We start from the raw sequence: 72,089 nt of genomic DNA on the forward strand, positions 1-72,089 counted from the left end.
GGAAAATTGCCTTTGTCTACTACCTTTATGTTGTGACTGACCAACAGGGCTTAATTTGCACAGTGAACCCTAAACAGAAGTGACGTGTGTCACTTCCCAATACAAATGTCCCAAATCATGGACATCACAGAAAGCATATGTTGCGATCGAAAAGTCCCAGATGCAGCAGCCTGAGATAAGGCACCATCCTCTGGTGGGCAGTTGCTATCCCATACTGGACCACACATTGACTACTGACATTGTATATGTGCATTTTCTGGAGGATTATTTAATGCTATAGAACAGTAGAAGTATAAAGTTTAGATTGCACATTACTGTATTTTCCCCATAAACTTTTTTCCTTGTACCATAGAAGTACGCATTATAGTAAATTTTTTTCCCAGTCTCGGTTTGAAATTCTCTCTTTTTGGCTATTTAATATAAAGCAAGATCTTATTCCTTTTCAATATTAATTACCTTGACAGAAAATAGGTAGAAGCAACTGTCAGTGATAAAAAGGAAAGACCCAAATTAACGTGGACAGTGAAAAGTGACCACTAATCATCCTGTGAGTCCCTCATTTCCTGACAATGCCCCCTTATCTTTCTTCATCTTCTCGCTGCCGGCTTTATTTTCACTTGAAGGTCACATCTTCAAGTCCAAAATAATTTAGTGCATTTTGTCCTTATTTCTAGTAAATTTTAAGTTAACAAAGATATCATTACGATACCATCATACATGCATCTTTTGTACTTTACTAATGTTTATTTTGTTACCTGCTCTTGTATCTCCATCCTACCCTTCCACTGCTACCCTTCCTTCTACCAAGTAGTCCCCATTTTTCTGTAATGTGCATATATGCATACACAAATATGTACTCATAATCACATGTATATGTAAAACTAAGAAATTATACATGTAATATATATGTGTGAAATATATTATGCATATGAGAGAAAATGCCATATTTGTCTTTCTGAATAATTTATTTTTTAATGTAATAATCTCCAAGTCCATTAATTAACCTATTGGTAGCATAATTTCATTTTTTATCGATAAACAAAATTTCATTTTGCATATGTACTATATTTTAATTCATTGACCTGTTAATGAACACCTAGGCTGTTTCTATACTATGGTTATTATGAATGCTGCAGGGACAAACATGGATGTGTGGTATCTCTTTGCAAGTAGACAGAGAAAGAGAGAGAGAGAGAGAGAGAGAGAGAGAGAGAGAGAGAGAGAGGTAGTTACACCCTATGATAAGGATCTGGCCTTTAAATAAGAGGCTAGGTTATACAAATTTGTGTACCTTCTTGCTGACTAAAATCTGTGTATAACTATGAAACTTATTTAAAATTTGCTGTTGAATTAAAGGCTTAGCAAATTTCCCTGCAACAGAACAAATGGGATTTCTTTAAAGCCCCGGAACTGTACTCCTCTGCTCATCTGGGAACTGGGGAATCGGATTTGAAGTGAACATAGCTCAAACTTCCAGTAGGTCAAGGTCAAATGGAAGTCCTAGAACAGCATCACTGAACTGGCTTCCTTTCTGTCCTTCACCCTTTTCTGATAAAGCATCATCTGCAATTATTTTTGCCCAGAATAATTTCCCTCTTGTTCATTCAATAGATAATCCTTCTTTTCTTCCTATGTCACTTCAAATGTCATTTTACCTCAGATACCCCAGTCAAAGGATGATGTCCACTTGCATAATAGCTCCTATTATATCTTGGGTTAATCTTGTGTTTTTAATTAATGTTTTCAAGCCGTTCTTACTCTCCTATCCTGCTCCTTATAGAGAGAAGATCCTATCTGTCTTTTTAGCTTCAGTATATATTCCTATAAGCCAAAATAGTGCTGCCATAACAATCATTGTTGCAAAATAAATCCACATATTAAAGAATTACTATTTATAGATTATATTGGTTCATGAACATACTAAGTTCCTTTTCATGTAAATATATATAAGCATATATACATACATACATACATACATGCATGCATGCATACATACATACATACATATAATAAACAGGACCTGGTAAGCTCACTGTAGTATATACAGCTTCATTCTTTATCCACTGATCTCTAACTCTGTTCTTCAGATCAGTTCTTACTTATGTAACCATGGAGGAAATCTCATGTAGATTATCACAGCTATTTCTGTTCCTCTCATTATCAAGAATAATTTTATTTTGGCAATTAGATTATTCCAATCCACTTGTAGGTTGGAACATAAGGAGTTGCTAGTATTTGATTCCTTCAATACAATGTAACTAAGTTTCACATAGTTAAAAATTAATAATGCATTACAAAGCTGAATATAATTTAAATTTAATCTTAGCCTCCTCTTTGAGCTTGGAATCTGTTCTCAGTGGGACAAAGAACATGTTTGGCCCTTAGTCCCTGTGTTGATCATCTTCTGGCCTGCAGACAACATGGTGCTTCTCTCACTCCAGATCTATCCAACCAAAGAGGAAATCAGAGTCCAGTACTGTCGAAACCTGAAGTTGGGTCATCCAGGCTGGCTTTCCTTTCTTAGATCAGCTTTATGTAGTTTTCATCACAGTTTTTAGCAAGACAATTGACGAATTGAAGTCTAGAAGTTATCTGGAGAACAAGCTTGTGTATCTCTCTCATCCACTCTACCTCTGGTAGTCCACCCTCTGTTGCTTGACTCTGGTTGTCTTCAAGCACAGAATCCTTGAAGAGGCCCCAGCTGAGATCTCTTAGATGTGCTTGACATCTAAGCCAAGAAATATATCCTTCTGCTGCACTAGCACGAACGAATGACTCTCAACCGTGGAGTTCTAATTCCATCAGAATAATAATCCCTCTCCTGTCATCGCAGTGATCCTTTCAATTATTTCTCGTTTAGTTTAACATCAAGATGTTTCCCTCCACCTGCAAGGGAGAAAGAAGAGCAGAGATTTGACAGTGCTCCAATGGCTCTCTCCAAAGCTCTCCCCTCCTCCAAAGAACTTCCAACTCAAGGTTTTATAGGCTGGAAGTGACTGGTTTTGCCGAAAGGCCCTGAGTAACCTCATTTCCTTCGTGCTCCACATAAGAAATCAGCTTAGAATGTGGGATGTCCTTCGCCCGCTCCAGGTCTTCAGCCCCTCTGTTGAAATTCTAGGTGGCAGAAAAAGCTTCCTTTTACAACTCGTTTTACTTATTTACAGTTGTTGACCAAAGGTTACCTTACAGACAGCACCAATCGGCAAGTACATCTGCTTCTGAGCTTATTAGATGAGGATCTGTAGACAACTTGACTGCCAGCTCAGATGATGATAATCAGTTTGGCCTTTGAGAAAGATAGATAAAAAGAGCAATATGGAATCACTATGGTGGAAGGGACCTGCAAAGTCAGCTTTCAGGTAGGAAACAGTTACTAAATATAGATCGACAGACCACTCACAGGATGAGATCACTTAAGGTGGAAGTTGCTGACAGAGTTTGACAGAGTTCAAATCTTATTTCTGCTTTTAAAGTTGATATTGCATGGACATTCATTCCCCGTGAGGAGCAGTAAAAGGAACTGTAAGTTTCTAGGGTGATTGCCAGGGCACAGAGAAGCCTAACTACCTGTCCAGGGACAAACAGTTCCGCTGTCGGTTGGGAATCAGAACGTTCCTTGAGGTGGAATGGTATCACCTCAGCATGGAAGGGTGGGAAGAGCCCAAGGAGCCAACCCTCTTTGGCTAAATGTCCCGAGAGTCACACATTGGCCCAACACGTTGACTTAGACCACAGGTGCAGCATGAGGCTTTTGTTTATGAAGAGCGAGAGGTACGCAGCCCGTGGTCCAGCTGGCCACAGAGCAGCAGCTCCAGAGGCTTCATACAGAGGCGGGGAGGGTGAGCTAGGCCCAGAGCCATGCCCAGGAGGCCCTGGACAAGAAGGACAAGGAGGTGGGTTCCCTCCTTGCACAATTTTGGTGCCCACTAACCTGAGATTACGCACAACTGAGAACCTTCCAGCCAGCAAGGTACTGAGGATTTGGCCCATTTCTCACGTGGTAAACTGAGTCCCAGAGAAGGAAGAAAGTCTCAGCTAGATTCACTCTTGCTGTCGATGCTCAAATTCATCATGGTAACCATGGAAACAGATATCTAGCCTTTACTGCATTCTCTATCACCATTTGAAGTAACAGGCAAAGAGAAGTAATGCCTCTCAGACAAGGTCTGGTCACGAAATGGATTATAAGCTGGGATTTGAACCCATTTATACATTTTAAAATGTTTAAAACTATATACATTTATTTATGTTGGGGTTGGGGCATGTATGTGTGATCAGAGGACAACTTGCCCGAATCCATATTGTTCAACCATGTGGGTCCCAAGGATTAAACTCAGGTAGAGAGACAGGCTTGGCAGCAAGTGTCTTTACCCCTGAGCTATCTCATTGGCACCCAACTGTATCTCTTTGTGTATGCCCCTTGTGTGCATGTGCATCTGCGGAAGTCACAGGTCAATGTTGGGCAGCCCATAAAATGAGATAACAATCCCAAGTTGGGTTTATGGGTTACTGGGTATGGCCAGACAGCCCCAGACCCTAATTTTCCCCAAGGTGTGCGAACATAGGCCTTAAGACAAGGGGAGGCAGGGTTGGGGATTTAGCTCAGTGGTAGAGCGCTTGCCTAGGAAGTGCAAGGCCCTGGGTTTGGTCCTCAGCGCCAAAAAAAAAAAAAAAAAGATAAGGGGAGGCAAGGTGTTTTTCTATGAAGAATCAAAAAACAAAAAAACAGAAACAAAAGCAAAAAAATAGTATTTATTGATATAGAGTTTCCCTAATGTCTGGTTCCTGGTTCCTGTGAGCAGGCATGGCCATGTAAACAATAAAACTTTATTAATAAGTGTTGTATGTGATTTGGAATCCCTTCACAAAATAGATCTTTCTTTGGATTTTTTTCTCTCCAAATATTTAAAACTATGAGGAACATTTTAAACCCTGGGTTGTATAAATGCAGAGTTTTACGGAGTGTTCTCACAGCATTCCGATATGGCAATGAACCTATGATGGTTAAGGAATAGAGTATGGTGATTTGAATGAAATATGTCCTCATAGTACCGGACATTTGAGTACATGGTCTGCAATTGATAGTACTATTTGGGGGGGGGGGCTTAGGATACAGGACCATGTTGGAGGAAGTTGGAAGTTCATATATATTCTTTAAAGAAAAGTAACTAATATATTAAGTATGTGAGAAAGATCATAGGTGTTTGTGTTGTTTTGACTGCAAAAAAGCAATATGCAATCTGGCTATCACTTTGATTGACATAGGGCCACATTTGTACCAACAGGCATAGTAAATATGATTCCACAAATGGTCCACATTGCTCATTCTCCTAAGTTGCTTATTTTCAAACGTAAGTTTCCCATTGTGTCAAGTAATTTCCTTGTTGCTATGACAAAATGCCTGACAGAGGCAAGCTAAGGAAAGACAGGTTTATTTTGCTCAGTATTTGAATGTACTATGTTCCACTTGGCAGAAGAGTCATCGTGGTGTCAGGAGCTTAGCTCCTTGCATCCAAGGTCAGGAATCAGAAAGGCATAAACAACTGGGACTCTGGTCAGTGTTTTCTTTTTATTCATCCTGAACCCAGCCTTTGGAATGATACTGTGAAATTCATGGCAGATCTTTTCTCCTCATTTGAACCGTTTGGACAGACCCTCAGAGACACAAGTGGAGGAGTTTCTATGGTAATTGTAACTACATTCAAAATTCATTGAAAATTAACATTAACCATCAGACCTGCCTTGTTGTTTCTTCATATGTACTTTTTTTTTTCTAAGAATGACAGGAAGAAAGGTGACTAGTGCAATATAGGGCTTGGATAATCTTGGGTTCACAGCCTTCACACAGCAAACATTTATCAGGTTCTTACATATTACTGCTTTCTCAAAGACATGATGACATAGCAGTGGGCATGTGAGAAGTAGTACATCTCTAAAATTTAAGATCAAGTGAAGGAGATGGACCTTAATCCATTTAATTACTTTATATCCCGCTTGAATCCCCCACTCCCTCCTTTCCTGCCATTCCCACCCTCACACACCACCTTCTCCCATCCCCTTATTTTTCTCTTCACAGAATGGGAGGCGTCCCCACAGGTATCAACCCATTCTGGCACATCAAGACACAGCACTAAGTGCATCTCCCACTGAGACCAGACAAGGCATCCCAACTAGGATTAAGGGATCCAAAGGCAAGTAATAGAGTCAGGTAAAGCCCTACCCACATGAAGACCAACCTGCATATCAGTTACCTACATGCAGAGGGACTAGGTCCAGCCCAAGCATGCTCTTTGGTTAGTGGTTCAGTCTCTGTGAGGCCCCACGGGCCCGGGTTAGTTGACTTTGTAGGTCTTCTTGTGATGTTCTTATCTCTTCCAGTTCCCTTAATTCTCCCCACCCCACCATTCCTGAAGACCCTGACAAGCTTCACCTAATATTTGACTGTGGATCTCTGCATCTGTTTTCAACCGCTGTTGGATGAACCCTCTCAGGAAACAGTTATGCTAGGCTCCTGTCTGCAAGCATAGGAGAGTATCATTAATAGTGTCAGGGGTCGGCTCTCTCAGATGGGATAGGTCTCAAGTTGGGCCAGTCATCTGTTGTCCATTCCCTCTGTCCCTGCTTATATTTGTCCCTTAACATCTTACAGGCAAGACTAATTTGTGGTTTTGAAGGTTTTATGGGTGGATTGGTGTTTCTCCCACCCTCCACTGGAAGTCTTGCCTGGCTACAAGGAAATGGACTTTCAACAAGAGAAACACGTGTATGATAGTATTTTTCTATCAGTTGAACATATGGCTTTAATTAAATAGAAATTAGCCAGGTGGAGTACAAAGGAGTATACATCAGACAGAAGCAACAGCATGTGTGAAAGCCCCAGGGAGAGACAAAATTTGACAGGTTCAAGGGTCTAAAGGACGGTGAGAGGCTGCAGAGCAATGACATTTTGGAAGGAAGCGTGAACAAGACCACAGTGAAGGATGCATGCTACATCATACTGTTCTTGGAGGCTGGGAAAAGCCTCGGCCTTTGCTCTGAGAACAGGTAAATCACTGTAACACCCTAAGCAGAGAGCAGCATAATTTATGTTAAAGGTAGGCTCACTACTTTGTAGAATGTGAGCTGGAAAGGAGCACATTGAAGGCAATAGGCCTAAGGAGTTATCAGGGTCATCTGAGTGTGAAATGACAGCAGCTCCTACTGGGAACACAGAAGGATACCCCCATCCTTTACCTTCAGCAATACCAGGCTCGACTCAAGGCACACAAGGGATTCAAACCAAGGGCAGTTATAATTTCCAAAGGCCTAGCCCCGGTTTTCTACTCCTGCCACACAGACCTGGCTTCCAAAAGGCATTTCAGCTTTCACAAAATCCCCAAGCAAGACACCGGTGTTCAAAACATGAGCCTGTGGGAGACATTTTATATTAAAATCATAACATTCTAACCCCAGCCTTGAAGGGCTCATGGATACCTCATAATACAAGGTGAATTCAGTCTAACAAAATTTTCCACAACCTTAAGAATGTCAAGAACCTTAAGAATGTGGCATGAAAGTAAGTCTCTTGAGACTTAAGGAAATTCTGCTGTGTGATCCTATAAAAATAAGAAACAAATAAATAAACAAAAAAACCCTTATGTTTCTAGTATACAATAGCACAGTGGGGACATTTCTCATTCTAAAGAGTAGAATAAGAAGAAAGTACACTAAAGCAAAACTTAGGCCATCAGGGAAATTCTTAAACCAGCAGCTCTATGTCTAGCACTTGGGTTACGTGGTTCATATAACCACAGGCTTGAGAAGCCTATCCCTACGGTTCTGCTACCTGCTGCACTCATGGTCTCACACCTGTGTGTGCTCTACTTGATGCCTGTCGTGTTCTCCAGTAGAGTTTCATGTCTGTAAGACATCCCACACCTGAAGCCTTGGTAACTTAAGTTTTAGATTCACGACTACATACAAAGTCTTTTCAGGGACTTTCTACAGAGAATTTGACCTCGCTCTGGATTTATAGACTTTATTCTGAAACCCTGGTACAAGCCCCACAAAGCTCTGAAGTCTTGTATTCTATAGATCTGGAAAACCAGCACAATTTCATATCAAACCATATTTCACAGAATACTCAATAGCTAGACAATCCACATTGAGGTACAGCCTCTGTGACCATCAGTACACACAAGGCTGAATGGAGAAGAGAAGAGATATGACAATAAAATAATTCTATTCCTGCCTTTCTGCTGGGACAGACTGCTAGCTAGTCTGCTCCTAGAAGCATACCTGAGGCATACTAGAGAATCCGCTGTACTCAGAACATTTGGTAAGAACATCTCCCCAACCCCACTCCCCACCCCAAGTCCCACAGCTGCCACTGGGAGCCCAGTGAACTCAGGGACCCACCTTTGCCCCAATCGCTTCTCCCCCACCCACTGAATACCAATCCCCTTCTGCTTAGTCCTTTCTGCTGGGACAGACTAGTCTAGTTTCCTAGTCTGTTTCCTGGAAGATGCTATATCCTGAAGCATACCAGAGGATCCGTTGTACTTAGAACATTAGACATAACATCCTGAATCATACCAGAAGAATCAATGCACTCAGAACATTTGATACCACATTGTGAGGCATCCCAGGAGATCTTTTGCACCCAGGGCATCTGACATCACAATCAGAGACACTCCAGGAGATCCACTGCACCCAGGATACCACAGCTTGAAGGCATCCCAGGAGTTTCTCTGTACATAGGGCAACTGTACAAGTGACACCACAGTCTGAAGACCTCCCTGGGGCTCTGTGGCATGCAGGGCAACTGACCCAAATGACTGAATGCCTCCCTAAAATGTGGTTGCACACAAGGAAACAGAAACTACAGTCCACTAACACACACCCCCATCCCCCACCCCTGGTGAACAACTTCACACAGGACAACAAGTTGACTGCTTCTCTGAAGTCCCAACAGTCTGAAACCCTCCCAGGAGATCTACTGCAGCCAGGGAAACAAATTAGCAGCTTCTCTGCCCCTCTGAATATCCTCCAGTTGGAAAGCCCCACAGGAGGTCTCCTACAGCCAGGGCCACAGGCCCACCAGGAGACTCTTGCAACACAGGGACAAAAGAGGCAAACTCCAGAGGCTGACTCCAGACAGAGTCACCCAGACCAGCAAACACTAGGGATAACCAGATGGTGAGAGGCACGTGCAAGACTATAAGCAACAGAAGCCAATATATGTGGGCATCATCAGAACCCAGTTCTTCCACCACAGCAAGCCCTGCATACAACACACCAGAAAAGCAAGATTTTGATTTAAAATAACAACTCATGATGATGATAGATGACTTTAGAAAGACATAAATAAATTCCTTAAGGAAATACATGACAACACAGATAAACAGGTAAAAGCCCTTCAAGAGGAAACACAAAAATCCCTTAAAGAAATGCAGGAAAGCACAATCAAACAGGTGAAGGAATTGCATAAAGCAGTCCAAGACATAAAAGTGGAAGTAGAAACAATAAAGAAAACACAAATGGAGGCAAACCTGGAATTGGAAAACCTAGGAAAGAGGTCAGGAATTACAGATCACCAACAGAATACAAGAGATAGAAGAGATAATCTCAGGTGTAGAAGATACTGTAGAAGAGATTGACACAATGATCGAGGAAAATTCAAAATATAAAAATCCTAACTCAAAACTTCCAGGAAATTCAGGACACAATGAAAAGACCAAATCTAAAAAAAAAATTGGAATAGAGGAGAACAAAGATTCTTAGGTCAAAGGACCTGAAAATGTCTTCAACAAAATCATAGAAGAAAACTTCCCCAACCTAAAGAAAGAGATGGCCATTGAGGTAAAAGAAGCATGCAGAACACCAAACAAATGGAGCCAAAAAAGAAAATCCTCTCATCACATAATGATCAAACACTAAATGCATAGAACAAAAAAATATTAAAAGCTGCAAGGGAAAATTGCCAAGTAACATGCAAAGGCAAACTTATCAGAATTATACCAGACTTTTCAACAGAGACTATGAAAGCCAGAAGATCCTGGGTCAGAGGTCATGCAGAGTCTAAGAGAACACAAATGCCAGCCCAGCAAAACTATATCCAGCAAAACTCTCAATCAGCATAGATGGAGAAACTAAAATATTCCAGGACAAAACCAAATTCAAACAGTGTCCACCTATCTAGCCCTACAGAGAGTCCTAGAAAGAAAACTTCAATACAAGGAAGATGCCTACACCAAAGAAAAGACAAGATATTAAGCATCTCACAACAAAGCAAAAGGAGAAAACCACAAGCACATAAAGTTACCTACAAAAACAAATATAACAGGAATCAACATTCATCTGTTTTTAACATCTCTCAATATTAATGTACTCAACTCACACATAAAAAGACATAAGCTAACAGATTGGATACATAAACAAGATCCAGCATTTTGCTGCATACAAGAAACACACCTCAACAACAGAGACAACACTATGGCAGAGTAAAACACTGGAAAAAGGTCTTCCAAGCAAATGGTCCCAAGAAACAAGCTGGGGCCTAATATCTAATAAAATAGACTTTCAACCAAATATTATCAAGCATGATGAGGAAGGACATTTCATATTCATCGAAGGGAAAATCCACCAAGAGAAAGTCAGAATTCTGAACATCTATGCCCCAAATTCAAGGGCATCCACATTCATAAAAGAAACTTTACTTAAGCTCAAAACACACATTGAGTTCCAAACAATAATAGTGGGAGACTTCAACACCCCACACTCACCAATGGACAGGTCATTGAAACAGAAACTAAACAGAGACATGGTGAAACTAATAGAGGTTATGAACAAAATGGATGTAACATAACTACAGAACATTTCACCCTAAAACAAAAGAATACATCTTCTTTTCAGCACCACATGGTCCCTTCTCCAAAATCGAACACATAATTGGTCACAAAACAACCCTCAACCAACACAAGAAGATTGAAATAATCCCACGCATCCTATCAGACCACCATGGTCTAAAGCTGGTCTTCAATAACAGCAAAAATAACAGAAGACCCAAATACATGTGGAAACTGAATAACTATCTATTCAATGATAATTTGGTCAGGGATGAAATAAAGAAATAAAAGACTTCCTGGGATTTAATGAAAATGTTGACACTTCATACCCAAACTTATGGGACACAATGAAAGCAGTGCTAAGAGGAAAATTCACAGCACTAAGTGCACTGGTAAAGAAACTGGAGGGATCTTACACTGGCAACTTAACAGCACACCTGAGAGCTCTAGAACAAAAAGAAACAAACTCACCCATTAGGAATAGAAGGAAACAGTCAAACTCAGCGCTAAAATCAACCAAATAGAAACAAAGAGAAGAATGCAAAGAATCAGCGAAACCAAAAGCTGGTTTTTTGAAAGAACCAACAAGAGAGGAAAACTTTTAGACAAACTAACTCAAGGGCCCAGAGGCAGTATCCAAATTAAAAAATCAGAAATGAAAAGGGGCAGCAAAACAACAGAAATGGAGGAAATTCGAAAAATTATCAGGGCTGGAGAGATGGCTCAGTGGTTAAGAGCACTGACTGCTCTTCCAGAGGTCATGAGTTCAATTCCCAGCAACTACATGGTGACTCACAACCATCTGTAATTAGATCTGGTGCCCTCTTCTGGCCTGCAGTCACATATGCAGGCAGAATGCTGTACATAAAATAAATAAATCTTTAAAAAAAATTATCAGATCCTACTATGAAAGCCTATACTCAACAAAACTGAAAAATCTAGATGAAATGGGTAGTTTTCCAGACAGATACCACATATCAAAGTTAAATCAAGAGCATGTAAACTTTCTAAACAAGCCCATATCCCAAAAGGAAATAGAAGTCATTAAAAGCTCCCAAACAAATAAAGCCTAGGGCCAGATGGATTTAGTTCAGCATTCTACAAGACCTTCAAAGAAGACCTGATACCAATATTTCTCAAACTATTCCATAAAATGGAAACAGAAGGAATACTACCTAATTCATTCTATGAAGCCACAATTACTCTGATACCTAAACCACACATGGACCCTACCAAAAAGAAAACTTCAGACCAATCTAGCTTATGAATATCAATGCAAAAAACTCAATAGAATTCTTGCAAACTGAATCCAAGAACACATCAAAACCATCATTCACCTCAATCAACTAGGCTTCATCCCAGGGATGTAAGGTTGGTTCAATATATGAAAATCCAGTAACACAATTCATCTTATAAACAAACTCAAAGAAAAAAAAATCATATGATCATCTCCTTAGATGCAAAAAAAAGGCATTTGACAAAATACAACACCCTTTCATGTTAAAAGTATTGGAGGGATCAGGAATTCAAGGCCCATACCTAAACATAATAAATGCAATTCATTGCAAACCAACAGCCAATATCAAATTAAATGGAGAGATACTTGAAGCAATCCCACTAAAATTGGGTGTAAGACAAGGATGCCCACTCTCCTATATCTATTCAATATAGTACTCAAAGTGAAGTGCTAGCTAGAACCAGAAGACAACAAAAAGAGATAAAAGGGAACCAAATTAGCAAAGAAGAATTAAAGGTATCACTACTTGCAGATGATATGATAGTAAACATAAGCAACTGTTGGACCATCCTGGGTTCCCCGCAGTGTTTGACCCCTGCTGAGACCTGATGATGCATGTAAGCCTTTTGTTCCTAACAAAGGAATGCCCTGGCCCAGTAATGACTCACCTAGGGGATACACCTGGGCAATGGTTCATTCCTGTCTTTTGTTCTTTGGTCATTGTTCCGGGGGCTTAGGTTGGTCTTCCTGGATTTCTCCCCAGTAAATTTGGGGCACATATTTGGTCTTTTGTTCCTGAGGCCTTAAACTGTGTTTTTTCCACTGTGCTTCCTGGAATTTTACCCAGTGAACTTGAGGTATATATTCGGTGAATAAAGCTACAGATTTGGCATTCTCTTAATACAAATGACCCGGTATATGTGTTTTTTTAATCCCCCAGGCTTACTCCTGGTTCTTGGTAAAGTGTCAGTGCAGGCACTGACAAGCCCAAAATTCTACCAGAAAACTTCTCTGGCTGATAAACAATGAGAGCAAAGTAGCCGGATATAAAATGAACTCAAATAAGTCAGCCTTCCTTTATACAAATGATAAACAGGCTGACAAAGAAATTAGGGAAACTACTCTCTTCACGAAGGCCACAGATAATATAAAATAACTTGGGGTAACTCGAAACAAACAAGTAAAAGATCTGTATGATAAGAACTTCAAGTTTCTTAAGAAAGAAATCAAAGACCTCCCGGATTCATAGATTGACAGAATTTACATAGTAAAAATGGCCATCCTACCAAAGGCGATCTACAGATTCAATGCAATCCCCATCAAAATCTCAACACAATTCTTCAAAGACATGAAAAGAGCAATTCTCATATTCATCTGGAAAGGCAAAAGATCCAGAATAGCAAAAACAATTCTTAACAATAAAAGGACACCTGGGGGAATCACCATCTCTGACCTCAAGCTCTACTACAGAGCAATAGTGAATTAAAAACTGCATGGTATTTGGTAGAGACAGACAGGTTCATCAATGGAATAGAAATAAAACCACACGCTTATACATACTTGATCTTTGACAAAGAAGCCAAAAATATACAATGGAAGAAAGAAAGCATCTTCAATAAATGGTGCTGGTCTAATTGTCTGTACGTAGAAAAATAAAAACACATCTGTACTTGTCACCATGCACAAAGCTCAAGTCCAAGTGGATCAAGGACCTCAAACTAAAACCAGATACACTAAATCTAATAGAAGAGAAAATGGGAAAGAGCCTTGAACTCATTGGCAAGGGGAAAACTGCAATGGCTCATGCTCTTAGATCAATAATTGATAAATGGGGCCTCATGAACCTGGAAAGCTTCTGTAAGGCAAAGTACATAGTCCATAAGACAAATCGGCAACCAACAGATTGGGAAGAAATCTTCACTAATTCCATCTCCACTAGAGAGCTAATATATAAATATATAAAGAACTCAAAAAGCTAACCACCAGAAAACCAAACAACCCAATCAAAAAATGGGTTATAGATCTAAACAGAATTCACAAAAGAAGAATCTCAAATGGCTGAGAAGCACTTGAAGAAATGTTCAAAGTCTTTAGTGATCAGGAAAATGCAAATCAAAATGACCCTGAGATTCCACCTTACACAAATTAGAATGGCTAAGATCAAAACCTTAGGTAACAACCCATGTTGGTGAGGATTCTTGGTGGGATTGCAAACTGGTACGACCACTCTGGAAATCAATTTGGAGGTTCCTTAGAAAATTGGAAATAGATTTACCCAAAGACCCAGAAATAACACTCTTGGGGATATTCACAAGACATGCCCCACCATGCCTCAGGGGCATATATTTCACTATGTTCATAGCAGCCTTATGTGTGGTTGTCAGAAGCTGGAAACAACCCAGACAGAAGAATGAACACAAAAAATGTGGTTCATTTGCACTGTGGAACGCTACTCAGCTCTTATGAACAAGGACATCCTGAGTTTGCAGGCAAATGGATGGAACTAGAAAATATCCTGAGTAAGGTAACTCAAACCCAAAAGGACATGCACAGTATGTTCTCACTAATAAGTGAATATTAGCCAAAAAAAAAAGAGTACAGAATACCCAAGATATAGTCCACAGAAATCAAAAATATCAACAAGCTGAAGGGTCTAAGTGAGGATGCCTCAGTAGCACTTGGGAGGGAAAAGAAAGCAACCACAAGGGAGGAGGAAGAGAGGGACAGGGGAGGAAAAGGGGATGGGGGTGATGGGAGAAGGGAACATGATCTGGTATTGGGTTGGGGGAAAGGACTGAAGTCTTGAGGGCCAGCAGAATAAATGGAAACAGGTGACCTGAGGGATGGGAGGAAGTTGGGAAGACCCTCCTGGGAGGTGAGAGACCCTCAGGACTCAAAGGTGGGGGACTCCAGATGAAATGCCCTTTGGTGGGTAGAGGGAACTTTTGGAGCCCACCTCCAGCAGAAAGACAGGGCATAAAGTGAGGGATGGGGTTGCTATCCCTCTATCAAAACTCTGACCATAATTGTTCCTGTCAGAAAGAAATGCAGGGATGGAAATGGAGAAGAGCCTGAGGAAAAGAGGGTCCAGCTACAGGCCCAAAGTCGGATCCAGCTCAAGGGATACCCCAAGGCCTGACACTATTACTGAGGCTGTGGAGAGCTCACAAAAGGGGCCTATCATGACTGCTCTTCACAAGACCCAACCAGCAGCTGAGAGAGTCAGATGCAGATATTTGCACCCAACCAATGAATAGAAGCTGTTGACCCCTCTGGTTGAATTAGAGAAAGGCTGGAAGAAGCTGAGGAGGAGGGCAACCCTGTAAAAGGACAAGCAGTCTAATTAACCTCAACCCCCAAGATCTCTCAGATACTGAATCCCCAACCAGGCAGCATACACCAACTGAGATGAGGCCCCCAACACAGATATAGCAAAGGACTCCCAAGCTTGGGTTCAGTCAGAAAAGATGCACTTAATCCTTAAGAGACTGGAGGCCCCAGGAAGTTTAGAGGTCTGGGGGTTGGGTGGGGTGGGGATATCCTCATGGAGATGTGGTTGGGGGGTAGGCAGGGAGGAGGTATGGGATGTGGAACAGTTGGAGGTGTACCAGGAGGGGAACAAAATCTGGAGTGCAAAAATAAATAAATAAAAGAAAAAAATAATTCCATTCTTTGATCTTCCTGTTTGATCAAGGTGCCTGACAGGGTCTCTTTATTTACATACTTCCACACAGACTTATAGATTGTGAGCAAAATGCAATATTCTTTACCAGAATGTAATACATAGAATAATAAAATAAAATAATACCTTTAAAGAAAAATAGTAATATACTATTCATGGCTACTTCTTGGTGACAAAGCAAACAGTCTTTTTTCATTGACTGCAAGAAAGAAATATGCATTATCTGGCTATCACTTTGATTGACATAGGGTCACATTTGTACCAACAGGCATAGTAGATATGGTTCTGCAAATGGTCCCCATTGCTTATTCTAAGTTGCTTATTTTCAATCGTAAATTTCCCATTGTATCAAGTAATTTCCTTGTTGCTATGACAAAATACCTGGCAGAGGCAAGCTAAGGAAGGACAGGTTTATTTTGCTCAATATTTGAATGTACTACGTTCCACTTGGCAGAAGAGTCATCATGATGGCAGAAGCTTTGCATTCAAGGTCAGGAATCAGAGAGGCATAAACGATGGGGACTCTGGTCAGTGTTTTCTTTTTATTCATCCTTAATCCAGCCTGAGGAATGATACTGTGAAATTCAGGGTAGATCATCTCTCCTCATTTGAACCCTTTGGATAGATCTTCAGAGACACAACTGGAAGTGTTTCCATGGTGATTGTAACTACATTCAAGTTGAAAATTAACATTAACCATCAGACCTTCCTTGTTGTTTCATTGTATGTACTTTTCATCTAAGAACGACAGGAAGAAAGGTGATTAGTGCAATATTGGGTTTGGATAGAGTCTTGGGTTCCCAGCCTTAAACAAACAAACAAAGCAAGCCTAACAGCCCCAAATCAGGGGTTGAACATTTTCCAATTGATATTCTGATCTTCTAAATTCTCACTAGAATTGTGCATTATGTTCTTTCCATAGTTTTCTGGGGCTTTCCAGAATGTATGAACAAATGCTTGCACACTCTCTATACACTCTTCTTGTTGCTATGTCAAACTATTGAATCGAAGCAGTATAAGAAGAAAAGGTTCATTTTCATTCATGACTTCAGAGAGATTTCAGTTCATGATGGCAGGAAAGGCAGGTAGAAACCTGAGGCTTGTTCACATTTCAGTGAAGTAGAAAGATGAAGCCAGAATCAGAAGCAGATCTCTCTTCCAAAGATCTACTCCCGGGAACCTACTTCTGTTCACTAGTGCCCAAGTCCTACCTAAAAGTTCTACTCCTTCAAAGTTGCACCACAAGTTGGTGACCAAGCAGTCAAAACACATGCCTGTGGGAAACATGCTAGGTTCAAAAACTAATGGCTAACAGTCCTGCCTTTTGGGAAATGAGACACACCCTCTGGTCAGAAACTTTGAGATACTATTCAGAGTTTAGAAACTGTATTAAGGTCTCATTTGTTTTCCTGTAAGAATACAGAAACAATGGTTATTCAAAATAAGATATATTTAGTATCTCATGATTTGGGAGTTCAGAACCCTGGAATGAGTCTCAATTGGAGTAAATGTATTGACTGGGATGAATTTCTTTCTGGAAGCTCTGGGAAGAATCCATTTCTGGCATCTTAAGACTCAGCCTGCGTTGGTTGGCCCTCATTTTCCTCTTCCATTGCCAAGACCAACTACAGGTGACAGGAACTTTCCCATGTTAAAACATTCTGCTCTTCTATTCATGCCTACACTGAATTTATCTGGATAATCCTTGAGTACTTGCTCATGTCAAAGTCAGTCAATTAGTAGTTTAATTATGCTTGCGATCTGAACTGCACCTCTCCATGGAAACCTAATAATAGCTCTATGTTTTCAGAGTATAGACCCCACTGGCAGAGGAATGGAAAAAAAAAAAACAACTCTGCTTACTATAAGTGTCCTCCTTTATCTCCATTGGAATCTGGTGGAATGTTTTAGAAACATTTGTTGGTTGTTTATACTCTTTCTCTCTTGAGAGGAACTTCTTTATCATGCCTCCTCAGAATCAATTACTTTGCCCATAGTCCCTCAATGTCCCAACCAGGCTTCCACTCCAATAGTTTCCAACCTCTGGGATCAGTGGGTGGTAAATGATGCAATGGGACTTTTATGAAGACTGTAATCAAGGCTTGAAGACTTAAATGCATGTAAACAAATGTGTACACCATTTAGTGGACAGTTCCTCATACAGGGAAAGCTACAAGTCCCACCTTCTCATGGATACTGCAGGTATTCATTTTCCTTGATGGTCTCTGCTCATGAGTAAAGATCATTGGACATCTGAGAACAAGTACAGGACAGAAAAGGTGGAACAAAAATGTCTTCGTTTGTGTGCATAATTCATGAAGTCTGAATATTAATATTAATGATCCCTTTCTCTGTAGTCAGGCAAATGAAATATGCAGAGGAAGATAAACTTGGAAGCCTAGAAATTTTAGGTATTTTAGACTTGGTTCCCCTGAGGGCAGAGCTATAAAAGTACAGCCAGATTTGTATAGCAAATTAGAGAGTGTTAAGAGCTTTTACGTATTAACTTGCATTATGCTCACCAGGAAGCTGGTGAGACAGGAGAGAGCTCCTGAATGGGGAAAGTGAGGCTCCAAAAATATCATAGAGCTCGCCCGAGACTGAGCTGGAGCAATAAATCACGTGACCTGTTTCCAAACCCCGGTCTCTCCCTTTGCTTTGTTAGATTTTATGTGATGTAATTAATATGACGTTCACAAATTCCCCTGCATTATATTAAGCAGAATCTGCAAGCAAAAGCCATTGGGATTATCCAAAAACCTTGCAACCTCTTTGTCTTAGAGATTTTCTTGGTCTATAAAGTAAGACTTAATATATACATACACATATACATATACATATACATATACATATACATATACATATACATATACATATACATATACATATACATATACATATACATATACATATACATCATATACATATACATCATATACATATACATATACATATACATATACATATACATATACATATACATATACATATACATATACATATACATATACATATACATATACATATACATATACATATACATATACACATACATATACCTGAGTGTGTGTGTATATATATATGTATATATGTGTGTATGTATATATATACACATGTATACACATATATACACAAATATAAAATATTACATATACTAGATTTCAGATACAGTAGTATTTCCCATCTCTTTAGTCCAAATGAAGATTTATTTAGTGTAATGGTTCACAATGTAAACTTCATCCATAATTGTTGCTGTGCTAATCTCTTCATTGCATGGTGATCCAGCAAGTCTTTCTTTGCTTTGGTTCAGAACAGTTTCATCAATGACAGAAATAAAGAAAGTTTCATATTACCGGATTGGCATCCCTAAAAGCCCATTGTTAGGAAAATCGTTTTTTTTAAACTTACTTCTCTTAAGGGGTTTAAGCTGGTTTTGATGGTTAATAGGAAAGGGCTGTAATAAGTATTTCACTTTTATTTTCTATATTTTCTTTTTTCTTTTTTTTTTTAATTTCTTTTTTTCGGAGCTGGGGACCGAACCCAGGGCCTTTCGCTTCCTAGGCGAGCGCTCTACCACTGAGCCAAATCCCCAACCCCACTTTTATTTTCTATATCTGTTTTTTATGATAAAATTCCTGTTGTGAGAGAGCAAAGTAAGCACAGTATCTTTCGATGAAGATGGTTGTCCAGGGGAAATAACCTTTATCTACCTAACAATTTAGTCTGCCAACAAGTACTAATTTTCTACTGTTATTTTGCAACATCCCTATTGCCATAGTGAGCAGGATCCAGGCATCTCATACCTTTAAGGAGCGTTAACAAGAAGCAGGTGAGAATGGCAGTAGAAGAAGGCAAAGGGAAGCAGGGTAAAAAGTAAGAGACTCCCAAGAGGGCCAGCAAGGCTCTCAGAAAAGGTGATATAGTAGGTGAAATGGTGCAGCCAGGGAAATTATGGAACATTGTAGAGGGCCGCAATAACATTCGCCACCGCTAGATGGCGCTGGCTTCCACTGCGCCCCAAGTGGAAGGCTAGGATAGCCTCCGCCATTACAAGATGGTGCCAGCCTTCGCCGCGCCAGCCGACTTCCTTTCAGGAAGTTAACTGTGTGCGCATGTGCAAGAGTGCCTTCGTGCCAGGTCTTTGCCCACTCCGGGGCGTGCCTATGAAATCATGGGTAAGCAACCAATCAGGCGTGGACACGCCACATTAGGGTGTATATAAGCAGCGCCATTCTGGGGCTCGCTCTCTCCTCTTCAAGATGTAATAAACGCTTTGCTGCAGAAGGATCCTGGTGTCCGCGCATCGTTCTTGCTGGCGAGACGTTGGGCGCGCGACAGAACATTCCAAGGTATGTTTAGCAATTTGCATTTTGGGCATTTTCAATTAATGCCCAAATTTAAAGTACCATGTGTTCCCCCTGTCCACTCCCTGACACATGTGCTGAATTTTGCTTCCTACAGCTGGGCAACTAGGAGGACTTTTTCTGCACAAGATTTCCAGCAAAGGATAGAATACGTACATTTCACATGTTTTTGGAGAGCCCTGACTTTTCACCAGGAAATTGCTTAATTAAGCTCACTATTAAACCCATACCCTATCTGTGTGAAGGCTCGTTGGGACTCTTCCCTAGCGTGTTTATTACCGCAGTACTGCAGTCTACTGCCTGTTACTCAGCTCAGTAAATACTTCAGAACATCTGTCCTCTACTGGCGCAGCTCTAAGCACTGGAATACAGAGAGTTATCCGTCATCTCTGCTCACAGTGAGCTTCTGGAGAGCAACCACTGTGACCTCAGCTCTAACCCTTTATTTAAGATTTCCTTGACCTTAGCTTCATAAGCATGAGCCTGAGAGGTTTCTTTCTTCTCTCCATCTTTTCATACAATTACGGTAGTCTCACGTTTTCTAACACTCACATTAATGAGGCTCCTTTGCTTATTTTCTAAAAATTAGTACACGTAAAAACTACGTATTCATTTTACCATCTGCACTCGCAGGAAGTTTTTTTTTTCCATTAATTTTTTCACTTTGCATATTGATCACTGCCCCCCTCCCAATGCCCTTCTCACACAGTCCCTCCCCACATATCCCCTTCCCCTTCATCTCTGAGGGGGTGGAGCCCTCCCCCCCCCCCCACGTATCCCCTCACCTTGGCACATCAAGTCTCTGCAAGGCTAGGCACAACCTCTTCCACTGAGGCCAGACAAGGCAAGGTCCAGTTAGGGGGAAATTTTCACAGCTAGACAGTGGCATTAAGGACAGCAGCTGCTCTGGTTGTTGCGGGACCCATATGAAGACATGTGCTACATATATGTGTGGGAGCAGGGTCAAGCCTGTGTATGCTCTTTGGTTGGTGGTTCAGTCTCTGAGAGCCCAAAGGGACCAAGTTAGTTGAGTCTGTTACTCTTCCTGTGGAGTTCCTGTTCCCTTTGCCCACCCCCGCCCCCCAATCTTTCCCTCAGTTCTTCCTTAAGACTCACTGAGCTCTGTCCAATGTTTGACTGTGGGTCTCTGCTTCTGTTTCAGCAAGCTGCTGGGAAGAGCTTCTCAGAGAACCATTTTGCCAAGCTCCAGGCTGCAAGCATTACAGAGTATCACTAACAACATCAGGGATTTGTGCTTGCCCGTGGGATGAGTCTTTAGTTAGGCCAGTTGTTGGTTGGCCATTCCCTGAGACTCTGCCACATCTTAGTCCCTGCATTTCTTTTAGACAGGGCAAATTTTCAGTCAAAAGTTTTGTATGTGGGTTGGTATCCTTTTGCCTCTACTGGGGGTCCTGTCTGGCTATGGGACATACAAGCTATGAGTCCCAGCTATAGTCACTCCCTAGACTCCTCAGAGTCTAGCCCATCCCATTCTTTGCCATCCAAAGACACTCACTAGCCCCTGCCAGGTGCAGATTTTTGTTAATTTGCCTGAGCCTCTGACTCTTTCTCCTCTCTCTCTCCCTGCACCTGATCCTAATCCCCAATTCTCCTCCCCATCCCCTCTCCCACCCAGTTCCCACTCTCTGCCTGCCTCTTATGAGTTTTATTCCCTCTTGTTAGAGGGATTCAAGCATCCTTGCTTGAGCCTTCCCTCTTGTTTAGCTTCTTTGGGTGTGTGGAGGGTAGCACAGGTACCATGTACTTTATGGTTAATATCCACTTACAAGGAAGTACATCCCACGCATGTCCTTTTGTGTCTGGGTTACCTCACTTGGAACGCCTAGTTCTATTTGCCTGCAAGATTCCTAATATTCTTGCTTTTAATAGCTAAATAGTATTCCTTTGTGTAAATGAAACACATTTTCTGTATTCATTCTTCAGTTGAAGGGCATCTGTGCTGTTCCCAGTTTCTGGCTATAACAAATGAAGCTGTTATGGATATAATGGTGTACATGTTCTTGTGGTGTGATGGAGCATCTTTTGGGTATATGCCCAGGAGTGGTATAGTGGCATCTTCAAGTAGAACTATTTCCGACTATTTTAGAAACAACCAGATTGATTTCCAGAGTGGTTGTACAACTTTGCATTTCCACCAGCAATGGAGGAGTGTTCCCCTCCTCCACATCCTTGCCAGCATGGGCTGTCACTTGAGTTTCTGATCCTCACACTCTAATGGGTATAAGGTGGAATCTCAGGGTCATTTTGATTTGCATTTCCTTGATGACTCGGGCCTTTGAATATTTCTATAAGTCGAGAGTGGCATAGTACACCATAGTGGGGGCACATGGTACAATCAGTGGTTTAGCAAATGACAGTCAGGGAGAGGTGGTCAATATCTTGTCCCAGTGATCTAATTCCCTCTTACTAGATGGGCCTCTTAAAGTTCTTTCTCACAGTAGCATTGTGTACTGAGAATCCTCCAAGGTGGAGTCAACAAAGTTGAGGCAATGGCACCCCAGCTCCCACTAGGCTGTCAAAATCTAAAAACAAAAGGGTGAGTAATATAGCAAGAACAGCAGGGCCACCGCTATGTAAATGCTGCCCCACCCCCCAGCAGCTGCAAAAACAGGATTTAATTGAGGATTGCCTGAGAGACCAGGATAGCTGGTTCAGACAGCGCCAGTTAATCAGGAACTGATGTTTAGAAGAGATGCTTTTGGGGGACCAATGGCGCATGCGTGGGTGGAGGGTATTCAAGGAGCTTTCTGCAGTGTTCAGATGGGCTTGCTGTGACGTTTCTAACCTGCTCCTGAGTCTGTGCCACCTCACCTCACCTCCAATGGGCAGGTATGGTGTGGCTACGAGTAGTCCAGGGCACAGACAACATCTATCCAGTCAGTCCTTTGTCCCCCTCCAGGATAAATCTCCCTTACCCCTCTCCCTTGTCTCTTTTTCTCCCCTCTCCTTTGTTCCCTTCCCCTTCTTGCTCTTCCTATATGTCCTGTTTTTATCCCTCATCCCTGCTCTCTGTCCCTCTGGGTCAAATAAATCTCTTTTGTGCCGATAATGAATACTCTTCCTTTTATTATTTCTCAGCAATCATCAATACCACTTCAAAAGTGGTATTGCCATTTACAGTCAACAAGAGCACAGGCCTTCATGTGGGTTCTGGTGACAGAACAGATCACATACACCCACATGACTTTCAAAGCCAGCACTTGCTACAGACAACGGCATGGTTTCTGGTGGCAGTATAGACCACAAACAGCAGCAAGGCCTTCTGCTGCAGCCCAGACCAAGCGCATGAGTATGGCCTCCATGGCAACACGGACACAAATAGGGTCCCCAGCATAGCTCAACCCATGAACATAAAAATGTCCATCACTGGCAGTTGTCCTTTGCAGGAGATCTGGATATCAAGACACTTGGTTCACAGCATCAAAATGTTCCTTGCTTAGTAAATATAACCATTTAAATGTCAACCAGAGCTTTCCTGCTTTCCAGGACACCTTGCTCTTCCATTTATATAGTTTCTGAATCATATTCATCTGATACCAAGGTAGGGATAATTATACTTTATTCCCATTTAGTCAGATAAGGAGACATGTGCTTCATTTTAAACTGAGCGCCTGTGTGACTTTTTCTCTGTGTTTTTGCTGTAGCATTGAACTTTGTTGTTGCTCATTCCGAAGAGTCCAGAGAGCAGCTGAATTCCAAAGAGTGGCTGAGAGCAGGCTAGGGGAAGTAAGCAGATCTGCTTTCAGAGTGTTGTTTGGTCCCCAAAGTAAAAGTAATTAGCCGGGGTTGGGGATTTAGCTCAGTGGTAGAGCGCTTGCCTAGCAAGCACAAGGCCCTGGGTTCGGTCCTCAGCTCTGGGGAAAAAAAAAAGTAATTAGCCAGTCTATCTTCCAGCTCCATTCACCTTCAACCTCTCACTATGTTTCCTCCCCAGTCAATGTGAGCATCGTCAGACTCCTTATCCATGAAGGATGCCAGCAAGTCAAGATTAATGAACTGTTACACACGTCTATGAAATCTCTTTTACCTCCAATGATATATTCAAATGCATTACAATGTTTAATGGGAAATCTATAGCAGGTAAACCTTTTACTTGTATTTCTTAAGTATATTTAGGAAAGATAGCAATTCTCCCTTGATGTCTTCCAAGAGTACTTTCACAGAAAAATAAAGTCAATGAAAGTTGCTCTAGCTGCTTATTTCTACAAATGAGAACTAAAATTTATATACATTTAAAAGAAAAGTGTATACTCCAAGTACATAGGTAGAGTCACCAATTCTTTGCACGTCTATTTATTTACCCATATGTCCACTAATTTAGTGATTCAGTCCTTAATTAATCACTTATAAAATCCTACTTTCCGCTCCCTACTTATTTGTCTATCCTTTAATACATATCCAATACTTTAATCCAATTCTTTAATTAAATCATAGTTCCTACTTATCAATATATTTTACATATATATACATATACAATATATTTATATATATTTACATATGTATATGTAAATGTATAATATATATATAACCATGTAGCCATCGAATTATTTCTTAATCCATCTATCAGCCTATTTAAACAACAATTTTGGAGCCTAGTATAAGCATCAAACTGAATTGGTCTCTGTGTAAACACTAAGTCTGCTGCTAAGGAAAAATAAGGCAATGGGTGGTAAGAACTTCAGTGTGAACTCTTTAAGATCAAGCAAGTGGAATTTCAAATGGAAGGAAGAAAGAGGATGAAGGCATGTGACACCCTACATGCGAATATTAATAGAAACAAGTCATGTGCATTAGAGCTAGTTTATAGAGAACCCGACTGTTGAAAGTTCCATGTTGGCTGAAGCTAATTGGAGCTGCCATTCTATCATGTAGATTAGTAGCCTCTGACTTAACAAAACATGGACTGCACCATGCACTGAGTGACAATGTCACCTGCAGTTTAGGCACATGAATCTTAAAGCATGAATCTTAGAGAGACCTCTGTTCTAGTTAATTGCCTCACAATGGTCATCAGACGTCATTTTAGAATATATGCATCTGGATGGTATTAATTAGAAAGCTCTCCAAATTATTTTACTTTAATTTTCTGTAGGATCCTCAATAAACAGTCATTTTGAATGCATAGGAATTCCTTATCCCATTGCCTCCCCCCTGCTTCGATGAGGGTGCTCCCCCACCAACAAACCCACTCCACCTCACCTCACCTTCACTGGGGCATCAAGCCTTCACAGGACCTCGAGCCTCCCCTCCCATTAATGCCAGATAAGGCCATCCTCTGCTCTGTATGCAGCTGGAGCCATGGGTCCCTCATATGTACTCTTTGGTTGATGGTTTAGTCCCTGGGATCTCTGGGAGGTCTGGGAAGGTACCATGAGGTGCTGAGAAGAAAATATATTCTCTTGTTTTAGGATGAAATGTTCTATAGATATCTGTTAAATCCATTTGGTTTATAACTTCTTTTAGTTTAACTGTATCTCTGTTTAGTTTCTGACTCCATGTACTATTGGAGAGAGTTGGGTGTTAGAGGCTCCCACTTTTATTCTGTGATGTGCAATGTGTCCTTTGAGCTTTAGTAAAGTTCCTTTTATGAATGTGGGTGCCCTAGCATTTGAAACATAGATTTTTGGAATTGAGACTTCATCTTGGTAGATTTTTCCTTTGATATATATGAAATGTCCTTCCTCATCTTTCTCGATAACTCTTGGTTGAGAGTTGATTTTACTCGATATTAGAATGGCTGCACCAGCTTGCTTCTTGGGATCATTTGCTTGAAAAAAATTCCAGCCTTTTACTCTGAGGTAGTGCCTGTTTTTGTCACTGGGGCGTGTGTACTGAGGCAGCAAAGTGTTGGATCCTGTTCACATATCCAGTCTGTTAGTCTTTGCCTTTTATTGGGGAATTGAGGCCATTGATATTGAGAGATATTAGGGACCAATAATTGTTGTTTCCTGTTATTTATGTTGTTAGAGGTGGAATTGTGTTTGTGTGGCTCTCTTCTTATGGGTTTCTTGCAAGAAAATTACTTTCCTACTTTTTCTAGGGTGTAGTTTCCCTCCTTGTGTTGGAGTTTTCCATCTATTATCCTTTGTAGGGGAGAATTTGTGGAAAGACATTGTGTAAATATTTTTATCATGGAATATCTTGGTTTCTCCATCTATGATAATTGAGAGATTTTCCTGGATATAGTAGCCTGGGCTAGCATTTGTGTTCTCTTAGGGTCTGTATGGTATCTGCCCAGGATATCCTATCTTTCACAGTCCTGTTGAGAAGTCCGCTATGATTCTGATAGGTCCGCCTTTATATGTTATTTGACCTTTTTCCCTAACTGCTTTTAATGTTCTTTCTTTGTTTTCTGCATTTGGTGTTTTGACTATTATGTGATGGGAGGAATTTCTTTTCTGTTCCAATTTATTTGGAGTTTTTGAGGCTTCTTGTATATTTATGGGCATCTCTTTCTTTAGCTTAGGGAAGTTTTCTTCTATAATTATGTAAAAGATATTTATTGGCTCTTCGATTTGGTAATCTTTGCTCTCTTCTATATCTATTATCCTTAGGTTTGATTTTTCTCATTGTGTCCTGGATTTCCTTAGATGTTTTTGGTTAGGAGCTTTTTGAGTTTTGCATTTTGCATTTTTTTTTTTGATGGTTGCGTCAATGTTTTCTATGGTATCTTCTACCCCTGAAATTCTTTCTTCTACCTCTTATATTCTGTTGGTAATGTTTGCATCCATGACTCCTGATCTCTTTCCATTTCCAGATTTTCCATTCCAGGGTTGTCTCCCTTTGTGATTTCTTTATTGTTTCTATTTCCATTTTTAGATGCTGGATGGTTTTGTTCAATTCCTTCACCTATTTGATTGAGTTTTCCTGTAATTTTTTTAAAAGGATTTTTGTGTTTCTTCTTTAAGGGCTTCTTCTACCTGTTTACCTTTGTTGTCCTGCATTTCTTTAACAGAGTTGTTTATGTCCTTCTTAAAGTCCTCTAACATCATCATGAGTTGTGATTTTAAATCAAAATCTTGCTTTTCCAGTGTGTTGGGATATCCAGGGCTTTCTCTGTTGGGGGAACTGGCCCAACAGAAACCAAGGAAGTGGCCTTGGTTTCTGTTGCTTAGGTTCTTGCCCTTGCCTCTTGCCATCAGCTTATCTCTGGTGTTAGCTGGTCTTGCTGTCTCTGACAGTGGCTTGACTCTCCTATAAGCCTGTGTGTCAGCACTACTTGAGACCAGCTTTCTCCCAGTGGGATCTGCATACAGAGAGCTGTGACACAGTGTCAGCTCATGGCTCAGATAGAAACCTGGAAGGATCCTGTCCTAAACTGCTCCTTAGTTTCTGTGTCTACAGGGCTCCATGAGAGTTCCTCTTGGGCCAGGAATATGAGCAGAAATGGTGGTCTCACCTGTGTTTTCAGGTGTGTCAGCACTTCTGGGAGACCAGCTCTCTCCCTGTGCAATCTGGGTACAGAGCTGTGACACAGGTTCAGTTTGGGGCACTGGCAGAAACCAGAAGCTCCACTATTTTTTTAAGGGAGTTATTTATGTTCTTCTAAAGTCGTCTATCATCATCATGAGATGTCATTTTTAAATCAGAATCTTGCTTTTTAGGTGTTTTGGGTTATCCAGGGAATTTCTGTGGTGGGAGAACTAAGTTCTGATGACATCAAGTAGCCTTGTCTTCTGTTGCTTATGTTCTTACACTTTCCTCTTGCCATCTGGTTACCTCTGTCTTAACTGGTCTTTCTACCTCTGACTTAAGGTTGTCCCTCCTGTGAACCTGTGAGTCTGTTATCTTAGGCGTGTTAGCATTCCTAAGAGACCAGCTCTCTCTGGCCAGGATTTGGGTATGGAGTACTGTAGCACAGGGTTAGCTATGGGGCACAGTTCGAAACCAGAAGGATCCTGTCCCCAGCTGCTCCACTGTTCCTGTGTTCTGTAGACTCCTGGCTGGTCTCACTTGGGCCAGGTATTGGAGCAATAGTGGTAATCTCACCTGTGATCCGAGGTGTGTCAGCACTCCTAGGTGACCAGCCCAGTCCCACCGGGATTAGCGTATAGACAGCCATGGCAGAGGGTTAGCTCCAGGGCACAGATGGAAACCAGAAGGGTAAACCCTTTAAGTTAGAGTGAAAGTACTTTTTCTAATTGACAAATACGGGCTGAATGTTAATTACATATTATACTCTGTGATTCATATAATTATTATGGTTGTACTCAGTTTATGTCTGAGAAAAGAGGGATTTTTGTTTTTGTTTTTTGTTTTTATTTGGACAGAAAAGAGATGTTGGAGATTGCTTCTAATGCTTTCATTCAACCAGGAATTGACATGTCCAGACAGTGAATGTCCTTCTTTGCAATTATGTTTTGACTGACAAATAAAGATGCCAACAGCCAATGCTTGGGCAAGGGTGGAACATTTACAGGGCAGGACATTTAGAGTTATGCAGGTAGCATACAGAAAGGAATGGAGAGACTCATCATGACTCAGGGTAGAAGGACGGGGCACAAGAGCATCAGGAGACATAGCCAACCAGCCATATGAGATTTTGGGTAAGAGATCACTGGCTACTTGCCCAATTGGGCTTTGGGTAGCAGGGGAATGTTTAGGAGTGCCCACCCTTTGAGGTAGCCTAGGCACGTGCAATCCACCAGAAGCCAAAGCAGTGTAGCCAAAACTTACCAAAACAAGGGTAAGTCAAAAGGAAGCTACAATTTCTTTCTTCCTGATCTTCTGCCTTTCTTGTGAAGCATGAAGCCCAGATTCTTTGGGCTAAGAATGAGGAATATGTAATTGTTTGAAAAACTAACAGGTAAAGATAGCTTCAACAAATTGGGAAGTAGAATTGTGGAGTTAAGAGACTGGGTTAGTAAAGGCACTGGACTCAGAAGAGCTGTATTTTGAGCTCCAGCTTTATTGCTAACTGGTTGTGTGACCTCAGGCAATGCCTTCAACATTCCTAGCCTCATGCTCCTCACCTCTTTCTGGGCACAAGGTACTTTGCATCATTAGTGTCTTCCTTGTATGAAAATAATTGTGACTATAGGCAGGTACTCGCTTCAAGGTAGCTGTTAAGTGGATACTGGTATCGTGTTTTTCAGAAGTGGAGTACATGTGAAAAAGCAAGGAAAGGGGGTAGATGGCACAAAGGGAAAGAATAAAAACAAGGGAACCTATGTGGACCATAAAAGAACTTGTGTTTTCTTACATCCACTGTATTGTCGTCAATTCTTTTTGTTTGCTGGTTTAACTCTACCCACACTCTTTCCCAGAGCTTTGAATGGAACACAGATCACTGATTTTTCAGTATGACAATTAAGGGCTCATAATTCCATCTCACAAGTACATAATAAACTGAGATACATTGGGTTACTAATGGTTTGCCATGTAAGGAGTGCAAAGATTACACTGAAAGTGGCAGGTATAAATATTCCAACTATGAATAGGGAGAAGAGAAAGAACTCTTCCTACATAGAATGGTTTTATCCTACAGCCTACAAATACTTAGTGGCCTTTTGATTAAGATAATATGCTGTTTTTCTGTACTTTTTCAGACACTTTAATCATAGTATGGATGCCTTGCAAATATTTCATCAGGCTTTTCAAATGCATTGCTGAGTAAATTCTGGACAGCAGATATCACTTGTCCCAGTTTAAACATACAACTCTTTTCACTCCCACAAATTCTGTGCTATGACCTTACATTTGGAGGGGGATTAACAGCTTATGCATTCCTTACATCCTCTATTACTTAGGTGAGTCAGACTTTCAAGTATTGACTGGGGTCAGTCGATTGGCAGAAATTCATTTCAAATCTATATGTGGCTTTCTCCAGAAATCTACTTTGTGCCAATCTTTACTAAAGTCTTGGGTTTTTGTAATGAAACCCATTTTGGCAACTATTTTTTGGGTAGGCTAATTGGAACCCTGAAGGCACAAAGGTCAAAAGGATCACAAGTCTTACCTAAACCACCTCTAAAATTAAGAGCAATACTGCATTTATAGAAATTTAAGCTTTCTGGTAGACCTACTAATAAAAGAAAAGCAAGTAAAATTAATTTTAAAGATATGTTATTTAGCTTATTGTAACCAAAATATTTTACTTGAACAATAGTAATATCAAATATTATATGCTAGATATTTTACATGTTTGTGTGATATTGAAATTGGGTATGTTTTCCTCTTGCAGCATTTCCCTGAACTCTGTTTCTGTAGGAAATGACCAGGATAAGGTATTGTGTGAGTCCCAAATGCTTCTATAGTTCCCTAGGCAGCATGACTCAACCCTGTTATCATTTATTTTTCCCATGGAGGGTATTGTTGTCCATGAAAAATAATATTTCATCTATTGCCTGCCATTCAGGTTTAGAAGATTCCAAAAGGATATTCCAACTTACATGCATCAAGGCTGCAGGTAACCCAAGGGTAATTTGATGGAATGACCTCTTTTTCTGTTAACCTACTACACTAACAGTCCCTCTCCAATGTATTCTTCTAAAAGTTGCCTCTCCTGCTCCTCATTTCTCTTCAGCATGAGCAGGAGCAACAGAAAGGAAGGCCCTTGTTATTTTAAATGGGGCTTGACAAAGCTCCACAAAGAGCATCAAATAAAACCATTTCACAGGCAATCACACCCGAGCAGTTAAAACAAACCAAGAACTCAATTACAGTCCATTACTGTCGAATTTTGTGCTCCTGTCTCACTACATCTCTTGGCTTTTGGGAAAAGGGGTGGGAAGGAGCAAAGGACACCTTTCTCTGTAGCTTGCTAATAGACTCTGCCCACTGAGCAAGCCTCCAGTTCACTCATCAACCCAAGTGAGAAAGACAAGTGAATGATTCTTTTGCTATTTAATCAGCTGTAAAGTAAAGGCTAGTGCTGAGAGTTCTTACTAAGCAGAGATCTTTTCACATTTGGTTAGGGGCAAAGGCTAAATGTAATGAGAAAGGGGGGAAATAGGGGAGAGGGAAAAGAGAAGAGAGGACAGAAGAGGAGAGGAGAGAAAAAACTCCCTATAACAACATAGTATATTCAGACATCACACCATATACACTCATGGTTGAAGTCATAGGAAAGTGAAACCCTAATTTAACTTGGGCATCCATCCCAAGAATGGATTTTTTTATTGGCTATATTTTTATTTACATTTCAAATGTTATCCCCTTTCTTGGATCCCAGCCATAAACCCCCTATAACTACCCCCTACACTTTCTTCTATGAGGGTGTTCACCCACCCAACAACCCACCCCTCCCCACCTCCTTGCTCTAACATTCCCCTACACTGAGGAATCACGCCTAGGCAGAACCAAGAGATTCTCATCCCATTGGTGTCCAACAAGGCCATCCTCTGCTACATATGCAGCTGGAGTCATGGGTCTGTCCGTGTATGCTATTTGGATAGTGTTTTAGTCACTGGGAGCTCTGTTTGTTGGTATTGTTGTTCTTATGGGGTTGCAAACCCCTTCAGCTCCTTCAATTCTTTCTCTAACTCCTCCAATGCGGACCCCTTTCTCAGTTCAACGGTGGACTGCTAGCATTCGCCTCTATATTTGTCATGTTCTCCCAGAGACTCTCAGGAGACAGTTTTATCAAGCATTCTGTCAGCATGCACTGATGTTGCTGATGCAACATCAGCAATATTGTCTGGATATGGTGGCTGTATGTATATGGGCTGAGTCCCCAAGTGGGGCAGTTTTTGGATGGCCTTTCCTTCAGTCTCTGCTCCAAACTTTGTCTCCATATCTTCTATTAATATTTTTGTTCTCCTGTTGAAGAAGGACTGAAGAATACACACTTTGGTCATCCTCCTTCTGGAGCTTCATGTGGTCTGTGGATTGTATCTTGGATAATCCAAGCTTATCAGTGAGTGCATACCATTTGTGCTTCTCTGTAACTAGGTTACCTTGCTCAATATGATATTTTCTAGTTCCATCCACTTGCCTATGAATTTCATGAAGTAATTGTTTTTAATAGCTGAGTAGCACTCCATTGTGTACCACCGTTTCTGTACCCATTCCTCTGTTGAAGGACATCTAGGTTCTTTCCAGCTTCTGGCTATTATAAATAAGGCTGCTATGAACATAGTGGAGCATGTGTCCTTGTTTTAAGTTGAAGCATCTTTTGGGTATAGGCCCAGGAGTGGTATAGCTTGTTCTTCAGGTAGCACTATATTCAATTTTGTGAGGAACCTCCAGACTGATTTCCAGAGTGGTTGTACCAGCTGACAATTGGAGGAACGTCTCTCTTTCTCCAGATGCTCACCAGCATCTGTTGTCACCTAAGTTTTTGATCTTAGCCATTCTGGCTGATGTGAGCGGGAATCTCAGGGTTATTTTGATTTGCATTTTCCTGATGACTAAGGATGTTGAACATCTCTTTAAGTGCTTCTCAGCCATTCAATATTCCTCCATTGAGAATTCTTTGCTTAGCTCTGTACCTCCTTTTTAATAGAGTTATTTGATTATCTGAAGTCCAACTTCTTGAATTCTTTGTATATATTAGATATTAGCCCTCTATCAGATGAAGGACTGGTAAAGATCTTTTCCCAATATGTTGGTTGCTATTTTGTCCTAATAAACATGTCCTTAGCCTTACAGAAGCTTTGCAATTTTATGAAATCCTGATTTTTCGATTCTTGATCTTAGAGCATAAGCCATTGGGGTTATATTCAGGAAATTTCCCCCAGTGCCCATGTGATCAAGACTCTTCCTCACTTTTTCTTCTATGAGTTTGAATGCATCCTGTTTTATGGGGAAGTCCTTGATCCACTTGGACTTTGTACAGGGTGATAAGAATAGATCGATTTGCATTCTTCTACATGCTGACCACCAGTTGAACCAACAACTTTTGTTGAAAATTCTGCCCTTTTTCCACTGGAAAGTTTTAGTTCCTTTGTCAAAGTTCAAGTGACAATAAGTGTGTATGTTCATTTCTGGGTCTTCAATTCTATGCCATTGATCTACCTACTTGTCTTTGTACAAATACAGTGTTTATCACTATTGCTCAGTATTACATCTTGAAGTCAGAAATGGTGATTCCCCCAGAAGTTCCTTTGTTGTTGATGATAGTTTTTGATATTCTGGGTTTTTTGTTATTCCAAATGATTTGAAAATTGCTCCTTCTAATTCTATGAAGAATTGAGTGGAAATTTAGAGGGATTGCATTGAATCTGTAGATTGCTTTTAGCAAGATGGTCATTTTTACAATATTAATCCTGCCAATCCATGAGCATGGGAGATGTTTCCCTCTTCTGAGATCGTCTTCAATTTCTTTCTTCAGAGACTTGAAGTTCTTGTCATACAGATCTTTCATTTGCTTGGTTAGAGTCACACAAAGACATTTTTGTTATTTGTGACTATTGTTAAGGTTATCATTTCCCTAATTTCTTTCTCAGCCTGTTTATCCTTAGAGTAGAGTAAGACTATTGATTTGTTGGACTTAATTTTGTATCCAGACACTTTGCTGAAGTTGTTCATCAGGTTTACGAGTTCTATGTTAGAACTTTGGGGTCACTTAAGTATACTATCATAACATCTACAAATAGGGATATTTTGATTTCTTCCTTTCCACTTTGTATCCCCTTGACCTCTTTTTCTTGTCTGATTGCTCTGGCTAGGGCATCAAGTACTATATTGAACAAGTATGGAGAGAGTGGGCAGCCTTGTCTTGTCCCTGATTTTAGTGAGATTGCTTCCAGTTTCTCTCCATTTAGTTTGACGTTGACTACAGGTTTGCTGTATATGGCTTTTTAGTATGTTTAGATATGGGCCTTGAATTCCTGATTTTTCCAAGACTCTTAACATGAAGGGGTGTTGAATTTTCCCAAATGCTTATTCAGCATCTAATGAAATGATCATGTGTTTTTTTCCTTTTCCATTTGTTTATATAGTAGATTATGGTAACATATTTCCATATATTGAACCATCCCCGCATCCCTGGGATGAAGCCTACGTGATCATGATGGATGATCATTTTGATGTGTTCTTGGATTCGGTTTGCAAGAATTTTATTGGATATTTTTGTATCATATTCATAGTAATTGGTCTGAAGTTCTTTTTCTTTGTTGGTTCTTTGTGTGATTTAGGTATAAGCCTAATTGTGGCTACATAGAAGGAATTCGGTAGTGTTTCTTCTCTATCCATTTTGTGAAATAGTTTGGAGAATATTGGTATGAGGTCTTCTATGAAGGTCTGATAGAACTCTGCAGTGAACCCATCTTGTCCCGGACTATTTCTGGTTGGGAGACTTTTAATAACTGTTTTCATTCCTTTAGGAGTTATGGGACAGTTTAGATGGTTTATCTGAACCTGATTTAATTTTGGTATCTGGCATCTGTCTAAAAAATTGTCCATTTCATCCAGATTTTCCAGGTTATCTTGAGTATCTGATTTTGTAGTAGGATCTGGTATTTTTTTTTTAATTTCCTCAGATTCTGTTGTTATGTCTCCCTTTTCATATCTGATTTTATTAATTTGGCACTCTCTCTGTTCCTTCTGGGTAGTCTGGCTAAGGGTTTAAGTATCTTGTTGATTTTCTCAAAAATCCAGCTCCTGGTTTTGTTCATTCTTTGTATAGTTCTTTTTGTTTCTACTTGGTTAATTTCAGCCCTGAGTTTGATTATTTCCTGCCTTATACTCCTCTTGGCTGTATTTGGTTCTTTTTGTTCTAGACCTTTCAAACATGCTGTTAAGCTGCTAATGTATACTCTCTCCAGTTTCTTTTTGGAAGCACTCAGAGCTATGAGTTTTCCTCTTAGCACTGCTTTCATTGTATTCCATAAGTTTGGGTAGGTTATGCCTTCATTTTTATTAAATTCTAAAAAGTCTTTAATTTCGTTCTTTATTTTTTCCTTGACCAATTATCATTGAGTAGAGCGTTGTTCAGCTTCAATGTATATGTGGGCTTCCTGTCCTTTTTGTTGTTATTGAAGACCAGCTTTACTCCATGGTAACCTGATAGAATGCATGGGATTATTACAATCTTATTGTATCTGTTGAGGCCTGTTTTGTGAACAATTCTATGCTCAGTTTTGGAGAAGGTACCCTGAGGTGCTGAGAAGAAGGTGTATGCTTTTGTTTCAGGATGAAATGTTCTATAGATGCCTTTTATATCTATTTGGTTCATAACTTCTGTTAGTTTCTCTGTGTCTCTATTTAGTGTTTGTTTCCATGTTTTTTAAAAATATTTTGGGGCTGGGGATTTAGCTCAGTGGTAGAGCGCTTACCTAGGAAGCGCAAGGCCCTGGGTTCGGTCCCCAGCTCCGGAAAAAAAGAACCAAAAAAAAAAAAAAAAAAAAACAAAAAAAAAAAACAAAAAAAAATAAAAATATTTTTATTAGATATAATTCTTTACTTACATTTAAAATGTTACTTCCCTTCCCAGTTTCCTGTCCATAAGCTCCCATCCCCTCCCCTCCCCTCCCCCAATGGGTATTGCCCCCATACATGCTCCTTACTGCCCCCCATATTTCCCTACACTGGGGGTCCATCCTTGGCAGGACCAAGGGCTTCTCTTTTCATTGGCGCCCCAACAAGGCTATTCTCTGCTACATATGCAATTGGAGCCCTGGATCAGTACATGTATAGTCTTTTGGTAGTGGTTCAAACCCTGGAAGCTCTGGTTGTTGGCATTGTTGTTTTTATGGGGTCACAAACTCCTTCAACTCTTTCAATACTTCCTCTAATTCCCCACAAAAGGGGTCCTGTTCTCAGTTCCCTAGTTTGCTGCTAGCATTGACCTCTGTATTGGACCTGTTCTGGATGTGTCTCTCAGGAGAGACCTATATTCGGTCCCTTTCAGCATGCATTTTTTAGCTTCATTAATCTTATATAGTTTTGGAGGCTGTATATATATGGGCCACATGTGGGGCAGGCTCTGAATGGCTGTCCCTTGAGTCGCTGCTCTAAACTGTGCTTCCATATCCCCTCCTATGGATATTTTTCCCCTTTTAAGAAGGAGTGGGAGCATCTGCATTTTGGTCATCCTCCTTTTAGAGCTTCCGTTGGTCTGTGAATTGCATCTAGGATAATTCAAGCTTTTTAGCTAATATCCACTTATCAATGAGTGCATACCAAAGTGTGTTTTACTGGGATTGAGTTACTTCACTCAGGATGATATTTTCTAGTTCATTCCACTTGCCTATGAATTTCATGAAGTCATTGTTCTTGATAGCTGAGTAGTACTCCATTGTGTAGATGCACCACATTTTTTTAATCCATTCCTCTGTTGAAGGGCATCTGGCTTCTTTCCAGCTTCTGGCTATTATAAATAAGGCTGCTATGAACATAGTGGAGCATGTGTCTTTGTTGTATGTTGGAGCATCTTTTGGGTAAATGCCCAAGAGAGGTACAGCTGTGTCCTCAGGTAGTGGAGTATCCAATTTTTGAGGAAACTCCAGACAGATTTCCAGAGTAGTTGTACCAATTTGCAATTCCATCAACAATGGAGGAGTGTTCATCTTCTCCACATCCTTGGCAGCGTCTATTGTCACCTGAGTTAGACTCTCTGGAGTCTAATTTCTTCAGTTCTTTGTATATTTGGTATATTAGCCCTCTATCAGATGTAGGATTGGTAAAGATCCTTTCCCAATTTGTTGGTTGCAGTTTTGTCCTAAGGACAGTGTCTTTTGACTTATAGAAGCTTTGCAGTTTTATGAAGTCCCATTTGTCGATTCTTGACCTTAGAGCATAAGCCATTGGTGTTTTGTTCAGGAAATTTTCCCAAGAGCCCATGTGTTCAAGACTCTTCCCCCATGGTGATAAGAATGGATCAATTTGCACTCTTTTACATGCTCACCTCCAGTTGAGCCAGCACCATTTGTTGAAAATGCTATCTTTCTTCCATCAGATGTTTTTAGCTCCTTTGTCAAAGATCAAGTAGATGTGTGGGTTCATTTGTGGGTCTTCAATTCTGTTCCACTGATCTATCTGCCTGTCTCTGTACCAATACCATACAGTTTTTATGACTATTGTTCTGTAATACTGCTTGAAGTCAGGGATAGTGATTCCCCCAGAAGTTCTTTTATTGTTGAGTATAGTTTTTGCTATCTTGGGTTTTTTGTTATTCCAAATGAATTTGGAAATTGCTCTTTCTATGTCTATAAAGAATTGAGTAGGAATTTTGATGGGGATTGTATTGAATCTGTAAATTGCTTTTGGCAAAATGGCCATCTTTACTTTATTAATCATGGAAGATCTTTCTCAATTTCTTTCTTCAGAGACTTGAAACTCTTGTCATTCAGATCTTTCACTTGCTTGGTTAAAGTCACACCAATATATTTTATATTATTTAGGACTATTGTGAATGGTGTCATTTCCCTAACCTCTTTCTCAGCCTGTTTATCCTGTGAGTAGAGGAAAGCTACTAATTTGTTTGAGATAATTTTATACCCTGACACTTTGCAGAAGTTGTTTATCAGGTTAAGTAGTTCTCTGGTGGAGCTTTTGGAGTCACTTAAATACACTATTATATCATCTGCAAATAGTGATATTTTGATTTCTTCCCTATCAATTCGTATCCCTTTGACCTCCTTTCACTGTCTGATTGCTCTGGCTAGGACTTCAAGTACTATACTGAATAAGTAGGGACAGAGTAGGCAGCCTTGTCTATTCCCTGATTTTAGTGGGATTGCTTCAAGTTTCTCTCCATTTAGTTTGATGTTAGCTGTGGGTTTGTTGTATATGGCTTTTACTATGTTTAGATATGGGCCTTGAATTCCTGATCTTCCCAGAACTTTTATCATGAAGGGGTGTTGAATTCTGTCAAGTGCTTTCTCAGCATCTAATGAAATGATCATGTGGATCTTATCTTTGAGTTTGTTTATATAGTAGATTACATTGATGGTTTTCCGTACATTAAACCATCCCTGAATCCCTGGGATGAAGCCTACTTGATCATGATGGATGATCGTTTTGATGTGTACTTGGATTCGGTTTGCAAGAATTTTATTGAGTATTTTTGCGTCAGTATTCATAAGGGAAATTGGTCTGAAGTTCTCTTTCTTTATTGGGTCTTTATGTGATTTCAGTATAAGAGTAATTGTGGCTTTATAGAAGGAATTTGGTAGTGCTTGGTCTGTTTCAATTATGTGGAATAGTTTGGACAGTATTGATATGAGATCTTCTATGAAGGTCTGATAGAATTCTGTACTGAACTCATCTGGACCTGGGCTCTTTTTGGTTGGGAGACTTTTAATAACTGCTTCTATTTCTTTAGGAGTTCTGGGATTGTTTAGATGGTTTATTTCTTCCTGATTTAACTTTGGTACCTGGTATTTGTCTAGAAAATTGTCCATTTCCTTCAGATTTTCCAGTTTTGTTGAATATAGGCTTTTGTAGTAGGATCTGATGATTTTTTAAATTTCTTTAGACTCTGTTGTTATGTTTCCCTTGTCATTTCTGATTTTGTTAATTTGGATACATTTCCTGTGACCTCTGGTTACTCTGGCTAAAGGTTTATCTATCTTGTTGCTTTTCTCAAAGAAGCAACTCCTGGTTTTGTCGATTCTTTGTATGGTCCTTTTTGTTTCTACTTGGTTGATTTCAGCCCTGAGTTTGATTATTTCCTGCCTTCTACTCCTCTTGGGTTTATTTATTTCTTTTTTTTCTAGAGCTTTTAGGTGTGCTGTCAAGGTGCTGACATATGCTCTTTCCTGTTTCTTTCTGTAGGCACTCAGAGCTATGAGTTTTCCTCTTAGTACCACTTTCATTGTATCCCATAAGTTTGGGGACATTGTATCTTCATTTTCATTAAATTCTAAGAAGACTTTAATTTATTTCTTTATTTCTTCCTCAACCTAGTTGTCATTGAGTATAGCATTGTTCAACTTCTATGTATATGTGGGCTTTCTGTCATTATCATTGTTATTGAAGACCAGCCTTAATGTGTGGTGATCTGATAGGATGCATGAGATTATTTCTATCTTCCTATATCTGTTGAGGCCTGTTTTCTAACCAATTATATGGTCAGGTTTGGAGAAGGTTTCATGAGGTGCTGAGAAGAAGGTATATCCTTTTGATTTAGGATGGAATGTTCTATAAATACCTGTTAAATCCATTTGGTTCATAACTTCTGTTTGTTTCTCTATGTCTCTGTTTAATTTCTGTTTCCATGATCTGTCCATTGATAAGAGTGGGGTGTTGAAATCTCCTACTATTATTGTGTGAGGTGCAGTATGTGCTTTGAGCTTTAGTAAGGTTTATTTTATGAATGTAGGTGCCCTTGCATTTGGAGCATAGATATTTAGGACTGAGAGTACATCTTGGTGGATTTTTCCTTTGATGAATATGAAATGTCCTTCCTTGTCTTTTTTGAAGACTTTTGGTTGAAAATAGATTTTATTCAATATTAGAATGGCTACTCCAGCTTGCTTCTTCAGACCATTTGCTTGGAAAGTTGTTTTCCAGCCTTTTACTCTGAGGTAGTGTCTGTCTTTGTCTCTAAGGTGTGTTTCCTGCATGCAGTAAAAGGCTGGGTCCTCTTTATATATCCAGTCTGTTAGTCTATTTCTTTTTATTGGGGAATTGAGTCTGTTGATGTTGAGAGATATTAATAAAAAATGATTGTTGCTTCCTGTTATTTTCATTGTTAGAGGTGGAAATATTCTTGTTTTTCTCTCTTTTGGTTTCATTGCAAGAAAATTATATTCTTGCTTTCTGTATGGTGTAGTTTCTCTCCTTGTGTTGGGGTTTTCCATCTATTATTTTTTAGAGGGCTGGATTTATAGAAAGATATTGTGTAAATTTGGTTTTGTCATGGAATATCTCGGTTTCTCCATCTATGTTAATTGAGAGTTTTGCTGGATACAGTAACCTGGACTGGCATTTGTGTTCTCTTAGGGTCTGTATGACATCTGTCCAGGATCTTCTGGCTTTCATAGTCTCTGGTGAGAAGTCTGATGTAATTCTTATAGGTCTGTCTTTATATGTCACTTGACCTTTTTCGCTTACTGATTTTAATATTCTTTCTATGTTTTGTGCATTTGGTGTTTTAACTATTATGTGACAGCAGGAATTTCTCTTCTGGTCCAATCTATTTGGAGTTCTGTAGGCTTCTTGTAGGCTTAATTATTAATAGAGTTCAAAAATCAATTTGCAAATTCATTTGGAATAACAAAAACCCAGGATAGAATAAACTATACTCAACGACAAAAGAACTTCTGGGGGAATTACCATCTCTGACCTCAAGAAGTATTACAGAGCAATAGTGATAGAAACAGTATGGTATTGATACAGAGACAGGCAGGTAGATTGGACGAATAGAATTGAAGACCCAGAAATGAATCCATACACCTATGGTCATTTGATCTTTGACAAAAAAAGCTAAAACCATTCAATGGAAAAGAGATAGCTCTTTCAACAAATAGTGTTGGTTCAACTGGAGGTCAGCATATTGAAGAATGCAAATCGATCCATTCTTTTTGCCCTTTACAAAGCTCAAGTCCAAGTGGATCAAGGACCTCCATATCAAGTCAGATACACTCAAACCAATAGAATAAAAAGTGGGGAAGAGACTTTATCACATAGGCACTGGGGAAATGTTCTTGAACAGAACACCAATGGATTGTGCACTAAGATCAAGAATCAACAATTGGGACCTCAGAAAATTGCAAAACTTCTATAAGGCAAAGGGCACTATCATCAGAACAAAATGGCAACCAATAGATTGAGAAAAGATCTTTACCAATCCTACATCCTATAGAGGGTTAATATCCAACTTATACAAAGAACTCAAGAAGTTAGACTCCAGAGAATCAAATTACCCTATTAAAAAATGGGTTCCAGAGCTAAATAAAGAATTCTCAGCTGAGGAATACCAAATTGCTCAGAAGTACCTAAAGAAGTATTCAACATCCTTAGTCAGCAGGGAAATGCACATCAAAACAACCCTGAGATTCCACCTGACAATAGTCAGAATGGCTAAGATTAAAAACTCAGGTGACAGCAGATGCTGGCAAGGATGTGGAAAAAGAGGAACACTCCTCCATTGTTGGTGGGATTACAAACTGTTATAACCACTCTGGAAATCAGTCTGGAGGATCCTCAGAAAATTGGACATTGCACTACCTACCTCTCCTGGGCATACATCCAAAAGATGCCCCAACATACAGCAATGTTCATACCAACCTTATTCATAATAGCCAGAAGCTGGACAGAACCCAGATGCCCTTTAACAGAGGAATGGATACAGAAAATGTCATACATAATGTAGTACTACTCAGGTATCAAAAACAATGACTTCATAAAGTTCATAGGCATTGGATTGAACTAGAAAATATCATCTTCAGTGAGGTAACCCAATCACAAAAAAACACACATGGAATGCACTCACTGATAAATGGATATTAGTCCAAAAGCTTGAATTACCCAAGATAGATTCCACAGAGCACATGAAGCTCAAGAAGAAGGATGATCAAGGTGCAGATGCTTCACTCCCTTTTAAAAGAGAAAACAAAAATATTCATAGGAGGGGATATGAAGGCAATGTTTGGAGCAGAGACTGAGGGAACCGCCATACAGGGCCTGCCCCACATGTGGCATAAAACTAGATCAGATTGATGAAGCTAAGAACTGCATGCTGACGGCAACCAGATATAGATCTCTCCTGAGAGACACAGCCAGAGCATGTCAAATACAAGGGCAAAAGCTAGCAGCAAACCATTAAACTGAGAACTAGACCCCCATTGGAGGAATTAGAGAAAGGATAGAAAGAGCTAAAGGGGCTTGCAACCCCATAAGAACAACAAAGCCAACCAACCTGAGCTCCCAGAGACTAAACCACTACCCAAAGATTATACATGGAGTGACCCCTGGCTCCATCTGCACATGTAGCAGAAGATGGCCTTGTTGGGTACCAATGAAAGAAGAAGCCCTTGGTACCGCCAAGGTTGGACACCCAGTGTAGAGAAATGTCAGGGGGTGGTAAGTGAGGGTGGATGGGGAGGGGAACATCCTTATAAAAGAAGGGGAGGGAGATGGGATAGGGGGCTTATATCTAGAAAACCGGGAAAGGGAATAACATTTGAAATGTAAATAAAAAATCCAATAAGAGAAAAAATGAAATATAACATATAACAAAATTATTCTCCTTTAAAAATAACTGTCACAGTTTGGAGGCATGCTTCGTAAAGATTTGGAAAGGAGACATGGGATGGTAAAAGTGAACATAGCATTGATGAAGAAGTGACAGGTCAGAAGACCTGGTGGAAGTATTTGAAGCAGCTGTGTACAGAGTTAAGCTCTGTGATAGAAAGTAAACTTCCCTAAGATCAAACTGCTTGTCTTATTCATCACCCAAAGAACCGATTACAGAATCTAATTTACAGTGGGCACTCAATAAATATTTGTTTAATAAATAAACTATAACGTACAATATATTTGATTTTTTACCCTGCTAGCCTAATTCATGAATCATAACACTTAGGAAAGGCAACAATAGAACTAATTCAGTCCTTTTGTTCATTCAATCCATGCATTTACCCACCTACTGCCATCCGTCTATCATCTCTTTCCTTTCTGAATTCAACAACAAGCTTTCATTGATGGCTTTCTCCATGGCAGTCATTATTCTGGAAGCTTTGTCAAAGCTTTGAATAGCAAATCCCCGCCCTGATGGTGAATAAGAAGCAGAGGAAAGGGGATTTGGAGGGGTAGGTGAGACCCAGTCAGTTCAGGTCTTGGAAAATACAGATATAGCAGGAGTGAGTCAGTCTTTTGGGATGATATCTTAGATGTAAAGATCACAAAAGAAGTCTCGTTGTGAAAGCAACAAGTGAAAACCAGGGGAGTCTCATTCTTCAGTAAGCCCAAGGTACAAAGACAGAAAAGTTACATAAAGAAGCAAATTCAATCAGAAGGAAACAAAAGGATATATTAAGGGAGAAGGGGTCAAACATAGCTATAGGTAAATTGTAGCCTCACCATCACTGAATGTTAAATACATGTGTAAAGGCTCAGTCAGCCTGATTTAAACACAACCCAGTTGGAGTTTGTTTGCCACCAGACCTATATGATGTACTTCTTTCTCTCTCTCTCTCTTTTTTTTTTACTTTTCATTTTCATGAGGTCATTAATTACAGTGGGCTCACCATAAGTTACAGTATTGCTATATATTACATAGTGAACCTAAGCCCCTTCAGTTCTAAATGAAGGTAGATATTTATTGTTGCAAAATAAGGAAGTTGAGATATTGAATACATAATTACCTGCTCATAGTTGCTAAGTTAACACCACCACCACCAACAACAACAACAAGAATAACAACAACACAAGCTGGACTTAGAAATCAAGTACTCAGCACACTATTAAGTAGAGTTGTCAGACTGTTCTTGGAGCAGGCCTTTGCCCAGGAGTCCTGGCTTTGATAAAGCTCCAGTTGGTATTCCCCTGAGAACTGGAGCTCTGAGCTCATATTGGTGTCTTTGAAGTCACCTCTGTTCCTCATCTCAATTCATATTGTCATTGGAATTCCCTTTCTTCCTAAGTGGGAATAGTCAAAAGGCCCTACAGCTAGGATTCCACCCATCTGGAACAGGGAGAACGCATATAAAGCTCCTCGTGACCATACGCCACTATCTTATGAAGTGAATGCGATGTATTTCTGGTATTGGAGCCCTTTATCTCAGACTCCCTATTTGTGGGATCCATTACCCTCATTGTTAAAGGACCTCTCTTTAGCCAGATAGGATAGCAAATGGCTAGGTATCAGGCTAATTCCCCTCCCCTACTGTACGCTCCTCCAAAATGAATCTAGATAGTAAATATAGTCTGTAAATTTATATCCATGTCATCTCCAAGCAGAACAGTGATAATCTTGAAAAATTTACCCTGCTGCCTCATGCACTTAATAATGGTCACGTGTATGCATTGTAGCATTGTGGATAGAAGCAAAACTGTAGCTAGGGTACAATGTAAATCAATAGCTAAGTAAACACAGTTTTAAAATCTGAGCAGATAGAATTCTGTAATCAAAATCATGTTTTCAAGTAATGTTTAATGGCCTAGAAAATAGCCCCAAATATATTACTAAGTCAAAGGAACAGAAACTATAAGAAATTTTATTGAATTTTTATCTCTAATTCTTAATAATACTAATAGAGGAAGCTGGAATAAATTAAGTCCAAGTATTCATAAAAATCATTTTCAAGAATGTATAATTGTATAATTTGTTTTTAGTGCCTTTAAATATTATAGTATTGTTCAATTTTATGAAAACAACGGGAAAGACTTTTATTATCAAGAAAAGTGCTTGAAAGCTACTGTAAAAACTATATTTAGAAGCATTTTTAAAATTAGACAATAGAATGCATTGTAGAGCTTCTAGTGTGCCTTGATAGACTGTAGATGGTTCTTAGCATTTCTCATGCTTTTTTTTCTTTCTTTTTTTCTTTTTTTTTTTATTAACTTGAGTATTTCTTATATACATTTCGAGTGTTATTCCCTTTCCCGGTTTCCGGGCAAACATCCCCTCCCCCCTCCCCTTTCTCATGCTTTTTTTCCTCTTTTAAGCTTGCTTTAGGCATCTGAGGTGTTTTGTGACAGGTTGTCAGTCAGTAGTTTATGGAATTATCTGGAAACAAAACCAATGAGTTGGGAAGGTCTCTGCCTATTGAATACTTAGAATATTCTATGTGACATTCATCACCATCTTCGTTTTGGAAAACAGTATCAGAGGAATACAACCATTCCTAAAAGACTGCTTGGGTATATAGCTTATGCTAGATCATGGCTCCAGTATTATGGATACAGCAATCAATATGTCTCCTTTAAAGATGATGATTTATTGTGTATTATATGACATATAGAGAATTATAGATATGCCAGATAAATAACCTACACCTAGCACTAATAATTTTATTTTAGCTTGTTTTGGATGGATCATAGTGAGAAGGGTATAACGAAGCAAGACGCTTTTCAAAAATATATCCTTAGTAACTTAGTTTCTCCAACCGGGCACCACCTTTTTAACTCTTTTCTGAGAATCAAGGCACTATTTTAACCCTAGACCCTGTAAATGTTACAAAAAAGGGTATATATTGAGCCTAAGCACTGTTCTTCTTTCTTTCATTCCTTCTTTCCTTCCTTGTTTTACATCTTCCATTTGTCCTTTCCTCCCTTTCCTCCCCATTCCTCTCTCCTCCCAGCTTCCTGTATCCCTCACCTTCGTTTCTCCTTTCTGTGTTCTCTCCTCCTTCTCTCTTTTCTTTGCTCATTCCTTCCTTTTACTCAATATGCATTTCCCCTTCTCCCCCTGGCCTCCTTCCTTATTTCTTTCCTTTGCCTTTCCCTGTAATATTAGTATTTTAATAAAATCCCAGTAATACTTCCCACCTCAATGATTTATGCTACTGAATGAAAGACACACACACTGTCTTTATATTTTAATATGCCTTAAGCAGCACGATAGCTGGGCAACTGCCTAGCCTCCATGCTGCTAGAATCTATCTTTTGCCTATAATTCCACTTTACTATTTACTAGTTTCTGTGTTACATCATGGCTGCTCCTGACCCAACAGGGAAGCACTTTGGACCATGCATTCCCTGCCCTCTTACATGGCAGCTTTGCCTCTGTTCTGTACACTTCTCCAGCATGGTATCTCCTCTCTCCCTTCCTCTTTCCCCAGCCCAAGCCTGAGACTTCTAAACCCCTCTCTGTCTCTCCTCTTCAGCTATTGGCTGCTGGTATCTTTACCTATCTGAATTAACTGGAGGAAGGTTCCCAGAAGCTACATGCAAACTCTCAAACTGTTTCGGAGAGTCCCAATTAGAATTAGAATACAAGCAGCTACACCCGCCTATCTCCTTGCACCACTTTCTGAAATAGTATAGATGGTTCAATGAGCGAAGAGTTCAAGTCCAGCTTCAGACTCCTTACATCCTGGCACAAGAGAAAAACAGGCAATTTTATGCCACGTACTATGACTGCTATAAAGAAAATGGAATATATGTTTTATTCCCCAAGAACCATAGCACTATTGATGAGTAAAGACAGTGCTTGGCCAGTATGGAAACAAGTCTCCCATAAAGAACAGCACCAAAGCATCTAGAATATGTCCTAGATGGGAACACCAGCCATCCACTGTCATTTAAGGTGTGTCTTTCTCACAGAGAATATCCTCTAGAACAATGTCACTATTGTTCCCAGATCTTCTACACCAAGCATGTGAGAGTTGCAGTTTCAGGATACAGTCTTGGCTTTGAGATCATGTCTGCCAACTGTTTGTCTCATAGTAAGCTGGTCTTCCATGTGATTTTTGACTAGACACTATTGATGATCTCTTTCTCTCAATACGATGTTGCCTTACATGACAAACAGGACATAGGTGAGCAAATTTAAAAGACCACTGAGCATAAAGTGCAATGGGATGCGGAAAACCATGGTTTTGTGTGAAGGAGCAACCAGTACAGGCAATAAAGCTGTGTTCCTGGGTACACTGGGGACAGAGCCTTACATCAGTGAGACTAAACCAAAACACCAAACTGTTGTTGTAAAAATATAAAAATAAAAGAGTATTTGTTGTCTTTTACCTCACATGGTCCGCACCGCGGTGCCCCAAGATATCTGCTAGATATCTTGGCGGAAACACATCCCAGCCGCACGCTTTCCTACACTCAAACCCTCACATAAAAGAACACACAACACAATAATCTTAGATCCAATTGGTAAGATATAATTGCCCACTTAAACATACAAAGCCCGGTACCATCCATTCCTTAGGAACATTGATAACAACCTGTAAATACACAGAGCAGAATCTTAACATCACCTGCCATGATTTCTCACCCTCTCCTCTCTCTCTCCTGTCTCTTCTTTTCTCTTCTAGTCTCCTCCTCTTCCTTCAAACTTCTCTCCCGCCCATCCTTCCTTCTCTTCCAATGACAGGCCTCCTTCTATCCTGTACCTGCCCCTCACCTGTACTTTACTAATTCAATGGGGAAAAGGTTCTGGTGAAGTCACCTGATTCCTGAGTACCGGACTAGGCAGCTGTCTTAGGGCCAGTGGAATTAGCATCAAAATACAGATAACCTCAGGGCAAACCACAACACCAAACTGTGATTTCATTAAACTATTAGCTTGAGTTTCACTGTAAAGGCGTTTTTGATTATATTAGCATTCAAATTAGCAGACTTTGACCAAAAAAAAAAAAAATTACTCTCTTTAGTGTAGATGAGCCTCATGTAATTTATAAGATAAACCTTAGGAGAAAGAAAGCAAGACAGAGCTCGGTTTAGGGGCAAACTTTGTAATCATCTCCAGCATCAGCCCTTTTGTGGGTCTCCTGATTGCTGGCAAGGAATGTAGAAGACACCTGAGTCCACTTATCCTTCAGGCTAAAGTTTGTGTATTACCTCCAAGTGTAACATTTTTGGAATCTTTATCCTGTGTTTGTCATGTTCTGTATTGATTTTTTTCTCTGGACAGTTGGGGGTCACCTCTCCTCACGTTTCTCTGTTATTAATTAGCAGAAATCTTGTCATTTAGTCGGGGAAACTCGAGTATCAAGATTTTAACATGAATTTATTCCTGCTGAGGGGTAGGACTTAGCTACCTAGCACTTGATGTTCACAAGGTTCTCATTGCATTTTGGTCGAAATGAAGTATACTGCCTTACTCTCCACCATCTATCATTAAAGAGGATTTTTTTAGGGATAGAAATGTGGCCATGCAAAAACTCACATGTTGAAGATAAACCTTGGAGGATGAGCTTACAGAGAGATAAGGCTTTTGCAGAAGTAAGTTAAAATTTAGTCAGTATGACAGAGCCTGGCCCAGCACCACTGGGGTCTGTATAAAAAGGAGCAGTATGAATACAGATAGACATAGAAGGGAGGGGTATTGTGATGAGACAAAGCCATCTGTAAGAAACTTAGGCTTGATCCCCCACCTTCAACAACACTCAGGAGAATCGATTCTGATGTCACCTTGGCTCTGAGCTTATGCATTTAAACCCGAGGCAATACATTTCTATGGAGACACTAAATTGGCAGTGTGCTTGAATGGCAGCCCTAGCAAACTAACACATCTCTCCACCAGCACATGCATTTTTTGTGGGTTTTCCGTGTTGCTACTTCAGTGTCTTTAATAATTAAGGAAGAAGATGAATTTTTAAGTAACTGAGATGTCACAAAATCTTGACTAATTTTTTTTCCGTGTGAACCTCCATACAACTTATCACAACTAGAGAGTGAATCCTCTCTGAGTAAAAAAATGCTCAATACAAAATAGCATGTAGTAAATACTTGCTAAATAAATAACAAGTATGCTGGAGACTACTTCATTCTTGCTCAATAAAACCAACTATTTGCTTCCATTTATCTCCCTTAGATCTGCCTCTAGATTTGCTCCTATTCTAACCCCTTTTGAAGTTGCTTTTGTTCCTTACCAGGTGCCTTGATTCATTAGTTGTTTCCATTAAAGCTATGGTTGAAAGGACACTTTCACTGGAAACCTTCAAGCATGGTGTTTTTGTTGGCGGGCTTTTCCTGCTCTGAAATAATTACTTTTTTTTTTTCTTGAGGTGTTGAACCTTCTCATGTTTGTCGTTCTTCTTTGACAGCATTTTCCTTGACCCTCTCTGGAAGGCATTGCCTGGGCCCATTTAGTAAAGCAAGAGAGTCTTAAAGGAAAATAAACCATTGACCATTCCACCTTGAAAAAAATATCCCTGAGAGATGCTTTTGTATAAACTCTTCACTCTCACACCAGGTCACAGTTTTCAGAACTGTGTGTATTAGTAGCAAATATAATAAAAATACAGTATTTCTCTGAGACTTTTCCATTTGCAAAAAATGTTCAGCAACATGATTTTGTTTCCTAGGATTTTACAGAGTGAGAAAAGTTAGAAGGGTATAAAGTATTGGCCCTAGCATCTGGAGGTCTTGGTTAGATTTCTAACAATTATGTTTTCCCCTTACTGTAGTTTTGGACATTGTCATTTTTTAAGTCCATTTATTTCCCCATCTGTAAAATGGGAAGAAATAAGAATGATCAAAGTTTCTCAGGGACAAAGAAAGTTAAGGCTCTCTATAAATGAAGTACTGTAGAAATATAAAATGTGGTCATTCTGGACTGTCCCTTTCTTCTTTCTTTCTTTCTTTCTTTCTTTCTTTCTTTCTTTCTTTCTTTCTTTCTTCCTCTTTCTTCCTTCCTTCCTTTCTTTCTTTCTTTCTCCTTTTTTGTTTTAGAAAGATGTAGCTTTATTTTTTTCTTTCTTACAGAATAAACCTTAGTAAGATAAAAAGAAAACCATCTTGTCAAAGTTGGACAAGACATCAGGAAATAAAAGCACCCCAAAAGATGCCACAAGAATCAGAGACCAACTGATTCACACATTCAGGTGTTCCACTCAAGGATTAAACTAAAAGCTACAATACACACACAGGGGACCTGGTGCATACCTGTATAGACCCTGTACAAAGTATTTAGTCTCTGTTAGCTCATATGAGTTTGTTCAACTGTTTTAGAGACCTTAAACACCTGATGTGATGTCCACTGTCTCATCTGTCTCCCTTACTCCTTCTTCCTCTATTTTTACAGGGTTTAGTGAGCTCTGAAGGGATGCTTTGATAGAGACAAGTTATTTAGACCTAAGTGTTGAGTGGTTTCTTTCTCTGAGTGATGTTTGGCTGTGGGTCTCTGTATTTGTTCTCATCTATAGCAAGAGGTAGATTTTGACCTATGAATATAGCATAATATCATTAGGGATCATTATCATTTTATTGTTACTTTTAGGGGAGCAGTAGTATTTGGATTTACCCTAGCTCTCTGGGATATCTAGACTCTCATTCTTATTTAACCAATCAGGATCAGGTATGGATTCCATCTCATGGAGTTGGCCTTATGTCAAATCAGACATTGGTTGGTTACTCACACAAGGTGTGCGCCACAATGACCCTATTTTACATTTTTCAGGCAGGACAAATTGTAACCCAAAGGTTGTACGTTTGGATTGGAGTTTTCTTTTAGGGTAACTCATAGAATACCTTCCATGTTATAGATACTATAATATGGAGGGGAAGGTTCTATGTAGGCACCAGCTTGACCTTTCTATGTTTGATGAATTGTGTGAGCATTATCTTCACCAATGAGGCCTTCATATCAGTTTATGGAGAGCAACCTATTATCTTGGCAACAGCTTGGATTTGGGGATTTACATTGGAACCCTTTTGGCCAATCCCTTAATTGGATGAAACTTAATCCTGGCACTGAAAGTTTCATTTGGTGACAAGAGATTGCCAGTTCCATGTCCCTCTTTATTTGCAGACTACTAGAATTGCCTTTATGTATTATAGGAAGTTTCTAGTATACTAGGTTTCATGCCACCACACAAATGGTCTCAAATCTAGCTCCCACAGCCAAGAAACTCTTTCATCAAAGTAGCTGGTTACAAATCAACTCACAAAAATCAGTAGCCCTCCTATCTACAAATGACAATTGAATTAAGGAAGAAACCATGGAACGATTGCCTCTCACAAAGGCTGCAAATAATATCTTGTGATAACCCTAAGTAAGCAAGTGAAAGACTTGTATGACAACTTCAAGTCCTGGAACAAAGGAAATTGAAGAATGTACCAGAAGATGGAAAGATCTCACATACCCATGTCTTGGTGGGGTTGACATAGTAAAAATGACCATCCTACCAAAATCAATTTGTAGATTAAATGTGATGCCTATCAATATTCGAGCAAAATTCATCATAGACCTTGAAAGGACAGTTTTCCCCTTAGTCCAATCTCCACTCCCAATTCCTGTCTGATTCTCCCATTTTTGTTGTTCCCTTGCTCTGCCCCAGTCCACCCACTAAACCTATTGTATTTTCTCCTCCCAAGAAGATCTATGTTGTCCTTCTTAATCCCTTCCTCTATGCCTAACCTCTCTGGATCTATGGATTGTAGCTTGCTTGCTTGCTTGCTTATTTATTTATTTATTTATTTCATTTAATAGCTAATATCCAGATATAAGTGAATACATACCATATCTATCTTTCTAGGCCTGGGTTACCTCACCCAGCATGAACTTTCTCATTCTATACATTTGCTTGCAATTATGTCAATTTTAAAACAGATCTAAGTAATATTGCACAGTATAAATGTACTACATTTTTGATCCATTCTTCTGTTGAGGGACATCTAGGTTATTTCCAATTCCAACAATTGTGAATAGAGCGACAGTGAACATACATGAACAAGTATCCCTGTAGTAGGATGAAGTGTTCTTTGGGTATATGTCCAAGAATGAAATAACTGGGTAAAAATGCCAATTGATTCCCATCTTTCTGAGGAACCTCCATACTGATTGCCATAGTGGCTGTACAATTTTTGCATTCTCACCAGCAATGGAAGAGGAGTACCCTCGCTCCGGCGCATCCTCTAAGCCTGAGCTGTCGCTGTATTATTGGTGTTAGTCACTCTAACAGGTGCAAGATAAAATCCCAAAGTAGTTTTCATGCTCATTTCCCTGATTTCTATTCTGTAGGTTGCTGCCTTGTATATATGACAGTGCCCTTTGCATTCAAAAGCTTCTTGGTTTCATTTGTTAATTGTGGATCATAGTACTGCCATTGATGATATTCTGTTAAGAAAGTTTTCTCCTCTGCCAACGTGTTCAAGGCTATTCTTTGCTTTCCTTTCTATCAGGTTCTATGTAGTAGCTTTTATGCTAAGGTCTTTGATCCATTTGGAATTGAGTTTTGTAAGTAGTGCTAGGTATGAATCAATTTGCATCCTTCTATATTCAGCCATACAGTCTTACTGGCATCATTTGTTGAAGATATTGTCTTTCTTCTAGTGCATGCATATATATAATCTCCAGAGGTGTTTATGTCTGTATCTTCAATTCAATGGCATTGATCAATTTTCTATTTTTATGCCAATACCATGCTGTTTTTATTATGATAGCTTTGTAATCTGACTTGAGATCAGGAATGGTGAGACCCCCCCCCCCCAGTTCTTTTATCATTTAGGATTGCTTCGATTTTTCTGAGCTTTTTGTCTTTCCATATGTAGTTGAGACTTGTCTTTTCAAGTTCTGTGGTGAATTGTGTTGGAATATTGATGAGGATAATGTTCAATCTGCAGATTGCTTTTGGTAAGATGGTCATTTTTATTTTGTTAATCTTACCAATATATGAGTATGGGAGACATTTTCATCTTCTGATGTATTCTTCAATTTCCTTGTTCAAGGACTTGAAGTTCTTGTCATACAAGTCTTTCACTTGCTTTCTTAGAATTACCACAAGATATTTTATTATGTGCAGCTATTTTGGAAGGCAACGCTTCCCTGGTTTCTTCCTTAGTCCTCTTGCCACTTGTATATAGGAGGGCTACTGAATTTTGTTAGTTAATCTGTATCCAGCTACTTTGATGAAAAGTTTCTTAGCTGTAGAAGTTCCCCAGTGGAGTTTTTAGGGTCATTTATGTATATTATCATATCATCTTCAAAGAAAGAGACTTTAGGGTTGGGGATTTAGCTCAGTGGTAGAGCGCTTGCCTAGCAAGCGCAAGGCCCTGGGTTCGGTCCCCAGCTCCAGAAAAAAAAAAAAAAGAAAGAGACTTTAACTTCTTCCTTTTTATTTGGGGGTCCACTTAATCTCCTTCAGTTGGCTTATTGCTCTAGATAAGACTTCAAGTAACTTATTTAATAGGTATGAATAGAGTAGAAAACCTTGTCTTGTTTCTAATTTTGGTGGGATTGCTTTAAGTTTCTCTCCATTTAAGTTGATATTGTCCATGCACTTTCTGTAAACTGCTTTCAATATGTTTAACTATTTGCCTTTGTATTCATAATCTCTCCAAAAATGTTATCATGAGAATGTTGGGTTTTATCAAAGTAATTTTTTGCATTTAATGAGATGATCATGTGCTTTTTTCCTTCCATTTATTTATGCAGTGAATTTATTGATTTTCTCATATCTTGTCATCCTCTGGGATGACGCCAAGTGGATTATGGTAAGTTATCTTTTTGATGTGTTCTTGGGTTCCGTTTGCAAGTATTTTATTCAGTATTTGTGACCTTCGTTGGAAGGTCTGAAGTGAAAATACAGCTCATGTTTTTAAAGTATCTTGTAAGCTACTTCACTGAGAACAAACTACACAAGGTAACGAAAATTATAAACTATTGTAATAGTTTCTGCTATAATAAAGAGGTTCAGACAAATATGGTCCACTAAAGGCAAAGAATGTTTCTTATAAGTAAAACGATCTCCATCTCAGTGGCCTACAATAACCAAGGTTTATTCTTTGCGAAGGTGGCCCATGTTATCTTTTCTATAAACTTAGCCTGCCAAAGTAGCGCCTTTCTAGGACATTGCCCATCAGAAGAGAAACTCTGGGCTCAGTGAAGTGGCACAACGGGTAAAAACAGTGCTTTCTCTAAAGCCTGATGGTTTGAGGTGGTTCGTGAAGTCATGAATGGAAGAGTATGATTGACTCCTAAGAGTTGTCCTTTGACCTCTACATATGTAACATGGCAAAGTGTTAGACTGCACTCAAACTCACCTATCATATGCAAAGAAAGCAAATAAAACAAATGAATGAAAAATAAAATCATAGCAAATCATAGAATTGATCCTGGGCATAGCTGAGGAAGATAGAAAATCTTCCCAGAAGAAAGTCATCACACAGAAAAAACAGGGTAATTAGAAAACAGGTACAGAATTTCCTGCATAGTCAAATCCAGTCCCCCTACTGAAGATAGGGATAACAGGCTATGCTGGGACCCAGCCATGGCGAGGGGTGGGCGGTCTTCTTTCTTGTTGATTCTTCTTGAGATAGCAGAGGAGGAAGAGCATCTGTGGAGGGTAAGACTTTTAGGACTGCTGTATAATAAAATGGTTACTTATCTAAGTCTAAGTTACTATGCTACTGTAGTGTAGCTGAGTTGCCCTGAAGTCAGAAATTGAGGTTTCTGGCACTTAGCATTGCTTCCTAAAAGAGCAAAGTATTAAGTAAGTAGCCTTTGTACTATCTCAACAGGGACTGCTGGGCCCTCACTTTCAAAGAGGAAAGAGTCTAAGTGGGGTGTGTGTGTGTGTGTGTGTGTGTATGTGTGTGTGTGAGTGTGTATGTGTGTGTATGTGTGTGAGAGTGTGTGTGTATGTATGTGAGTGTGTATGTGTGTGTGGTGTGTGTGTGTGTGAGCCAGTGTGTGTGAGCCAGTGTGTGTGTGGTATGTGGTGTGTGTGTGAGAGTGTATGTGTGAGTGTGTGTGTGAGTGTGTGTGTGGTGTGTGTGTGTGGTGTGTGTGTGAGTGTGTGTGTGGTGTGTGTGTGTGAGTGTGTGTGTGAGTGTGTGTGTGGTGTGTGTATGTGAATGTGTGTGTGAGTGTGTGTGTGGTGTGTGTGTGTGTGGTGTGTGTGAGTGTGTGTGTGTGTATTCTTCTAAGAGAAAAAAGTTTCTATCTCTTCTCTTTGTCCTCAGTACTTGCACATCTTTCAGAATACCTGATCACGTGCTACAAAGTTTGTTACAAGTTCACACAAAAAATCAAATCATAAATTGAAAGCGAAGTTTACACCAGAGAATGTTTACATGCTTATCCATTAGCCATTAATTATCTGGCTAACCATCCATCACCTGTCACAGCTCCACAGGTTCACAGAAGGTTTAAAACTATAAGTTATTAGTGAAGTTTTGTATAGATAAACCCAGTCAATATTTTATCCTCTGTCCTAGTACCTATAATTAATCAGTAGTTCCCTTTTATGACCTTTGGTTAATTGTTTTACAACCTCTTGGAGTGTGCTCCAAGTAGGAGAAAGTCTGGTTACCATCTAAGAGCAATTAACTGGGAGACTGGCAGAGTTCTCCTTGCAGTTTTGACTAGTAGAAAAGGCCCTAAGAGCCTGGAGACAAGCAACTTTGTTCCTAACTTGGTCTACATTATGTACACTAAGTAGGGAGAGCAGGTGTGGAGTAGTCCAGCCTGAGGAGCTGGTTAGATGTCTAAGTTTTATAAACAGTAATTATGCTGCCAGATACACAAGTATGAATGACAAAGAATTTCAGGAAGGTGATATAAATCTGGCAGCAGTACTGACTGGAGAGAGAACAGAAAGTATGATAAGTAAACGTCATTCCAAACTACATGTAGTTTTTAGTCAGTCAGCCAGGACTGATATTTGGAAATTCCAAAGTGCACAAACTCCCTCAAGGAGCTAGCATGCCAATATTAAGGTCCCTTCAGCTCTGCCCTCTTCCAACTATACTTTGCTCTTCCAACCATGTAGGGTTGGTGCTCAGACCCAGGCCAGTCTAATGCATCCGAGCCACACCCCACTAAAATCTGTCTACAGTCTGTGAGATAATGTACTGGATACCTCAACCCATTTCTTTCCAACTCTGAAATCCAAACTCCCCTGTTCCATAGACTCATACTTTGCCCCATCACTAAAACTTAGACCCATGTTTTTGGGCACTTGGATATGCTCTAACTACTACATGGACTTGCAATAGACCCACTTTGAAATACACAAATAAATCTCAAATATTCAGATATGGATATTTAGGCTATAAAGGGCAATGACTGATTTTATATAAGAACACACACACACACACACACACACACACGAACATGCACTACCAACATCACCACAACCACCACAACTACCTCTGAACATTCTGAACAGCTTTCTAGTTTTAAAACACCATGTGACTAAAGTTCAGCCAAGGTTCAGTGAACAGTCCCTCAACATTTCCTCTACCAAAAGTTTTGCACTACATGCCTTAGAAAACACACACACACACACACACACACACACACACACGAACATGCACTACCAACATCACCACAACCACCACAACTACCTCTGAACATTCTGAACAGCTTTCTAGTTTTAAAACACCATGTGACTAAAGTTCAGCCAAGGTTCAGTGAACAGTCCCTCGACATTTCCTCTACCAAAAGTTTTGCACTACATGCCTTAGAAAACACACACACACACACACACACACACACACACACACACACACACACACAGAGTCAAGAATCTGTGCCTGCTATCAGAGAACTTGTTTGTCTAGGTAGCATGTTCTATTTTTGAGCAGACCCATTAGACACACTTCTGGCTCTATAGTCAGCATATTCTCTTAAAGAAGCATTGAAATGTTCTCACTACAGAAATGTTATGCATACTTTAAAATGATGCAGGTAATAGTTATCTAGGCGATTTGGTTATTGAATGCTGTGTACATGTGTAGACACAGTTGGTACATCTATTATACAATGTATGTTTACTATATGGTAGTAAAAAAATAAATAAAATACAAAAAATGACAGTTTACTGTAACTTCTACTCCTTGGCCATTCTATATTGTATCCACCACTAAATGTCAAAAGAAATTGTAAAAAGTGTGGGAGGGGACATTTCTTCTCCCTTGTTGGAGTTAACAATTTTGTCGGCGATAGTTCGGATCATAAATCTTACCACAATTGCTAGGGCAGAGTTACTATGTCTGAAAATAAATGCACAATGTTCTTCCCTCCATGGTCTTTCCACACAAAGGGTTTGGAAGCTCTAGCCAATTTGGTATACAGCTACTGCGACATCTTCTCATTTCTTCCTTGCATGCAAACCCAACAAGCATGCCACCATTTTGTTTTCAAGGCCAATGCCTCAAGGGGGGTTATGATGCTAAGATCCACTGGGATTTGCTAGAAGGTAGAAACCTCAATGGTTCTACCCTGCTTGAACCATGCTGCATGAGATGCTCTCTTGAGAGGTAAAACAGTGACATGGAATCATTACAAAACACATGTTATTTTCATTGTAAGTAGCTTCCCTAAGAACTTCCTAAGAAGAGGTTGTTCTTGGATTTCTTGTCTATAGTGCCATCAGAGCTCTACCCCAGTTTTAAGAGAAGGAATTTCTAGTCTTTCTTAGCAAGCTAAGTTGTCTTTTGCTTAAATGTCACTAGTTTCTTCTAAAGACATTCGTGCAGGCTGTGTTTATATTCATAATTGTAGTGACCTTGTGATATTGAGAAACATCCCTTCTCATCTTTGTTCACTTCTGAGGAATAAAAGAGTATTTAATGTCAAGACCCTCTGTAGTCATGTCCCTATTTCTCTTTCATGTTGTGAAATGGAACAGATTTAACCACTCTATGTACTTTTAGTTTAACAACTTTTCAACTCAGCTACAATCCCCTCTAGCCATGTCAAGGTCTGATAACCCTCAGGAAAGAGATATTCCCAAGTGTCTCTTCTTTTCCTGTAATTGACTTTTCTGGTCAGTGCTCAGGTCAGCCATGCTGCTGTTCACCTGCCGATCTGGCATCCTCTTGTTCACACAACCGAAAGAGCCCAGCAGCTGGGGTCCAGTGCTGCTAGAGATGAACTTCCAGGCTCTCCTCATCTCCATTTTATTGATGAGCAAATAGGCTCTTCTCTGGGTCCTAAATAAGACTTGGCTTTAATACCCAATGATCCCAACATTTGCTGAATGTGGATGCAAATGACACTCTTGTTGAGATGCCAGATGGGTGAGCTAGAGTGCTATCGGACAAAACTATGCCTGGTTCAAGTCTTACCTCTATCCCTTCCCATCTCTTGTGCCCATTGCAGGGACAGATTGCATTTTTTTTCCTCTCATGTTTGCAAACCAGAGATGTAATAATCTCCTCACAGAAAGAGTTTGGAGATAAAACAAGTCCAAGGCAAAAATATAGCACCTGATGCACAAAAGATGCCCTAAAATGTGAGTTAGCCTCAATTCTCCAATTTACAAGGTTGTTTGAATGCCTTATCCAATGACACTTAGGATTTTCTTGATCTAATCTTCAGCCTGCGGGCAATGCATGCCATTGTGTGTATAAATACATTCTTTTCCAGAAAGAAAAAAATATAAACTATAGAAGGGCTAGTATAACCCTTCATTTAAAAAGTTCTCCATATACCCAACTTTTATTATTCAAGCTTCCATCTCTCTGCCTACAAAATGATTAGGTTGAACCAGATCCTCCCGAAGGCCTTTCCATGCTTACTTTCATCTATTATTCTTGTAGCAATCGAAACTATCTTTATTCTCTTCTTGAAGAAGAAGATTAGGACAGACGCGACATTCTAAGTGTCTCCTTTCCTCCACAGGCTTTGGGGAAGGCCTGCCTCTGTCTGGTTCAACTTGATTCTGACTGATAGAAGTGTTGCCACCTTTTCCTCGTGCACAGCTGGAAAAGATCATATGCTTCATACATTAACCACAGTAAGTTTCAGAGGAGTTTTTTTTTAAGGCCCATCTGTCTACAGTTTGTAACTCACCCAGGGCACAACTCTTGAAAGTTGTCTGATACCCCTCTAGGTATCCAAATAGTCATTGCTGTTAAGTAAAGTTTTTATCCCACTTTTATGAAAGCATTCTCTGTCATTACATCCAAATTAGCTAGAAGTATGCTTCCAGCTAACTCAGTATTTCAATAATTAGAGGAGCTGCAGCAGTCATCTTTGAAGTGACATTACAGTAAGTGGAGACTCTCTGAGCGCATCCTCTGTAGCCAGCATCAATTGTGTTCCAAGTCAGATACAGGTCCACTGATACTTGCATAGAAAATCTCTTTTCTCCACCTAGGGACAGTGTGCAGTCTTGGCAAAAAAAAATAATTCCCAACTAAATACACTATTAGGATAGAAACTAGGGTATTGTGAATCTCCAGTTATTAATTATACTGAGTGACATTTGAAACCCTTTAAAATTTTCTTAGTCCTATTATACGTCTAAAATCTTTAGATTAACTGCCAGGATTGGCTACAGCGTTTTCAGGATATAATTCTTAAAATGACTATGAAGCAAATTAAATGTGTAGGTGATAGAAATTCTAGTCGCAAATACAAATTTGAAACCAAGTTAACTTGTATGATAAAATACAGAGTATATGCTGAAAAAGTGTTCGTGTGCAATGTAGAATGATTGTGAATATACACCCCTTTTACTCTCTGCTCCTGTGACATTAGATTGTTTTACATTACAAATGTAAGTGACAGCATGTCACCTTTTTTGTTTTGGACTTCTTCAGTTTAGCATAATGTTCTATAATTCCGTTCTTGATGACAATTTGAGGAGCAGAAGAGTGACTGGTAATAATTAAAGGATGCGGGGCCTGACTGAGAGAGAAATTACTCTGATGTTTATCTTCTTGAGTTCTTTCGTACGGTATGCTGCATGTAGCTGCTAACTGAGTACTATTACTGTAGCTACTAAGATAACTTAGTTTTGTTTCTTGTTGCCATGATAAAACACTGGCAAAGGCACCTTGAGGGAAAGGTTTTTCTTTTTTTTTTTCTCTTTTTTTCCCAGCTCTTAGTTCTAGACTATAGGCCGTCCCTATGGGGAAGTCACAGTGTAGAGAGCTCAAGATAGTTGAGAATGTTGCATCATAGTCAAGGAGAACAAAATGAGTTACCATACATGCTTATACTCAGCTTGTAGTTTTTACTTTTAAGCTGTGCAGGATCCCCTGCCTAGAGAATTGTATCACCCACTGTGGACGAGTCTTCCCATTTCAATTAATGTAATCAACACATTTCCCCACCCCCCAACCCCAGACATGCTCACAGGCCTGTCTGATCTAGAAAATCTCCTTTCGAAGCTTGCTTCCCTGATGAATAGCACCAAGTTGACAGTACTGTCATAGATGGTATATCTTGAATAGTCTCATTGGGAAAAAGTCAAGTATTTGAGATGATGAGTTGGTTGATTTAATTAATCATTCTATATTATATTCACAACTCACATTGTCACTTTTATTTTATACCTACAAATGCATGCATATGTGGATTGTCAGTAATAACCATAAAGCTTTATGTTCTCAAATCATTATAAAATTTATGGTTCTAAAGGTAGAACACCAGGCCTTCTGAGCCTGGGGCCAAATGCAGTTGCCTAAGTTATCTGTAATTAAAGACTAGATATTTGAGTTACCATCCATGAGTGGGATCTGTACCCACTAATTTGATAATATTGAGGGTGCTGGTGTGTAAATTGGGTATAGTGCTATCCCTAGGTAGGTGAGTCTAGGCTATATTTTTTTTTTCTTTTCTTTTTTTTTCGGAGCTGGGGACCGAACCCAGGGCCTTGCGCTTGCTAGACAAGCGCTCTACCACTGAGCTAAATCCCCTACCCCTATATTTTTTAAAAAAGTAACAGAATATGAACCTAGGAGCAAGCCAGGTATCATAAGTTTCAGCTTTGGCTTGCTACATTATGGATTATAACCTTTAAGATGAAATACCACACTCCCAATTGGTTTCGGTTGTGATGTTTATCACAACAATATATTGAAACATATAACATATATGCACCTGTGCTATTCATATCTCTGGATAATATGCTATCAGCTCATTTTCCATATTTAATTTATATTTCATCAGTTGATGGGTTCTGGGAATCGTAAACTGTCAGCTTAACACTGGCAGTTTTAAACTGTTTTTCTAATTAAAATCTATTCTTCCCTCCCATTTTAATAACACAAGGTAATTTATCCATTTGTCTTAGTTGTGGTTTTACTGCTGTGAACAGATACCATGACCAAGACAAGTCTTATAAGGACAACATTTAATTGGGGCTGGTTTACAGGTTCACAGGTTCAATCCATTATCATCAAGGCAGGAATATGGCAGCATCCAGGCAGGCATGAGCAGGCAGAGCTGAGAGTTCTACATCTTCCTCTGAAGGCTGCTAGTGGAAGACTCACTTCTAGGCAGCTGGCATGAGGGTCTTAAGCTTACCCCAACAGTAACACACCTAGTCCAACAAGGCCACACCTCCTAATAGTGGCACTCCATGGGCCAAGCATATTCAAACCACAACATTCTACCAAAATTTTGACACATTTTATAATAAATGTAGGAGGAACTGAGATTTTATAAAAAGACAAGCATTCAGCTATGATAGTGGCCTTCACTATCAGTTCATCAATGACATAACCCGATATGTAATCAAACCTAAGACTTGTTTTTACCACTTATAAAAATGTAAATGATTTTGTTTTCCACAGAGAAGTATAGTAAGAGCTAAAGAGGATATACTATTAAAAGTTCCCATTATATAAATGCTTAGAAAGTATTGCTACACACTCTGGCATTCAGTTCAGCATTTTAGCGTCTCTAAGTGACCTACATGATTAAGGGGATAGACAAGTCATATGTGCTTTTAACTGTATCTTTCCCACATTTCTCCTAAGTACCCATCTCAGTGACCTTCATCTCACAATAAAACAAGATCATAGCGTTTAAATTAAGGCATGTAGAGTACCTGGGAAAGTGCTTGAGATGCGATGAGTGTGCCTCATGGGAGAGCTACTGCTGTTGCTGCTACTGGAGACATGGTGATCTATTAAACCGCGAGTACCATCAGTTTACAAATGCACACATATTTCATCCCCTAATATATATTCAGCACCAGAAGCCCAACGTGGAGGAGAGGCTCAAATTGTTTAATGGATGAATGGATGATGATATGTGCTATCCTAAATTTAGATGGGGACACTGTGGTAGTTAATACTCATTGTCAGCCTGGCTGGATTTAGCATCACCATGGAAACATGCCTCTAAAACTATTTCTTTCAAAGAGGAAAAGATCCACCCTCAATGTGGGTGATGCTAGCCCATGGGCTGGAGTCCCAGGCTAAAGTGAAAATAGAAAGCGGGATGGGCACCTGCATTCATCTCTCTTTGCCTCATGACTACAGATGTGGTATGACCAGGTACTCCATTCTCCTGCCACCATAAGGACTTGAACTACACAAGAGACCACATAAGTCCTTCTTTCCTTGGTTATAACAAGCTATTTGTCAAAGCAATGAGAGAGTAACTGATAACAGACATGGGCTCAGGAAAGGGATGCGTGTCCTACTGCTCAGAAGTAGAGAAATATCCTTTGGCAACTCATCATGGAACAGAGCAAGTGCATATTGTCTGGGGAGAGAGGAAACCCAAATTTCTGCATTTACTCTACCTCTGACTTTCTCTTTAGCCCTGTTGCGGTCTCCTTTTTGAAACCCAGGTTCCCATCAAAGGGAAACTGGCAGTGGTAGGGTATGATGGGGATAAGAGCATGCAAGCTGATGTTCTCCAGGCTGCATGCAGCCACCAGCACATGTGCCTTAACTTGCACTTGGGGGATTGTAATCAGGGCTTACTAAAAGTGAACCAGAAAGAGTTGTAAATGACCCTGGTGCTATTTGTATTTTGATGCTAATTCTGCTTCCCCAAGAGAGGCTGCCTTGGAGGAGGAGTGAGTCACATACTCTGATGACTTCATGTGAACTTTCTCCCCTTTTTAACTTGTAAAATGAAGGCTAGAGCTGGTGATTGGGCAGTGGAAGGAAAGATGGAGCTGAAAAGTTTTAGAGAGAGAGGGAGAGAGAGGGAGAGGGGAGACAAGGAAAGGAAGGAGGGAGAAAGATAGAAGAAGAGGATGTAGAACAGAAGCACATGGCCTAGAGAAATTTTAAGTTGCAAGGGACTTCATAGATAGGGAATGGAGTAGTGTGGGGCTCGATCTGCCCAATCTAGGTGTGCATCTTATACCTATATTGAGTTGTGTTTTCCTTCCACAGGCTTATTTGGGTTGGAGATTTACCGTAACAAAAAAGTATCACATGTAACTTCAGATGTACATTCTGCCCCCTAAACCTTAGAAGATCTTAGAAATAAATAAGAGTATCCAAACTGGAAATGAAGAAGTTCAATTGTTCCTCTTTGTAGAAGATCTGATCTTTTATATGAAAAGCAGAACGATCCCACAAATCTCTATTACATTTAATAAATGATTTCAGTAAAGCCATAGGCTACAAAGTCAACATACAAAAAACAACAGAGTTTATAGTAACAATGAGGTTCTGAAAAGTCAGGGAAACCATTTATAACAGCTACAAAGACAAAATAGAAATACTTAGAAATACATTTTGTCAAGGAAAGGAGAAACCTATACTAATGAAATATTGATGAAAAAATGAAGATAGAAATAAATGAAAGCTTCACCAGACTTTCCAGAATAAATCTCCTGATAGTGAAGCCAAATAATTTGTGCCTCACTTACCACTCCAGATGATCCTGGCAAGAACCTGAAGACAGAGGACACCTATCTACACTCAGCAAAAATTCTAGCATGTATGACTCTCGGGATGACATCAACCCAAAAGAAGTGTGTGGGGTTGAAAAATTACAAGGAGAATCCTCAAGCCCTCAAGACAGGAAGTTAGACAGTGAGTATGACTCCAGGCATACAGAATTTTTTTCTGAGTTGAACATCTATTGTCTGTTTGCTGCTTTATCCTGGCTCCTAGGCTACAGAAGTTTGTCCTCTCTTTTTCCCATCCACAAGATGGATTATAAAAACATTAGTATCCCTGGCAAGGGAAAGATAAAGACATTAACTCCAGGGGCTTTAGGGACATGAGTGAGGAAACGTGAGTTCTTTCACAAAGGCACACTTGCTCATTACTCTGCCTCTCTGTTCTCCATTCTTAAGGAAGAGGTAGGTAGGTAGGTAGGTAGGTAGGTAGGTAGGTAGGTAGGTAGGTAGACAGACAGACAGACAGACAGACAGACAGATAGATAGAACAAAGTTTTTAGAGATAGCATGTGGACTCCCTTCCCAGAGCAAGAATGTATTCCATTCCTGGATTTAACTCTTTTCTTTTTTAGTCCAAATTTCCAGGGCAGGGGACACAGTTGAGTGACAGATCATTTCTCATTTCAAGGCTTATTTCCCATAGCTAAATATATGAGATTCCTGATAAACTAGGAGCAAGAAGGAGTGGTGAATGAAGCTCACTGGGAGAAATGTTCATTTTTTTGAAGGCTGGAAAAAACCTCTTTACACTCCTTATCAAGACTAGAGTCATTGGCTTCCATGGAAGAAAATATATTTATATATTTCAAAACTGTGCAAATACAAAAGTCACAGCTTAGCTATCCCACAAAACAGTGAAGAATAATTTTTCTTACCTGCAGTCAGAAGGGCAAAGGTTCCTAGGGTGACATGCTTTCCTCAAACAAAGAATAAGTAGGAATTTATTAAGGAGACCTATTCATATTTATATGGAGAGGTGCTTTGGAGTAAGTATATTTCTGCATATGTTCAATTTAAAGGTACATACTTCTGACCATGCCACTAGATTCAGAATTCAAGAAAAAAATGTAGCAGAAAAGCACACCCATATATTCTGTGGTGACATTGTAAAGCTGTGGGGTAGATGATTCCATGGGGTACACCCAGCAAGTTTCACAGGTACACAACAGGAACTTTCTGGTTGCTTGTGGCTTGTATCATCAGTAACTTGACAATAAAATAATAAGAGAGAAAAGCAAGGAATGATCCGGCATAGCCTCTATAAGTAATACAGATGTTCAAGAGACTAATCACTTCTTCCAGTACCCCCTCCCTTTCACATCCCAGCAATCTGAGCAATGTCCCCAGGCTCTGTGGGACCATGAAAGGCACCCTGGTTTTCAGTTAAGGAGGCTTGAGACCCCAGTGACGCTGAAAGGGACGGTAGGCATTTCACCTGACTCCCAGGAAAACAGTCCTGTCACTAGCCACAGCCCTTCATAGATGTGTGGCCATCAGTCACATAAGGCTAACATCCTAAGCCCCTCCACAAGTAGAGGACTTGACCACAGGCCATGTAGGCTCAAGACAGATCTCCATTATAATGAGGTACCTAAAGGCCTGGAGGCTTAGCTAATAACCTTTTCTTCCCTGGCACTCCTCCCTGCAAAAGGTATTTAATCTCAGGCCCACTCTGAGAGGTGGGATATGGTTTTACTCATCCACTTTCTGCCATGACAGTAAACACCTTAAAACTACAGACTGTCACTTTTCATCGGGATCTGCCATGGGGAGCCATAGAGAAGGCCTTTGACTACAGAGCCATTGTCTAGTGTCCCATAGAAGGCCTCCCTGTGCTCCCAGCCACCACCACGAAGCCTGCAGCCTGCTGTCAAGCCAAGGACCAATCGGAGTGTCCCCCTCTTTCCCTTTGGCCCTGGACTAGATCCAACTCTGCAGGGCCCCCACTCCATTCTCAGCTCTTCTATGGCATCCCAGCAGCGCCTGGAAGCCCAAGAGCCTGAGAAACCGAAGACCCCAGCCTCCTTGCAGGGCCATGAACTCGCCAAACCAGCTTCCGTTGTGTCCTACCTGGGCCTCAAATCGTGTTTCCCCACCCCTGTCCCACCCCCACTCCGGAGCGGTGTCCTGCGGCTTCCCACAGCTCAACACCCACCCTGCAGCTACAGCATGACATCAACTTCCCACGTCCTGCCTCCCCGAGTGGCCTGAGCCCTGTGGCATGGCAGACACAGGACCCCAAAATAATCCTACGAGGCACTGGTGACAATCTTCAAGCTTTTCCTGACCAAAGGAAAGAGCACCTTTTGAGAAGAGTTGAAACACGGCACTGTGACAGTGCCTAACATCAGCAGGTGTCTGGTAACAACAGGATTTGGCTAGTTTACATCCCCAGTTGGTGGCCACAATTTCTAATGCTACATGTTCTTGTAAAGTTCACACAGGAAAGGCTGAACACCCATAGTAAGTGGAAATGGAATTTCCACTTTATAAACACTTCAGTGTTTAGTATAAACAACGGAATAGGGCTTCCTGTAAATTACTGTTATCTAAAATGAAGGTTATGTTTAATTTTAGCTTACTGAATTGCTACGTTATGTAAGGCAGCATTGATGAGGTGAGAACAATTTCCATGTGATTTGCAAGAGGTTATTGAACACATAAAGGCATTTTTATTCACCCTAAGGTTCCAAATTGGTGTAATGTAGGGATAGCCTGAGGTAAGTATTTCCTTACCCAACTACAACTCAGCTGGGGTACCTGTTCCTCCTTCAGTTTTGTCAATGCGAAAATGAGCAAGTTAGGCCTCAGGATACATGTTCAAGGTCCGTCTGACTACTGACACTGTCTGAGCTTTATTCATGTCGTGTTTTTGTATAACACTCATTCCCTGGTGTACGAAGGATAGAGGCCAGACATGTCTGTTAGGCTTTTGGCCACTGTAGCAAATACCAGAAGCAGCAGCTTAAAAGAAGAAAGCTCTCTTTTAGCCTGTGTCAGCAGATTTCCATCCTTCCATGGTCAGTTTCAGGACCATGGAGAGGGAAAGCATCATGGTTGTAGCAGGAGAATGGAGTAGAGTTTGGTCACCTTCTAGTAGCTTAGGAGGCAGTGAGAAGGGATGAGGGTTGGGGAGAAAGGGAGAAAGACTATACGCACCCACTTCCTACCTCCTCTAATAAAAACAAACGTTTCACAAGGCCCCCATCTCTGAATTTAAACTAGTTCATCAGTGGGGCTGACCATGTTATTGATGAATGCAGAGACCTCACGATCTAGTCACTATCCCAAGGCCTCACTGCTGAATACTGCTCATGTTAGGAACCAAGCCTGTAATAATAGAGGTTTTGAGGAACATATCGTATTCCAATACTAACATTAAAATTTGAAAAAAAAGCCATTAGGTAGGCTGAGAATCACCTCTAAAACCACAGGCTCCTTCCGTTCCACCTTTTCCTCAGTGTCTCTTTCTATGGAGTCTTTCTTAATAGAAGCCTTTAAAGCTCTTCTCCAGTTCTTCCCTTGCTGGTCTTTTGTTTGCTTATTCTGAAAAACCTCTCCAAACCCATCCCTTGTTCTGCTGGTCAGCACAGGGAACCGCCCTCCTTAGTTCCTTGGACTCTTGGTGGCTTCAGCTACTGTGAGATACTGAACAGAAGATTAGGGAGGAAAATACCTGGGAAATCCCTATCTCCCCACCTTTCAGAAGCATCAACAGGAACAGACACCTCTTGAAGAATCCCTTGTAGAATCCATCTCTGCTCCTGTTCTAGCTCCCACTGGAGAACTCTCCCACACTCTCCTTCACTATGATACACCAAGGGAGTAGCAGCTTTTGTACTGGAACTTTGACCTGTCTGCAGGTCGTTTTAACTGTTGAAACACTATTTGCATCTTAACCCACTTACCCTGGGTAAACAATTTGCTATATTAAACTCCCTTTGCTTTATATAGTTTCTGTTTTCCTGGGTGGCCAGACAACATCTCAGTCCCTAAAGAGAAAGACAGCCTGGAGCCATGCAAAGAGCCTTCATTCACCAGGGTGCAGAAAGATTAACTTTCTGCTTTTCATCCTAAAGGCTTCCAGCAAGGTCTGTGACCCCTGGCCAGTGATAAAGATACTCATTACTTGGGCTTACTGGGTAGGTTTTCACTGATTTCACATATAAAATGACCTGGGTCACAGTAGATGCTTACAGACCTAGAATTGAATTCCTTGATAACAACAAGTAATAGATCCATCTATTTTTCTGGTTACTCAGTTCCACATTATTAGGCCTTCCGCTATTTCAGGGATACAACCTACGTCCTTTGTAGTAAAGGAGATTTGAAAGTGGACGGGAAGAAAGCCAAGGAAGGAAAAGGCAAGACAGGCATGGAGGCACACATCTGGGATCCCATAGTTGGAAGGCATAGCCGGATAGATCTCTGTGAATTCGAGGCCAGCCAGTCGACACAGAAAGTTCCAGGCTAACTGGGGCTGCGTGTTAAGTTATTGTGTAAAAATAAATAAGTAAATAAATAAAGAGATGCAACTCCAGTTAGGAGATGGGCCAAGTCCCTTAAGTAATTTTCTTGTCTCATCCGCCTATTTAAAAATGTAACAGTTAGGTTAATTTTTATTGTCTGAGAATTTCACATACGCGTGTAATGTGTTTTGACAATGCAAACCCACATTCCCTCTCCCCTCGCTATTCTTGCCTCTCTTTCCCCCATTTTCTTCCGGGTTTTTGTGTTTGTTTTCTTTGAACCCACTGAATCCACTTAGTGTTGCCTGGATGGGCACAGGTGTGGGATCATCTGCCAGAACAGGACCAGCATCTCCAGGACTGCCCCTGAGAAGTTTCCACTGCTTTCAATAGAGGCAAAAACTGAATTGCTGAAAGATATAATAGGCCGCTTATGCTGCTTCGCCAGTGGTTAGATTCCAGTACTTTCTGTGCCTGCTACCTGAGGTTGCATTGCAAATGAGTCTGAAGAGAAAGTGCTAAACTATCTTGAAAAAAAAAAAACAAAACAAAACGGAAGACAGTAAACTTATTTCCTTTTAATCTTGTAAAGAAAACACAAGAGACTCGGGCAAGCAGAGGGACCCCCCCCAAAAAAAAAAAATTAAGAGAAATGTGATTGAGTTGGAGAATATGACGAGCCGAGCCAGGGAGAGAGATAAGGAGGAGGCAGCAGAGACAGGAGAGATAAGCAGCTGCTTCTCTCTAATGAAGAGTCCTCCCCAACTCCCACTTCTAAGAAAATGCTATCTCAGGAACCTGTCACAGGAGACATAATCCACCTCTGAGTGCAGTCTGGAGAGCAAAAAGAAATAGAGGTGGCGTAGGCGGTTGCAGGGAGATCTCGTCATTTCAAGGTCATTCTCATCTGTGAGGCTCCATGAATGTGACCCCTCCCCTATTTTCTCGAAGTGAATAACTAAAGGCAACATTCAGTACTTCACGATTTCCTTTTCCTCTCTCTGTGTGTGAATGTTCACATATGTTCTATGACATACACGTGCTAATCAGAGGACAACTTGGGTGTCAGTCCTTCCCTTCTACCTTGTTTGATCCAGGCTCTATTGTTCGCCGAGGCTGATGTCAGGCTGGCTGATCTGTAAGTTTCTGGGGATTCTCCTGTCTGTAACTTCTGTGCTCCTAAAGGAGCAATGAGCTGGCAAATGCATTCTTCAGCATCTGGCTTTACTGAACATGGGGATCTGAACTTAGGTCCTCTCTGACGTGTCAAGTACTCTACCCACCGAGCAATTTCCTTAGCACAGTCCTTAACTCTTTAAGGAGTGCATCTCTCTCTTTTTTTTTCCCAGAAATAAAAATGTTCACAAGCCACAAGCCATTCATTTCTAAATTGCTAGTTCTTTTCCAAAAACCAGCCATGGGAAGAAGCCGCCCACAGCTACTCTGCTCAGAGAGCAGCAAGGACATAAGGAGTTTGGGTGCAAATATCCACATCTAGCTATGTGTGGCTGCATACCTGTGGAGATCAGGAGGACTACTCATGACCCTTATCCACTCCCTCATCTAATAATGTTCACAGACACAACCTGGGATGGACCGCAGCATTTTTTGTATAACTCTGAGGGAACTAAAACTCAGAATGGTGAATGACACACCAGGGTCATTTGAATCTAAAGTCTTGTGTATCTAGGCCAAATATGTTTCCTGAACACTCTCTCTCTCTCTCTCTCTCTCTCTCTCTCTCTCTCTCTCCTCTCTGTCTCCTCTCTCTCTCTCTCCTCTCTCTCTCTCTCTCTCTCTCTCTCTCTCACACACACACACACATGTATGTACACATAAACACATTTGTACACAACATACAAGATTGCTGTAGGCGTGTCACACATATGAACTTTTATAACAAAATTTTAGGACTTAATGAACTTATTAGAATACATTTTATATAATGAATGCCTGGTGAAAATCTTATATTAACTAGTATTCAAACTTAATAAATCAATAATAGCACTGACTCAGAGGAAACTAGCTTCATATCTTATGCAGTACAATACTGAGTTCATGATAATACTTATCAATCAATACAATGGGCAATATTTTATATTGTTGCTTAGAGATAGGTTAATAGTCTAAGCAAATCACAGGCATAAATGAATGTCTATAATTCGTCCTAATGGGTCTCATCTTACTATTTTATGCCTCTCTGAGACACAAAGAACTTATCTAGTTAACCCAAGGCCACACAGATTGTAAACAGCAAGTGAGGAATTTGAACTGATGTAGTGTAGCTAGAGTCAGTGCTCTAGATAGCCATGTTAGCCACTAGATTATCCACCATGTTTGTGGAGTTTGAAAGTGGATACTCTATTGTCAATCTCATGGGTGTAGGCAGAGACATTGACAACAATATCCATTGTACCCTTCTTATAGAATTTTATCTCAGGTGAATAGAAAGTTAGCACCACAGACTGGGTTCTGGCTAACACGGAACTTACAGACTGAGCACAGCAAGTTTCTGGCATAGCTTTCTTCATCCCTGCTGCTTTCTAGCTGGGATGTGATGGGATAGAAAACACCCTGTACCATACAAGCAGGCCACTAGGGAAGCCGGAATGAAAAGAGCAATTTCCAGAGCACAAAGTAGATAAAGGAGTCTTTTCATGACCTTAGCTTGCTTCTATTATGTCTCCGAGGGTCAATCTCTGTGTGATTCCAGCTGGCTTCCCCACAGTCCCAGTATTGCAGTCTTGAAAAGTCAGGAGAGAGACAGGAGCAGATATGAATAAAGATGCACATATCCTGTTTACAAAAAACAAAAACCCTCCCTCAGCTGCTGAGATCACTCACTCAACTGATCTGGGCCCCAAGGGAACTGTGGAACCAGGAGGCAGCTCTGAGGACCAGAAACTGAACATGAAATCAGTAAGTTGAATGACAGGGTTGGGGATTTAGCTCAGTGGTAGAGCGCTTGCCTAGCAAGCGCAAGACCCTGGGTTCGGTCCCCAGCTCCGAAAAAAAAAAAAAAAAGAAAAAAGAAAAAAAAAAGTAAGTTGAATGACACTTGAGCAAGCTTGGCATCTAAATAAACAAATTGTGTTAGTGTCTTTCCTTATTGCTATGGTCAAATAACCCCAAAGAAACACTTAAGGAATTGATGCTGGATCACAGTTTTAAGTGCACACAGTCTGTCATGGTCTGGAGGCATGTGTGGTGTTTCATGGTAAGATTATTTTATAGTGACTGGTTACATCACGGCACTAGTTAGAATTCAGAAATCTCCAACAGGATGCCCAATTACCCTATAACTCCCAAGTTCTACTCGTGGGGTTCTTTATCTGCCCCATGCCCAAAAAGTTGTGTGATCCATAGTACCACTAACTAGGGACCAAGTATTCAGTTCTGTGATTCCATAGGAAAGAAATTTCACATCTAAACCATAACAAATATGTAAAGTGGGAACGCTCTGCAAGGCAGTCAGGTTCCAGGGAGATAAAATGCACTGCTGCTCCGAAGACAATTTTGACCTCTTTTTTATTTTTTTATTTTTTTGCTCCAATACTGCATTTTATAATTCAATGATTCATCCAGTATCAACACAAGGTGCATAGGAAAAAGAAAAACCTGAGTGGATAAAGTGTAAAAAAAAAAATTCAAGCCCATCCTCTTCTCAGAGCCACCATTTGGAGTAGATGTGAAGAACCAAACAAAAAATGAAACTGTAGAGGTGGGCAGAGGTCAGATCACAGAGGCCACTCTATGCTGAGTCAGACTTGGGATTTGAACTCAAAGACAGTTAGTTTTATTAGGCAAGTGCTCCATTGATGAGCTGTACCCTAGACCATTGGGAGAGTTTAAGGCAAGTACCAAAATCTGATTTTCATGTTTCAAAAAGTACATGGTAGTCTTACTTCAAGTTCTTTTTGAAGATCAATTCATATCATCCCAGGAGTAAGGGAAGGTGTGGACGCAGGGACTGGGAAGCAGAAAAGCAGCTTCCTGTGGTCCGTGCTGCCAGTTCTGGCTTTAACCTCTGTGACTCAGGTTCCTCACTGATAATGGGATAAAGCCGTTCCATCTCAGAGGTCACTACAGAGGTGAGATCAGCTAATCTGTGTAAGTGCTCAGAATAATGCCTGTCACGGAAGACCTGCCTTCGTTGTCTCTGGATGAACAGCTTCTCTTCAAGGAATAGGCTCTTCTCAGAATCGTTCCTATATCTATCCCAAACTACTTGCTCTCCTTCTTTATAGCAATGGTGATCACAGTGGTCTCTCTACCGTAGGCCTTTATTTTCCCAAGGCTTGAGAAATTACTTACACAGCATAAAAAGGACTAGAGACGGATGGACTTTCAAGCATATTTTTGTTTCAGAAGAATGTGGACGCGCATACTTAAATTTTGTGACTGGCACCTAGTCTCCGCAAATAGCAAGAAT

The 72,089-nt window shown here is 40.1% G+C and overlaps 1 long non-coding RNA gene across 4 annotated transcripts; it reads right to left on the reverse strand.

The window, feature by feature from the left end:
- Positions 1–2,142: 2,142 nt before the first annotated feature.
- LOC102554654 (uncharacterized) lies at positions 2,143–8,627 on the reverse strand. 4 transcript variants are annotated; one of them, XR_005496942.2, is made up of 4 exons: positions 8,525–8,627; positions 7,234–7,407; positions 3,183–3,286; positions 2,143–2,886 (listed from the first exon to the last, which is right to left on the reverse strand). It is a non-coding gene; the product is annotated as an uncharacterized LOC102554654 (long non-coding RNA). The 4 variants fall into 4 exon arrangements; XR_005496940.2 differs by having other exon boundaries at positions 7,339–7,407; positions 8,525–8,619; XR_005496939.2 differs by lacking the exons at positions 7,234–7,407; positions 8,525–8,627 and adding an exon at positions 3,568–3,618.
- Between the last annotated feature and the right edge of the window lie 63,462 nt (positions 8,628–72,089).

This window comes from Rattus norvegicus, chromosome 19, assembly GCF_036323735.1.
Source record: "Rattus norvegicus strain BN/NHsdMcwi chromosome 19, GRCr8, whole genome shotgun sequence".
In the NCBI taxonomy this organism is placed as follows: domain Eukaryota; kingdom Metazoa; phylum Chordata; class Mammalia; order Rodentia; family Muridae; genus Rattus; species Rattus norvegicus.